Source organism: Leiobunum rupestre, chromosome 5, assembly GCF_980474605.1.
Source record: "Leiobunum rupestre chromosome 5, qqLeiRupe1.1.hap1, whole genome shotgun sequence".
NCBI lineage: Eukaryota > Metazoa > Arthropoda > Arachnida > Opiliones > Sclerosomatidae > Leiobunum > Leiobunum rupestre.
Genome location: NC_143388.1, coordinates 41,158,466 through 41,229,331, shown reverse-complemented (window position 1 = coordinate 41,229,331; position 70,866 = coordinate 41,158,466). Strand labels below are relative to the sequence as shown.

Here is a 70,866-nt window from a genome sequence, read left to right as displayed (position 1 = left end):
GAAGTTAAGATGACTGTGAATTGCCTGAAATAGGATGATCAACTAGAGAGGGCTTAGCTGATTCGCCCTTCAAAAAGGACAGGATCCCCATCATTTCTTAAATCGTTGCAACAACCATGCGTCTTTCGATCAGCAAAGAAAATGGAAAAAATAATGACATATTTCTCTTGAAAAAAGGACCCCGCACACCGTCTATGGGAAAATGGCTTTCGGCCAATTTTTATGAAATTTGGATATTATGTCCTCCTGATCATGTTGAACAAAAGTTTCAATAGGCCCATAGTCGCCAAATCAATATCTTGGCCGCTACTGACCCTTAAAGATAGAAATAACCATAGTAATTCTCTATTTTTTTCTAATTAACTTTTTGTATGATTTGATGTATGTAAGCTAATTAAGTAACAACGATAATGATGTTATTGTACTCTGCTTGCTAGCCAAATTCATTAGCTGCCCGTCACCTCTTTTTTACTAGAAATCAGGTAAAAGTTGCCATTCGCGTGTTTCATGCGAGTAGGGTTGCCATTCGCGTGTTTCATGCGAGTAGGGTTGCCATTCGCGTTCTTCATTCGGATAGAGGTACCTTTCGCATGTTTCATGCTGGTAGGGTTCTACAGTCGAGATAAGACTAACCCCGACCGTTCGTGGAATCCGTTGCCAGTCACCTGATTTATATTCTCTTCGCAATCGTGTTAGAAATAAGTCTTATTTGGAAGGGCTCTGTTACCAGCATTTTGCGTAGATCGTAATAGATCGGCCCACGGGTATTTGACATGTTCTCATGCCGAGCGTAACCCAAATACCAAAGGGCGCTGGACACGTCCGCGCACGCTCGAAGTGTTCTAGCGCCTGCCTTGCAAGTACGATAATATCCCAATATTGGACCCTCGTCATCAGCGCCTTCTTCGTCCCCTACATCGTCGTTGACTCGATAGGCAATCCACAGCTGATACTTCGTTGCATTCCTAAATATAAAAAATATCATAATGGTTTTGTGTGTAAAGATAATATCTAGGCTTTCACAAATTTTTAGTTTGCAACGTTTGTAGGAAATCGTCATACAATTGATGGACGGAAATATTCCTAGCCTTTACTCAAAGATATTAATTCACCAAGGCGGGGAAAGATGGCGACAAAATGTGAGTCGTGGCCTTTCGTGGCGTGAATTAAATTTGAGAGAGGGGGTTACATACGGGGGAAATAAAAAAAATATGGGGGAGATTCGAATTCAGAATGGAAACCCTTTGTCGTTAATCAATCACAAAATCTTTATTTAACACTTATAACCAAAACACTGCACAAAATAATAAAATTTGGGAGAAATCAGATATTATTGTTCTTTAGATTAGTAGGATAGTTAGGCCATCTCTATTACTATTTATTATTTTTACTTACAAGCGGGGGATAATATGCACAATAGATATAAAAAATTAAAACACTCTGACTAACTTGTTAATTAAAAGTTTCTCTTACGGTTCTCAATAGGATCAGTCCCAACTTCTCTTCGTTCTGACATTCTGATCAGCAGGGGGAATAAAATATACAATATACACTAAACTCTGATAACTACAATTAAAATAAAATACTACAATTATGGCCGACTACAATTAATTCTAAAAAAACTCTAAAATCTTTATAAAAATATACGAAGGCGAGGGGAAAACACGATTGACAAAAATGGCTCCTAGCAGTATAACGATACGAACGGATATGAGCTCTCGAACTCGGGAGGGGTCTATTTTAACCTTTCCTTGGACAACAGCGAGGGGTAGCACCTTTCTTAGAAATTTTCTCTCTACGTTTAAACAGTTATTTCAGACTTGACCCTGGGTATTCTACGGGGGGAGGGGGAAATGAAATTTGGTACTTATCACTAGATTTTCTTCGTGGCTTTTCTACGTTTACCGGATTTCGGCTTCCGGATTACGCAAGACACACGACACACGCACTCGCGTTTTCTTGCAGGGGCTCGATTGGGGACTTCTTGTTCGCGATGACAGTTCCAAACTGTCCGTTCGTCTCGATTACGGTAAGATGGTCCGGATGACGACGACGAACTTCTTACCAGTGGCGTAGGTACTTCGGGTTTCCTTCTAAAACGTTTGACTAGGCGAGGGATCTATTTATCATATCGTCGGATGCTTATTCTCGGGATCATCGGAGAATCGGCGGTCAGCTGTGAGTTGACTCGTTCGAAAAGGGCTCATGAAACTGCTCTGGCTGACTATTAGGAGATTCATTTCCATCAGTGGTGGCTTTTGGGGTATTGTGGGGTTTGACTGGTGAGACCGCGCATGGATTTAGCGGACGGTCATTCCGAACCTTCATCAGGGATTGTGGCGTGTTCTGTCGAGATAATCCAAATTTCTTCTGTCTTCTTGGGGCCCTGTCTCTGGGTTTTGTACCGGGGATTTGTGGGGCGGATCGGAAATGAAAAGTAATTGGTGACCTCCCATTTTATTTGGGTCATTGGTACACCTAGGACTCGTGTCCTGTCATGGGACGTATGACGTCGTCTGACCTAAAACGTCGCTCGGGGTTGTGGGGGGTTCTTGCCAGAGAGTCTCGAGGTTCCTGATTTATTGTTTCCAAGCGGAAATGTTCGGGCGCCGTTTCGACTCTGTGGCCTGGCCTTGGAAAACGTGCGCTTTTTCTAGGGTTATCACTACCTGGTAGTGGGTCAGAGGCTCGCGAACATAAATTATCCAAGGGATCGCTGTTAGCTGAGGGGATATTATTGGTCTAGTTTGGAAAGTTATTGTGAAAAATCTGGCTCGGAAGGTATTGCACCACGGTCATACGACGAGGGGAAATACGCCAATTAGCTCTATAATGCGAGGGTTCTAATCTTAGTATTGCTGAAGGCAGGAATTTAGTTTTTAATTCATTTTAAGAGAATGGTTTAATTGATTAACTTAATTTTTATATTTAAGGTTAGGTTAGACCAGATCCTATGAGCTATGTAAATTAAACGGGATTCCTATGTACCAGTCATAAATTATTAAAGTTCTTAAGTTTAAGTTAATTTTAATCATTTCTAACTCGCGGGGTTATTATTATGTATTAGAACTTCAAATTATAAGACGTTTGGTATATGGTTCGTTACGAAGGGTCAAGAATATCCATTAAAATTGATTAATTTAATACAAAACAATATGTTCAAGACCACATTGGTCTGACTCGGGGGCTTTGAGAATCGGTAGTCAGAGTGCGGGGGGAAATGTAATAACAAAAGTAAATAACACACAAAAATGAAAAAAAAAAAATGTAAGTATGTGGGGGGAAAGTGAACCTGAAGGGTTACATTTTGGATTTCCACAATTTTTTCATTTAAAATTTCACCAGAAAAGGTTTTTTGGCTGTTTAATTCAAAACCATAGTTTTCGAATTCACGTTTTGCATTTGGAAAATATCTGGGGTTCCTAATAAATAAAGTTATATATATATTGTTTATTATGTGGCTATTTGGTATTTCAGTTTGGCGTTACTCGCAGTCGCATATGGGTAATTGAAATTTGCATATTTACCAAAGTTAATAAATTAGATAGTTGCCTACTTGGAAATACAACATATTAGTATGTGGGGATCTCTTAGCGGTGGTTTTCTTTGAAGTTAATATCTAGGTTAATACAGGGATTTTCGGTTTTAATTTTTGATTTCCACAAAATTTTATTTCTTTCAAATTTCATCAGAAAAGGTTTTTGGCCTTTCAATTCCAAATCACTATCTAAATAGAAAATAATTCTAACTGACTCAAACTATTAGTTTAGCTGCAGTGCGTTCAAATCAGAATTTTAAAACGGCTGAAGAAACACTTATCCACGGTGCGATCAAGGATTGGTTAAAGTACTCCAGAACAAGAATAAACAACCGAAAATCATCATGAAATGATACCGCGTCAGTCAGAGGTGGTGATCTCATGACAGCTAAGGATGAAGAAGCTCGAAAAAAATACTTTTCAATATGATTAATTAAATTGGCCAAACTTTATATTATTCCAGATACGAACTTAACTAGTAAAATTTATTTAAAAAAATTTAATAGCGACATAATACAGAAAAGCGTTCTGTGATTTAACATGACTGATTAAATTGGCAAAACTTTATTTTATCTAGATAGGAATTTTACTAGTGAAATTTATTACAAAAAAATGTTAATCTCGACATTATACAGAAAAGCGTTCTGTGATTTAACCTTCTTAATTTTTTAAATGATTGGGTTTGGAACTCATAATTAACGGAGATATGACGGAGCTTAAGATATAGACTACTTCTCAATGATTCATTGGCTAAATACTTTGTTTATCAAAGATATGATTTTTACAGCTCTGTATTAAAAATGTTGATCTCAACATATAAAACAGAAAAGCGTTGTAATTTTTAACTTGTTAATATTTAAATTAACAATGTAAGGGTTTAGTAACTCGTAAAGTAGTACCTGATGTTTCAAAAATAAATAGTTTCAATCATAACTTTTTTGTGGTATTCAATATTTTGGGCTAACAGTTTTTTTTAATCAAAATATATTCAGTGTGTATTTCCGCTGTGGTGAAGCTGCTGGTGTGAACTTTAAAAATACGATAAATAAACTGTTTATTTAAAATTTTAGTTAAAATTTAACAAATACCAAAACCGTTTTTAAACCATTTGTTTAACGTTTAATTTTGCTTGCTTAATTGTTTTAAAGAATAATGCCATTAGACATATTCTAAAGTGTCGATATTTGGTCTGCATTATTACCATATTTCCGTTTTTAAAACCGTTTAAAAAACGAGGGTTTAGGCGGACGTCCCTCAACCAAATGTAACGTTTTACTATCAACTATTCGTCAACGTTTTCAAAACCGTTTATGAACCAGATTTAACCTATTTATAAACGACATGGTTCCGCCGAATAGGGTTCAAGAAAATATAAACTTTTTGAAATATTTGCATCCGGCAAAGCGCGCCAAAGAAAGGCCGCAATTAAAAACGCCAGTAATGAAGAGTTAAAAACTTTAGCCGAATGCTGTATAAATGTTTTGCGTGGTTCAGTAAAAATTTCAAACGTCTACAAGAAACGGTTGAAGAAACATCGTAGTGTACTACGTAAATTTAATCAAAAGTTATCTCCGTCAAAGAAAAGAAAAATCCTTAATCAAACAGGTGGATTTTTACCTATTTTATTGGCCCCGATCCTCTCAATTCTCAGCTTGGCGGCAGGCGCCGCTATTAGCAAAGCAATCAAGTGATGGCCCGAAAAATGATGCTAGTTTCGGAAGACGTTTTTAGAATACTACCAAGTTCACAAGTGGAGAAAAAAAGCGAACCGATACCGAAAGTGGATACTCTCCTCGAACTAAATACTGATCCTAATAAGGCTATGGATCATAAAAAATTAAAAAAAATTGAAAAGCTAAATATTTTTAATCACAAATTACAACAGCGCCTCAACAAAGTGGTGAGGAAAATAAAAACACTTCGGTTAAGAACTGGCGTTGTACAAATGGATAGAGACATCTACAAATATAAAATTTAATGACAATGGTGAATTAATATATCGCGGTGATGCGATTTCCGGTTCGCATATTATAGATCTTTTGGCGTATTGGGCGGCATATTCTAGAAAACATAAAATCGTTCCCGGAGTTGATGGGTTTTACGATTGTTTAGTAAAGGAAAATGTACATAAATCATTATTTAAAGAAATAATAGTCAGTAAAAATAAAAATAAACGTAAAATGGAAGATACTGTTAATTTAAAATCTGACAATAATGATGGTAATATGATTAGAAACGGGTTCCAAAATTGGATTGTCTTGTAACGTTTGAATAAAATGTGATGAAATATGAAAACAATTTTACTTTCTTTTCATTTCAAACCTATCCGTCATAATGGACAGTAGTGCGATGGAAGCTGCTGTTGTAACCACTCTTACTCATTCGTTTTTAAAATATCCGGAAGTTCTGACCTCGGTCTTAATCTTAGCTGTAATTATTATCTTCGAGGCGTGTATTTCAGAGGAATAAAACTATTTTGTACTGTATAGACGAGCAATGGCAAGTTGATTTGGCCGATCTACAAAGTTTATCCCGTGAAAATAGGGGGTATAGGTATTTACTTTGCTGTATCGATGTCTTCAGTAAGTTCGCGTTTGTAGTAGCGGTAAAAAATAAGAAAGGACAGACAATGGTGGAGGCTTTTAAAAATATCCTAACGTCGGGACGTCGACCGACAAGAGTCCAGAGTGACCACGGTAGTGAGTTAGTGTGTTCCGCTGTTCAAAAATATTTCCAAAAAAACGGTATTGATTTTTTCGCACTCGGAGTTAAAGGCGTCGGTTGTCGATCGTTACAATAGGACTTTGAAAGAACGAATGTATCGTTACTTTACTAAAAATAATACCCATTAATATATCGATGTTTTGAAAGAGCTTGTCGGATCATACAACAACACTTATCACAGCTCTATAAAATGTAAGCCAGTTGATGTCTCCCCCGAAAATTCGGACAAAGTGTGGAAAAATTTATATGGGTTGATTAATTTTTCTCCACCAATTTCGTTTCCTTTTGATATCGGTGATATTGTTAGAATAAGTAAAAATAAGAGAACATTTGTAAAGGGTTATTCGCCAAATTGGACGGAATAATTATTCCGAGTGGTGGAAAGAATTCCAAGATATCCGCCGGTATATAAGTTGAGTGATCTCAATTCCGAGCTCATTTCGGCCGTTTTTTAAAAAGAGGAAATACAGAGAGTCGGTAAAGATTTGGAAAATTGTCCATTTATAATTCAGAAGGTTTTGAAAAGCAGATGAACTCCCAACGATCAAGTCGAGAAATTAGTGCGTTGGAAGGGATATTAACCATCATTCGACAGTTGGGTCAAAGAAATTATAGTAGTTTGAGTTTCTACATCATGTTACCATCGGATTCATCTTCGAAGTTCTTCGCGGGTAACATCGTGAGCAAGTTCCATACGTATCTCCCGGAATGCGTTCAACTTGATGGTTCTTTCGAGGTTGGTCTGGCCGAGATTAGTTATCCAAGGACATGGAACAATTTAAGAGATGATTGTATCGTAACTCTTTCGAAGAATAATGGACGTGAGTTTCCGACCCATATCGACGTGCCATAAGGCTATTACGGATGCGTTACGGATCTTCTAGATCTAATGCAATTTGAATTTGATAATAAACGCGCTACTGTTATTAGCGCCACAGCGTCGCGAGCGTTACCAGTCTCGTTTAAATACGTGAAACACTTGAGAAAGGTTCACGTCAAATTGGAAAATAAGGTATATATAAAAATGTCGGGAATCCTTGCGACAATACTTGGATTTACAAGAAATACCGTCGACGATTTCACTATTAGCAAAAAGGAAACGTTATCGAATTATACCGTCGATATGGATGTGGGCCTTCATTCCTTGTTCGTTTATTCCGACATAGTTGAAAATCATCCCGTAGGCGACTGTAACGCCCCACTGTTAAGAATTGTGGGTGTTCAGGGTAAACACGGCGACTACGTAGATAGAGATTTTGTCAAACCTCATTACATTCCGGTGGCAACAAATAGAATTCAAACCATCGAAATTCACATATTAGTTCAGTTCGAGAGATGAAAGGTTAACATTACTCTACAATTTAGACCGAGACGAACGTGGACACCGTTATAAAAGGTAGCCCCAGTACCCTACCCTCATTTCTCAGTTAGATATTGACCGGTGCGCATCATGAAAGCCGCATTCAGAGAAGACGCTTCCAATTACGAAAAGTATTATTTAAATCAAGTTAGGTTGGGTTCGAATAATATCATCGACTATGACAACTAATACAGATCACAAGTTGGGAACGGTTCATTCCAAATCTATCTGGGTTCGTCGACGCAATGCGGCTATGGACTCGGAAATATACTGGCGTCTGCTTTTCAAAAAGCCGTTCCAATTTTAAAACGGGGCGCTATATTCTTGGGTAAAAAGTTTCTGAAAACCAGCGCTAGAATCGCTGACGATGTTGCTAGTGGTGTACCGATAAGAAGTTCATTGAAAAATCAAGGCACTGCTATCGGGAGGGAAACGTTTACCGAGATAAAGGATATGGTGAAACAGGAAATGACTGGCAATGGTATAAAAAGAAAGCGTAGAAAGATTCAACTCGTCAGTTCAGTCACGGCTAAGACGCGAGCGAGACGCGTAGCTAAGCATTCCGATATATTCTCAAAATAATGGCTCTAATTCATCACCAGTCCGGAAGTTGTACCAACTTGGAATTGAACCTTTTCGAGGTTCCTCTCGTCAGTGGAGAAAGGGTGGAATTCAATCCAGTTTCCAACGCGGATGAAAATTCTAGCATTAATTTCGATATTCCCGGAAACTCCGAGACTTATTAAGATTTGTCCAAAACATTTCTCCACGTGCAAGTAAAAATTGTGAAATCTGGTGGTGCTGATCCCGACTACGATAAAGAAACCGTTGGTCCCGTAAACATGTTCCTTCACAGCTTATTCAGCGAAATTCATCTAATTATAAATGAGAGATCGGTCACCACATCCGCTCAAAATTACCCTTACAAAAGCATGATTCAAACTCTACTAACGTTCAGAGGACTGGCAAAAGAAAGCTTTTTACTAGTTCGCTCTTCTACAGAGATACGGCTGGAAAATTCGACGTGCTGGCAAGCAACGAAGGGTTTATGAAAAGGATGTCGTTTTCGAAGAAAGGTACAATTGATATGATTGGAACCGTTCATATTGATATGTGTCAACAATCACGCTTTCTACCGAATACGCTTAGTCTCAGATTGAGGTTTATCAAAAATCCGAACTAGTTTTGCATACACTCGTCAGGCGACGTTAAATATGAAGTTAAATTTGAAACCGCATCGCTGTATATCAGAAAAGTGAAACTTATTCCGGAAATTATTCTGGCACACGCAAAAGCTCTGGAACGTGGCTCTATGAAGTATCCAATTATTAGGAGTGAGTGAAACACCTACTCAATTCCGGTCGGATCGAAAATGTCTACACGCGACAACTTATTTAATTCTCAAATTCCTAAGAAAGTCGTTATTGGATTAATAGAACAAAGCGCTTATTTGGGAGATTGTTCAAAATACCCTTTTAATTTCCAAAACTTTGGTGTTAACCATATTGCTTTATACGTGGACGGCCCCTGTATCCCCCATAAACCCCTTTCTCACAACTTCAAGAACGATTTATGTATGCGATCTTACATTAACCTATTTCTGAAAACTGGGCAATTTAATATTGACGAAGGAAACCTAATTAACCGAGAACAATTCGCGGAAGGAAATTGCCTTTTTGTATACGACCTCACCGCGGATCTCTCTCACACAGCGGATCACTTTCACTTGATCAGGAACGGAAGCGTGAGGTTAGAATTAAAGTTCGAGAAAGATTTACCTAGAACAATTACAGTACTATACTACGCTGAATATCAAAATCTCAGAGAAATTGATAAAAATAGAACTGTGGTCTTTGATTACACCAGCTAATGGACATGTTAAAATTGACTAGAATCCTGCGAAAAGATCCTTACACCAAAAGATTTTTTCGCGGCGATGAATTACCTGTAATATGTAAAAATATTTCTCTTTACATTGTTAATACCAGATTATCGAATACGAACGGTGAACACTGGACGGTGTTACATTTATCGTTGAATTGCAATACCGAATTCTACGACTCTTACGGAAATCCCCCGGACTATTTTAAATTTAATGATTTCGTTGAGAGAAATAGCAAAACCGTTACTTTTAATTCCAAACAACTTCAAAGTATGAATAGCAAAACTTGTGGCGGTTATTGCGTTTATTTCGCTATGAATAGATGAAGGGGTATTAAAATGTATTATTTTGTTTCGAGGTTTAAAAATAATAAAAATGTAAACGATCGTATGATTGGAGAATTCATGTACAAAAAATTTTCAATTAAGTTTTTCAAATAATTTTATTTTCGTTTCCATCTGAACATTTATTACAAAAGAGTTTTGGAGAATCGCGGGCCCCCAGCAGCGCGAACGCGGAAACATTAGACCGGCCAATCGCGGCGCGGTGCGGAAACATCAGTCCGACAAATCGCATGCGGATTTTAATATTTCATTGGGAATTCTAAAATGCCCATGCGCTAAATTAGTAACCCCATCCTCTAAAATAAAGCGCTTTTCATCGCACGGATTTAAGCGGATTTTTTACTTTGTATACGCGTCATATGTGCCATGGTAACCTTTCTGTTGAGCAAGCAATCACGATACTCTTCATGGTGCACGTATTTTTTCACGACTCGTTTACAAATTCCTTTAGCCGTTTTCTTACCCCCGCTCGCGGACAGTAACGAATAAATTTTCGGAAGAAGTCCACAAAACTCCTTGATGGGGATACTGGACAGCTCGTCCTTGAATTAACCGAGCACTTTACAATTTGTCAAGCTGAAGAGTGAATGGTCCTCGGGATACGAAGGAAAATCGTACTTATCGGCCTGCGTTGCGAAGTCGGCGTACAGATCTTGGGTTTCAATGACGTAGGTCAGGCTGTCTGTAATAATAATAATTATTATATTTGAAAAGTAAACTATAAATTCGACGGTCACATACCAGTATCCGTAAATAACAGCTTCGCCTTATTTCCGTACCGCTCTCTGATAACATCGTAATGAAACCCGTACATTAGCAACTTCGAGAGTTCCAGAATTGCAAAGCCGGTATAAATTGGACGGTCCAGGGTCAGGCTCTTCTTTTTAAGGTGGATGCCAACAAGGTCCTCGTTAAAAATTGTGAAACGCTCGAATGCGGGTGATTTTGCTTTTTTGGTGACCCTCTCGGGAGTTTGGACCCAACATAAATTTATCCTACTACGTAAATTTTACATTGTTTTTCCTGTAATATAAACTAATAATTATATTTACCGAATTTAAAAAGGGAACAAATACACGTACCAAAAACGGCGTTATTTTGCAACTTCCAGAATTCTCGTTTAAAATTGTTAGTTGCGGTTTTTCGCTTCTCCGTATTGAAGTTAATGTATACACTTAGCCACGTCCCTTGCTCAAATGATAGTACTTTATGAACTTTTAAAACTTGCATTCCTTTGGCGACGTAATATTTAAAATTCCGGTAGTGGACAACGTAGTTCTCCTTGGTGTTTAGGTTGGGAACGAGCTTAGGTAGACTGTCTTTTATCGGAATTTTCAAGTGTTGGAGTTGAGCTATAGAGTACGGTGAAAGTTCCGCCGTTAAGATTGGACGCTTTTCCAGAGCCAAGGGATAATCGCTGTGCTCGTCATGCAGTTCACTGGGGTAGGCTAAATCCACCTCAAGAATATAACCTTTCTCGTCGTCGTCAGGGTGATTCAGGATATTTTGTAGATTTTCAGTACACCACTCGAAGTTTTTCATTGGCATCGGGTCATTCATGACCGTACCATAAAGATTGTTACAGTCTATGAACGATAAAGGACATAATTAAAATACAATTAAGAAATGAAGTTTAAAAAAAAATGGAATAATTACCGAGAAACGTAATGAACGTGTCGGGTTTTGTAATATCATATGTGTCTGGCAAATAAGTGTTATTAGCCTCTGCATGACAATGTGAAATCATCGATACCCCAGCCCATATTCCCCGCTCGATCATTAAATGCATATCGATGTCTAAAAGGAGATCAAGTTCCACACCCGTCATGTAAAGCGCGCTTTCCCAAGCAAATCCCGGTCCCGTGAATGCGTGCGCAGGGTCTAAATGGTAGTACTTTAGACAAATGGTTTGAAATGCCTCGAAAACATCTGCGAGTTGTAAACAATCGAACGTCACATAAAGATCGTGATATTCTCCTATAAAAATATAGTGAAAATTTATGGTGCAGTTGTTGTAGAAATAAAATTTAAATAGATTTTAGCAAGGTTCTTAGTGCGAAACGTAGTTCACACATTTCTGGCATGTTGATAGTCACTCTCGCTTATGAGTTCCTTAGTGAGAACATGGAAGAAATACTCCTTCGGTGGTAGGGTGGTCTCCTTAAATTTGTGGTCGACAAAAACGTAGGGATACACGCCTTTTCGAAGAAGAAGCGTAACCTCATCCAGAGCAAAGTTAGAATTCAAAATCGGAAATATCGAGGGACCCCCCCCCCCCCTCCTTTGCCAGGTTGGAAACGAGAGTTTCTAGAAAGGCAGGAAGAAATCGCACCAAATCAACAAATCGCAATTTACCAAGGGAAAAGGAAATGTATGTTTCGGAATTAGTTGGAATGCAGTTGATGTCTTTGTCTTTGATAGTTCCGATGTGCTGCATTATCAAATGCGCATCGTATGAACTTAGATGTGTACGAAGACTGGAATGTCCTTAGGTTTCAGGTTACAGCTCTGATGGGAGGCTCCACGATATAGACCGTCACGTCGTAATGATCATGGTCACGAACCTTCTAGAAAATTCAGTGTCGCTCTATCCCCTCTGAAAGTAACGGGTTTACTAGGTTTACCTACAGAAGAAAGGCGTGTTAATAAAAATAATAGTAATAATAATAAAAATATATTTATATATAGTTACTTTCGGGTCCTACAATGACGTAGCTTCATCCACACGCAATATGGAGGGACCACGTTGTAGTGCTGGAAAGTGTATCATCTGGAATACACGTGTACGTCTTCGGAAGAATCGTTTTAAAGTTAGCGTAAATCGTATATGGCCCCTGAACATAAAGACATATAGTTCCCCTTTTAAAATTTTTTAAGATAATTAGTTAATATTACTTTTTGACACCATTTAAGAATTGGGTTTTTAATTGGCATGTTGACTAACTGCGGACCATGGACTTTGCAGTTATTTACGTGTAAATGATAGTTAGTTTCGGCATTCGTACCAGCGAAACGACGGCGGCAATAGCGACAATAGTATGTTTTCCTGCAGTTCTGGGTATGGTCGCTAAGGAGGCGGTTTAAGCTCCTTATTAGGCAATAATGAAATTTACAACCCTTCGGCTAGAGGGAGTAAATCTATTTGGCGGGCTTCATCAACGATCTGCGTACTCACGTAACGCGGGAAAACCACTCTGTCAAACGCGAAAACGTTGATGGAAAGATAATTGTTTATCTCGAAATTCTGTATCTTGTCCGAGTTTACTTCAAAAGGAAATTTCACGTTCGAAAGATTTAACTCGTTCTCGTATCGCAAGTTATTACGCATGAGATTCGGGTTATGATTTACCGGATATAGTTTGGCTAAAATCGACCAAAAACTCTTTAGGTCATTGTTTTTCACGTTAATGATAGCCATTTTGTTGGCAAGTTTTGCTGGCGTTTCAAAGAATGAACCACCCACTAGAGGCGCGTAACTTATTATTTTGATTTGAAGGAAAAGAATGCGGTCTAAAACCCATCCCGATCCTTGATTTTCGAATTCCGCCATGGACTGCACTATTTTTTGTATACTTTGGGATATTTGACCACTGATCACATCCAGACTTAGACAGGCGTACGTCAATCCCCGGAAATAGGGCATCACTTCCGCCAAGCCGTAAGCTAAGGGACGGGTGTACCTGCCACGAATGGTGAGATAAAATTTCACCCCTTTCTTGATTTCTAGTTTAGTTTTGATGTACGATTCGATCGCTTGTCGATTACGATTGGTGAAATGTTCGGCGTCTGTTTCCACTCGCGAAGGAGTAAAGCGCTGGTGTTTCTTCAGTCCTCGGGCCTCAGGGTCTTTCTCGTGACGATGGGAAATGAAGATTTTACCGTGCATATAGGAAATTTTCCGTTTATTTCTTTTATATCCATATCCAAAATTCTACGAATAATAACTTGTTTGTTGCATATTAAAACGTATAATAGTCGTAAAAATATCCATAAATTGTAAAGTAATCGTTAAAAAAATAGTTGAAGACAAATCGAAATATTTCAATACCTTAAAATTTTGAGGTACAAACTTAGCATTAAATACACCTTTAGTTATAATTGACGGTTTTCTATGAGAGTATGGTTCCACGAAAAGATTTCAAAAAAATATTTATCTATCAGTAAATTAATTATAACGAAATAGTACTTACTTATTCTGTCGGTTGGACCGTCAGAGGCTTACTGGGCGTATCATTCAGAGCGAGGGGCCTCTTTTTTTATTCGAGATTGTAACGTGTGGGACAAATTCAGTCCGCTCTTCCACCTGATTAATCAGGGCGCGATATGTGTAACGGCCACGTCTACGTGGGGACAGGAGTGGGACTCCCGTGGCGGAAGTATTCCGACCACTCGTTGAGGGAATGGTGGTCGTCCTCACACGGCCATTCACAAACTCTCTCTCCCAGCAGTACGGCACTTTTCCCGCCTGGGGCCTCTTTTAAACAAAAAATCGAGTCTTTGTTCGGTCGCTAATTTACGGTTGGATTTTGAAACTCTCAACAAAAGGCTCGACCCAATCATTTTCTCGCCTCCAATATTATGTACTGTCGTTACTAGAGTGCTTTATCTCTGATACCTTTTATTTGACTCGCCGTCCAAGCCGCGTACGTGCATTTCTAATTTATTTTGAAGAGCGGTAAACCTGGTGAAGGGGACATTGGAAAACCTTTAAGCTGAAATTATAGCCCTGGAGGTCCCCTATATATACGATTAGGAATTAGAAAAAATAATCTCAAAATGTGCAATTATCCGATGATCCCAAGATATCAAAAGATCTGGAAATAGGTATTTTGATAGGAGCCAATCATTATTGGGAGTTATTAAAGGGGTTAAAACGAGAGATTAATTCGTTTCTTGGAAGTCACAAAACCCATTTAGGGCTGGTGCATTTAAGGTCAGAAATGTAGACCGTCGAATTGAACAAAAAATCTCGTGACCACTATGTCAGTGCCCTTGGTCTGAAGAGAAGAAACAAACCTTATTAAATCATTTTGGACTTGGAAAGTGTATGACGCGTCCTCTGACGGGTATGGGCTCCCTTCTTTAAATTAATGCTCGGCACCTGGCCTTGTCTTGATTCCCGATATCCCACTTCTACTAACAAGATTTAAAATAAAAATTGCACAAGTCGCGAATATTGAGTCCCCCTTTCTGGAAGTAGCGTTAGATAAAACCTAAACCGACTCGGTTAAATTTTTTGGTTTAAAGGAAGAGAAAGGTGTTAACAAACCAATGAAATGTAACCCCTTCGGAGTTAAGAATAGTCGGTTTTTGCACAATCAAGTACCATGTCCGAAATTCGGAAAACGTCCAAATTTTAAAAAACTATAATAATTATCATCAGCTTGGCTAATACTCAAGGCACCACCTTAGGCCTAAGTCATCAAGCGAATTTCAAAGCCATTAATTCAGGTCGCCGGGATACAATGCGTAGGAGGGTGGTAACAAGCTCTTCTTGTCACTCGAGCCAACCGTTCCCTATAACCTTTAACCTCAACAAGTTTTGATGGAAGGAGAAACCGAGGAGCTCGAAGGAAAGCCCCTTAAACCTGTGGGGAGAGAATATGAAAACTCAGGGCAGAACTAGTGGTTTCGAGTTTATACACAGTGCCGCAAGCTGGGATTAACCTGGCGGCTGCTCTTGCTGCGAGGCAAAAGTGCTAACCACTCCGCCAGCCCACTAACATCGGCCCTAGAAACTTCGATAGGTGCCTTGAGGCTCATCAAGCTAGCGGGTATGTGGTTCCGGAAATGAGGAACTAATTCGGAAAAGTTCAGAGAACTCTGAAAACAAAATTAGATGACAAGGGTTTTCTTACTTATTTAACAGACCAGAGTTAACGACGAAAATTCAATTAAAGGTCTAAAATAGAGCATCCAAGAGGAGAGCTTCTCCTTTGAAATGAGTACTTTAATTGAGATAAGCAACAATTTTAAATTAATTAAATGACATCTTTGACCCAATTGGTTTTTTAGCACCGTTTACTATTACAGGTGAAATGCTCTTCTAGTTATTGTGGGAATGGGACGATCCTCTCTAAGTTCATAAAGCGAATCGTTTTAAAAATGGTTACCAATAGTTTCCATTATTGCGAAGCATCAAAATTAGAAGGCATTACTTTCGGAAAAATGAGCGCGAAATAACCATCGAAGAGCTACATTGTTTTGTAGACTCTAGTAAGAAAGCCTGTGCCACGGCTATGTCAGGTTTACTTCTGATTGCAATCAAGTAGGCGCCACCCTACTTGACCAAAATGAACCTTCGTCCCCTTTTAAATTGGTTCTTGGTCGTAGAGTTACCTCTCTACCAATCTGACGTTCAGATGGGCGGAAAAACCATCTTCGAAAGTAGAACTGACTGAATGAATTAAATATCGGGAAAGTTAAATTACAACATTATAGGTCCAATCGCAACTCGAGTACCTCATGGAACTACGGTCTACCCGCCACTCTCAGAATGAAATTACAAAAGCTTGTTTGGCATCCGGGACGCGTTCCTTATCCACGAAGTTTAGCTTCCACTGCACATGTGGAAAGTTGGTGAAGTATTAGAAATTGTAATAGACCGAAATAACGATAATCAAATTAAATCTTGAGTAGAAAAAACTTCGAAGGTGTAAAGTCTGACTGTAGGTTCAATAACTACTCAGTGTCGGTAACTAAGAAAGAATTGAAAAACAAATGAGACATGTTTGTTTTAGCCTCTACGCATCATCATCTTTCCCTGCTAAGATGGCTCATCATAGTTGTCGCTGAAAACGTGGTTTATATAAGTGAAATGTATACAGTGAAAAGGACATAAATTAGCAATGCATCTCCCATTTTGTAAGGATTATGGCAACTACATACAAAGGTTAATTCTAGCGATTATAAAATTAGATTTCTTCAAACAGCCGTTTAAGCTTTATGTGTCTTGGATTCTTACGTTCTTGAGGTTTTTGAGTAGTGGGTGGTTTTTAATCTGTAGCTCCATGTGAAGTAGATGTGAAAAGATTACAAAGAAAAAATATCATGTTTATTGTTATATTAAACAGATACAAAATAATTTAAGCAATACATTTGGGGGGAAATACTGAAGTGTTATTTGGCGTAAAAGGATTGAAAATGAATCAAAATGTACGATATGGTTTCAATGCTTAAAATGTATATAAAAATTTAATGAAAACAAGAACTTGCGCATAAGCCTTGGCGCATGTTTATATAGTTAAACGTATTGTTAAACGAGGCGCGTGTTAAGAGTTAAGAAGCTGAAGTTTGACCCTATGCTTAACTCTTTAAACCCGCACCTACATTTGATACTATTTTTTAACCATATTAACATGTTCCAAAGCTTATACCTTATAGAGCTTATACGAATTTTCGTAGTACCATGCGCAAAGGCTTATAGAGCCTACACCAATTTTATTCTGTAGTTTGCATTGGATTTGAGATACAGTTAAAAAGCTGTTTTAAAAGGGTTAGGCATAGCGTCAGACTTTGTAGCTTCTTTATCTGTATTCCGAGTTCTTAAATTCAATCTATTAATAACCCATTCCTCGGGAGATAATTTGGGAACTTTTCGTACTCGGCTTTAGGCAAAACCGTACGTCAGCGGTAATGTGGTTGATGCGGAGCCCAAGGGCCCCTTGTTGTTTTAAGGACACTTAAACCTGGCACAACATTAGTGATAACATTAATACGTCTTTTAATAAATAAATTAAATTTTGAAGTCACTCAGTTGGGTAATAATTAGAGGTCGTAAATCAACGCCCACACCATGTAGAGGTATGGCAGTAATAAAGATTAAAAACGAATCGAAATTTTAAAGTCAAACGGATCCAAAAGTATTGTTTATAAGTTATAAGGGGTGGTCTGATGAAAGCGATTGTAAAATCGCCGCTAACTACTTTTATCTGTCGGAACTTCGCTTTGGAAATATAAAAAAAAACCTTGCATTATTCCTGGAGAAAACTTATTATTAAAAAGATATGGAAGGTGTGGCAAATGTGGACGCCAAAAACGCGAACCACTACACCACACCTTTTTATCGAAATCATTAGTTTCACTCGATCTATATATCATGTGGAACTAAAAATTAGAAGAGAGTTTGTGTAAAAAATATTGATCATAGTATTTTTAATATAAAAAAGGGAAATATTTGATTAATTTGGAATTTAACTTACCTTTGTTTAATAAAATCCATTCATCAATATTCGAAGAATAAGTGCCATAGCGTTTACTATTGAATTTTTAGAAATAAATGTAAGGTAGATTTAGAAATGAAGTGCTGGAGTATGAATTTATTTCGTTATAGAAAAATGCACCCCCCCCCCCCCGAAAAATACGTTCTTCTTTTGCAGGACTCCCCTCAATAAAAATCGATAAGAGAAATCCAAGATCATTTTGAGGAACTATTTGGTCAACCAAACCCCTATACCAGGAAACATTGTGGAGCACCGATCTTATTATCCAGCTAGACTGAAGTTAATCAACCTTACTCTGTTGACGAGATTTAAGCTGCCATGAAAGGTGTGGCATTTGATACGGATCCTGGTCCCTATCGGCTATTGAAGAGGTCAATAAAGGAAACAAATTATTGCCATGATTTATACACTTATGGAACAATGTTCTTACGTGCCTTCGTCGTACAAGGTTGCGAGAGCAGTCCCAATACACAAAGGAGGTGACCCCAAAAATTTTAATGACTGCCTGTCAAGCACAAAATTTTCCAATATCAGGATAATTATCGAAAAGGCTTTAGATAAAAGAATAAGAAGGCAATTTCAACCATGCGCTGTTCAGAAGATGTTTGTGCCCGCAGCAGGAACTTGCACTGCACTGTGGTATTTTTGGACGTCACAGAAGCATTCGATAACATTGCTTATTTACATTTGGAAAAGACCTTGGATGTCCTCCCATTTTTGAAGAAGCACCTTGATGTTCTACTTCTCCTCCTAACAGAAAACGAAGTGCAAATTGAAGTCAATCGAAAAAAACTTTAAAGATAAAAATAAAATGGGGTGTTCCACAAGGGGCTCCCATATCTCCTACATTATTCAATATGGCCATTGACTTTATCCTAAAGAATATAACTGAAGAGACGGTGGCCTATACTCACGGGTTAGGCTATTTCGGGGAGAAAAGCCATTATCAGGCCTGGGATTCGCTGACGATACGTGGCCGCGGTTCTGGTGCAAATTATTATTGGCGGCCTTCGGGAAATTGGACTATCTATCAACTGCAAGAAAAGTAAAGGCATACTAATTAAGAATGGACGCTCGGAGTGTATCAAATCGCTTAACGGTGATTTGATTCCAACTATTAAGCGCGATGAATGGGTTAATTACCTGGGAATCGATTTTAAGAATGAGGTAGTCCTTGATAAATTCACCGAATTGAACTGTGTCCAAACATTCAGATTTGCTGACAAATACTCCACTGCTACAACCAAGTCAGAAGTATAACACCATTAATCAATTCGTATGGCCAATGGTTGTTTATCCTTTGCACAATGCCCCGTTGAAGGTCTTAGATGTCTCTATTAGTGGTGCGGTGAAACAAATAATCATGATTTCTTATGATAGTCGGGATGCTATGATCTACTCTCCACGACGACTTAGGAGCCTAGGAAGAGTCTACGCTTCTTGGGACGCCTACCTCCAACAATACAGCATCGCCATGAAGCTGACGAGCATTGGTGACCCAGTCCTACATTCCTGTTGGGAAAACCTATATATTCAAACAAGCCCAACGGAGACCTACCTTCTTCACTGAAACTAAGAGAACGGTTAAGAAAAATTGCATTTGAGGAATGGTCGAACCTTCCATGCAAAGGTCTTGGTGTTCCGCAATTTGCCGAGTATCCACAAGTTGATGTGGGGATGACGACTGGAAAGGTAATTTCTTAATCATAGTGGACCTGCGCCATCAAAATGAACTCCAACTGCTGCGCCACTCGGGAAACAAAATTTTGTTCTTACAGCACAACCTCATGTCGGTATCCCATCTGCATGAAGAAATAAACGCTTTTTCACGTGCTTCAGGACTGTCCCCATTGTAACAAGTTTGGCATCGCGAGACACAACCAAGTGTTCAATTTGATTGGAGATAACAGTCTAGTAGGAGGGTCATTGAGTAGGAGGGATGAGAACGGCAGTAACAAGCGAACCGATCCAACGCAGCCAATTGCCAAAGTGCCACATGGTTATATAACTTATCCAACAGTTCGTTTGAGCAACACGCTGACCAATCTTACCTTGTTAACAGAGTTAAAAAAGGATTATATGGTTTTAACGTATTTCCGTGAAAAGTACCCCGACGTAGTCAAATGGGAAATTAATGGCATATTTGCAGAAACTCGCGGTACTATAACTTCTTTTTTATTGGATTTTTTATGAAAATTCAAATAACCAACATCCGTCTAGCGTGACTCGTTTAATTTGCTAAATTTGCATCTAATATCATCAAATACATTTAGATGAAAAATTTTCTTGCCTTTAACAAAGTTATTTGATAACTAAACTATACACTGCGGAAGCAACGAATGTTAAGTACATAGGCAGTTCTATTTTCAACAAAATAGTTTATCGGATCTCTCCCCCTAAAGAACGTATTCGGAAGAGTGAGGTTTTGTGAAATTTTATCAGCTGTAGATAATTGACGAACGTCCTTCGAACGCGTGAAGGGTCTAGCAGCATGGCCAATGTTGTTTAAAATTATAAATGAATCCAACGAGCTATTGAACGGGGGCTGTGCTTGGTTTCTTTTTTGAAGACTTACTTCAGTCATCGGCGAGGCTGCCCGTTTATGAAATACAGTGGCTTATGTACGGCTTCATTTCGCTTCATCGCTATGGGATACGCTCATCATTCCACCTTTATATCAGTTTATAATTGATTTAAAAGGCGAGCACACCTTTTCCTAGTCTATAAGTCAGTAAACCCATTCTGAATAACATTAAATAACCAAAACTGGTATGATAAATCGACCCCATGTCCTTTAACTAAATTTTGGTTTAACAAAGCACAGAGGCCTCTTAGGCTGAGCTTTATGCCATCAAAGCATTCTCAAGCTTTATGAGTTGAAAAGTCTGAGTGCCGATATCGAGGGGCTAACCACTCTTAGAAAATCTGTACACCGGATTACACTTAGATTACCACTGCCAAAGGCAGGGACTTCAAAGATTACGCGTAATCCCATTAGTACAGTCAAAGGTACGGCTCTGTACACCGATTACGCGGAGTGATCAGCCCCTCGGCCGATATCCGTAGAGGAGGTGGACTAAAAATTAATCGTTTCCACTCTAGGCCAGAAATTAAGTAGCAAAGCAACTGAAATGAAAATATTAAATAACTGAAATCGAGCACGCGCCCTTGACTTTTATCAGAGATAATAACTACAAAGTTATCGAACATGGCCCGATGAGAACGTAAATGAATATTTCTACCCGCGAACTTCATGACGAGCATACTTTTCATGTAGTCGCGTTTTTTTGAAATATTCCTTATATGAAGCTTTCTTTGTGTGTTTCAACCAGAATGTATTACTGCTGCGAAAGAAGATTAGTGAAGGAATTCAAACGCTGGCTGTGAAGTGAATATGCCCATCTCTGGAAGGGAGTGTCTTTGGTTGACTAGTTGGTGTTTCGTGTAATGGTGGAGTTGATGTTGGTGTTTGAATGAGATTGGTGCTAGTAGATACTTCCGGCTGGTTATTTCCTATGGTGGGAGATTCCGTTGGCTGCCTCGTAACAGGCAACGCAGCCATTCCACCAGCTGAATTGTATAGGATGCTTTTTAAGGCAGCCCAAAACGGGGGAATCCGCTTCACGTCACCTTAACGTGTACACGATCGGGACGGATCTGCGAATCGAAACTTTAAAGTCACCAATTATTTTTTGGCGCATGATTATAAAATCAACCACTCGCCCGATTTTAATTTGGAGACCAGATTTGGATTCCTTGGATTTCGTAGCACTTCCCACGATATGCACATTTTCCTATTTAAATAGTTAACACCGTCAAACAATTTAAAACATCGAAACACTGTTAAAAATTTCAAGTTGCCCGTTCAGTGGCGCTGCCAGGATTTTTTTCCCACGTAGGCACCACAATTTGGGGCCCCCTCTTGCCCACCAATTTTAAATTTATTTACTTAAACCATAAGTAACATAATAAACATTAGTATGACACTACATACTTACCTAATGCATTTTTTTAATAATGGTCTGTTTCGCCATTGACAACGTAAATTATTATGTAACTAAAGACTAATAACTTCGGCGAATTGCTCTTAGTCTTTGGAAATCACCGAGACCCATTAAAAATTGAAATGTTTTCAAAAATTTAAATAACGCATGGACGCTTACTTTGTGTGAACATATTTATGCATTATTGTATCAGGAGATAAAAATAACTTTTATAAACATTAAACATTAGCTAGTTATTTTCGAATTTAAAACATGTGTTTTCGCTGGTATAAATAACCATCTGAAAGACTGAAACTATACTACTACTATAACTAACAAAGTTACTTTGAGCAAAGATAATTTAAACTCGTACGAGGTTAAATTATCTTTGCTTTGAGGGTGATTCAAAAGTCAGTACAGAAATTTCTGGTGGTTGTAGGGGATGAGCTGAGAAGTATGCAGGTTTTTGTCGCGTTACTCTGCGACGAGTTTAAAGAGCGCTAGAGGGCTTCAAAGTTTGACCTACTAAACCCTGGAAGTAGGCTGCTGTAAGCACGCACCCACGAAGCAGGAAAAAAACTATTCCAGGGCGCCTCACCTACCCATTCGATACTACCACGCGCCTGAAATTTTTTTTTTTATAGATCCAGATTGGCTCTTAATTAGAGTCTCTTCCATTTTGCGTTTTCTCCGCTTTTGGAAACCAGACGGGGTTTTTCTCAAACTCATTTTAAACTAGGTTGTCTCAAAATTTAATCCTACACTATTTAACAATATTTATGATTGTAGACCATTGGACCGAAATCCCATTCGTCCGAATGTACCATTCAACCGAATTCCAATCGACCGAAAACCGCGTTTTGCGCGGTTTTCATTCAATATACCGTTAGTATTGGAGATTTAACTCCAATAATAACAGCAAAGCTACCCTACACTAACTAACTAATGAAACTAGTAAGAAGTCATGATGCAGTAATTAAAATAACGAACGTTTATTAATTAAAACATATTAATAATGAATACTGTACAAGATGGAAGGCATAATTAAAGTGACACACTTATACGCGCCGTGAGCGAATATATATACAAGGTTAAAAAATAGTAAACGTGATTAAAAAATATCTTATTTACACTTGAACATTTTAACCTGTTAGGAAAAAAACGGAACGGAAAAAAAACCGATAACATTCCTAGTAGAAGGAAAGTGAGGGCGAGACGCCAGTCCCAGGTTCAGGTTTAGGTTCGGGATCGATATCCGGGATTTATGGGGTGAAATAGGGGTAAAAACGTCGAAAACGCAATGTATTTATGATATTTTTCGCGACGATTTGTTTTCTCATATATCAACATATTGTGTCCAGGCCAACTTGTTCATTTATCTACGCTTATCTCGAAAGATACTTGAACGTATATCTTATCAAGTTTTATCGTACGGAATAAGTTGAAATGATGTAAAAATTGATAACCTAGGCGACGCGTGCGCAGATTACCCCGGGGGACGCGGTTAATTTGAATTTAAGAGTGTTTTGACGTCATGGAATATTCGTTGTTAAAGTAGAATGGAAATATTTTTAAACTTCATTTTAATAACATTATCACGTAAGTGGTACTTAAATATGCTTGGCACTTGAACCAATCTCACGAGTATTTCTTAAAACGAATATCTCGATCGCGTTTTGTCGTACGAAATAAGTGGAAATTATGTAAATTGTATGATACTTGATAACCTAGGCAGGAAGATAGCGCGCGCGTGCGTGGATTACCTGGGAGGCGCGGATTGCCCTGGCGCGCGGTTAATTTGAATTTAAAACATGGATTCCCTCTCCGAAATAATTCATGTACCCAAAATTGGACCGCAAGTTTTTTTCTTTTTAGGGGAATCTCTATGGGAGTTTAACATTACAATAAAGCTAATAGGTCCAGTTTGGGGAACTTTTGGTCCGAAATAGGGTACAACGGGTCGAAAATGGTGACTTTGGTCGTTTTTAGGGTACTTTTGGTCTAATTTGGTCCATTTTTGGGTACATCAGAAAAGCAGTTGGAAAAACGAAGAGCCTTATTTTTTTTTTCCACCCATCTCCAAACTCCAAATATTTATTGCTTTAATTTATTTATCGCTTCCGTAGGTATAAAATAAGATAAAAACCACTTACCTATATTTTAATTACGGTAAATTAAAAATACTTAATTAGTGTACTACGTTACGTTTAAAAGAACCTTTTGTAACATTCCAATATGTAAATATAAGTAAAAGGATTGAAAAAATACTTAAAGTAAGTGGTTTTACTGATAAACTCTAAAGGAATTTAACTTTGAAGGGTATCTTAGATTATTGTTTTTAATTTTATTCAAGTTGAAAACGTATTAAGAGTCCTTCAAAGTACTATAAAAGGATTTTATTTACGAACTAAATTCATATTTTCTTCAAACTTTCAATTCGCTTTTATTACTATTTAAATACGGTAAAATATAATTCTTATACACAAATATAGTCAGAAAGATACTATAAAACACTAAAATTAAAATTAAATTAAATTTGTGGGGATAAGATTTGTAAATATCATTTTGAAACTAATAACTATCATGTGAGCTCTGTTATTGAGATTGTTATTCCAATAAAGCAATTCTTTGGGTAGTGGGGAGTTTTTCCGGGAATTTTCCCGCATACGAGTGCGTTTACCGCGTATATTTCCGTATAGGGGCGTTTTCCGCGTAGTTTTTCCGCGAATGAGCACGTTTTTCGACACACCAGCGCGTTTTCCGCGTAGTTTTCCGAATTGGGGATCTTGTTTCTTGGTATGTTGATGAAAACTGAGAAAAATTTGGGATATACTGATAAAATATTACTCTTATTGACGGGAATTATCGTCACTGCTTATCGAATGTATAACACCTTTTAAGGAAAATAAATTTTTGAGACAAGGCTGCCATCTATAGAAGCGTTTTACAGTTCATTTAAAAATCAATTTTTTTTAAATCATCATCTCGTTCGTAATTGCCTTTCTATCTCTTCAATTTTAAAAGTATCCTAATTAATTCTATATTTTTAACATTAACAAGTCTCCAAATTATACCAACTTTTAACCAATTTTCCACAATTGTACTAATTTTTAACATAATTTCCTAAATTATTCTAATTTAACCATAAGCCAACTTAATTTCAAAACTATTGTCTATTGATGAAAATTGAGTTTTGTACGTATTTTGAATCGTTTCATTTTTATCGCTAAAATGGGTGATTCCCGGTATCGGAGAGGGTCGTTTTGAGCTTTCTTTCGCTGGATTTCATAAAAAGTGTTGTTTTTCAATTGATATTGTGCGCCCTCTCTGGTGGTTGATAAGAAGTAAATTCCATCCGATATGGTCTAGTGGCTAGGATATCTGGCTTTCACCCAGAAGGCCCGGGTTCGATTCCCGGTATCGGAGGGGGTCGTTTTGAGCTTTCTTTCGCTGGATTTCATAAAAAGTGTTGTTTTTCAAGTGATACTGTGCGCCCTCTCTGGTGGCTGATAAGAAGTAAATTGCATCCGATATGGTCTAGTGGCTAGGATATCTGGTTCACCCAGTAGGTCCGGGTTTGATTCCCGGTATTGGAGGGGGTCTTTTTGAGCTTTCTTTCGCTGGATTTCATCAAAAGTGTTGTTTTTCAATTGATACTGTGCGCCCTCTCTGGTGGCTGATAAGAAGTAAATTGCATCCGATATGGTCTAGTGGCTAGGATATCTGGTTCACCCAGTAGGTCCGGGTTTGATTCCCGGTATTGGAGGGGGTCTTTTTGAGCTTTCTTTCGCTGGATTTCATAAAAAGTGTCGTTTTTCAATTGATACTGTGCGCCCTCTCTGGTGGCTGATAAAGAATATATTGCATCCGATATGGTCTAGTGGCTAGGATATCTGGTTCACCCAGTAGGCCCGGGTTTGATTTCCGGTATTGGAGGGTGTCTTTTTGAGCTTTCTTTCGCTGGATTTCATAAAAAGTGTTGTTTTTCAAGTGATACTGTGCGCCCTCTCTGGTGGCTGATAAGGAATAAATTGCATCCGATATGGTCTAGTGGCTAGGATATCTGGCTTTCACCCAGAAGGCCCGGGTTCGATTCCCGGTATCGGAGGGGGTCTTTTTGAGCTTTCTTTCGCTGGATTTCATAAAAAGTGTTGTTTTTCAAGTGATACTGTGCGCCCTCTCTGGTGGCTGATAAGAAGTAAATTGCATCCGATATGGTCTAGTGGCTAGGATATCTGGCTTTCACCCAGAAGGCCCGGGTTCGATTCCCGGTATCGGAGGGCGTCGTTTTGAGCTTTCTTTCGCTGGATTTCATAAAAAGTGTTGTTTTTCAAGTGATACTGTGCGCCCTCTCTGGTGGCTGATAAGAAACAAATTACATCCGATATGGTCTAGTGGCTAGGATATCTGGTTCACCCAGTAGGTCCGGGTTCGATTCCCGGTATTGGAGGGTGTCTTTTTGAGCTTTCGTTCGCTGGATTTCATAAAAAGTGTTGTTTTTCAAGTGATACTGTGCGCCCTCTCTGGTGGCTGATAAGAAATAAATTGCATCCGATATGGTCTAGTGGCTAGGATATCTGGTTCACCCAGTAGGTCCGGGTTCGATTCCCGGTATTGGAGGGTGTCTTTTTGAGCTTTCGTTCGCTGGATTTCATAAAAAGTGTTGTTTTTCAAGTGATACTGTGCGCCCTCTCTGGTGGCTGATAAGAAGTAAATTGCATCCGATATGGTCTAGTGGCTAGGATATCTGGCTTTCACCCAGAAGGCCCGGGTTCGATTTCCGGTATTGGAGGGGGTCGTTTTGAGCTTTCTTTCGCTGGATTTCATAAAAAGTGTTGTTTTTCAATTGATACTGTGCGCCCTCTCTGGTGGCTGATAAGAAATAAATTGCATCCGATATGGTCTAGTGGCTAGGATATCTGGTTCACCCAGTAGGTCCGGGTTCGATTCCCGGTATTGGAGGGTGTCTTTTTGAGCTTTCGTTCGCTGGATTTCATAAAAAGTGTTGTTTTTCAAGTGATACTGTGCGCCCTCTCTGGTGGCTGATAAGAAATAAATTGCATCCGATATGGTCTAGTGGCTAGGATATCTGGTTCACCCAGTAGGTCCGGGTTCGTTTCCCGGTATTGGAGGGTGTCTTTTTGAGCTTTCGTTCGCTGGATTTCATAAAAAGTGTTGTTTTTCAAGTGATACTGTGCGCCCTCTCTGGTGGCTGATAAGAAATAAATTGCATCCGATATGGTCTAGTGGCTAGGATATCTGGTTCACCCAGTAGGTCCGGGTTCGATTCCCGGTATTGGAGGGTGTCTTTTTGAGCTTTCGTTCGCTGGATTTCATAAAAAGTGTTGTTTTTCAAGTGATACTGTGCGCCCTCTCTGGTGGCTGATAAGAAGTAAATTGCATCCGATATGGTCTAGTGGCTAGGATATCTGGCTTTCACCCAGAAGGCCCGGGTTCGATTTCCGGTATTGGAGGGGGTCGTTTTGAGCTTTCTTTCGCTGGATTTCATAAAAAGTGTTGTTTTTCAAGTGATACTGTGCGCCCTCTCTGGTGGCTGATAAGAAATAAATTGCATCCGATATGTTCTAGTGGCTAGGATATCTGGTTCACCCTGTAGGTCCGGGTTCGATTCCCGGTATTGGAGGGTGTCTTTTTGAGCTTTCGTTCGCTGGATTTCATAAAAAGTGTTGTTTTTCAAGTGATACTGTGCGCCCTCTCTGGTGGCTGATAAGAAATACGTTGCATCCGATATGGTCTAGTGGCTAGGATATCTGGTTCACCCAGTAGGTCCGGGTTCGATTCCCGGTATTGGAGGGGGTCTTTTTGAGCTTTCGTTCGCTGGATTTCATAAAAAGTGTTGTTTTTCAAGTGATACTGTGCGCCCTCTCTGGTGGCTGATAAGGAGTAAACTGCATCCGATATGGTCTAGTGGCTAAGATATCTGGCTTTCACCCAGAAGGCCGGGTTCGATTCCCGGTATTGGAGCTTGTCTTTTTGTTTCTATTTTAATCTTATCGAATTCCCCTTTATTTTGAAGATTACGTTGTTTAGAAAGCGAGATTGCCGACGCCTTTACGGAGAGACAAGCGGTACTTCTTATCCGATATGGTCTAGTGGCTAGGATATCTGGCTTTCACCCAGAAGGCCCGGGTTCGATTCCCGGTATTGGAGGGGGTCGTTTTGAGCTTTCTTTCGCTGGATTTCATAAAAGTGTTGTTTTTCAAGTGATACTGTGCGCCCTCTCTGGTGGCTGATAAGGAGTGGCTGGTTTTCTTGGAGTACCAAAATAAATAGGTGAAAGGTTGCGCAAAAAATATTTCGGAAGAGTTACTAATACCTTTACGTGTTTGCGTAAAAAAATTAGGAAATTATCTTTTTGGTCAGGGTTTCCAGGTTCTGAAACTGAATTTATCATAAAAAGTATCGATATTCCCTAAACATTGTTGCACATTCCTCACGCTACGAAATTTTAATTTTGGACTGTAAATAAGCGTTTTTGCCCTTTTCTGATAAATATTAGGTTTAAAAGCAAGTGTGTATTTATTTAATATGAACATAGTGTATATTCCGTATCGAATTTGGGGCTTCGATCAATTCATCTCATTCTACCCAGTGGCGTAGCCAGGCGGGCAAAGGGGGTACGTGCCCCTCCTCTGAAACGTATGGTTGTATGTATACATTTTTTAAATTTTTATTTATTTTGTTTCATTGTGTGCCGGTTTTCCGATAAATACAAAAATCATCGAACGATGATAATAAGTAAATAAATATATTGTATCTCTGCTCTGACCAGCGCCGCTGTCTCTCTCCTACTAGCCAATACCGAGTAACGGGGACTTCTATGAGCGTCGTCAATTTTTTTCGAATTACTTTAAATTAATGATTAAGCACTTAACAAAAAGCCAATTAAATTGAAAGTTATATTTGGCAAAGGTTTTCGACGTCAGGAATCCAGTGGTGTCTTTAGATATCGCCTAGGACAACTAGTTTTAGAGATATAAAAACACTAAAAGTTATCATTTTCTAAATTTCAGGCTTACGGTTTCAGCATAGACCAAAGCCACGCGATCCGGAACAGATTGCGTTGTGGAAGGGGGTATTGGAGAAGGCAGGAGTAGACGGTAAGAATAAACAGTAAACCTACTCGTTTTTTACATATAATGTACTCGCGGTCCATACCCATTCAATATGGTACCACGTCAAAAAAGTTGGCAAGCCAAAATATACCTTTTCTAGGGATTTTATACTCAAAACTTTGCGTTGCCCTCCAAGCCTAAAGGAGACCCAGCGACCAAGCCTACAATGGTGAGTTTGATCCTCCCTCCCGCGTAACCTTCGGGGTGAGCGAGTTTGAAAAGGGATGTCTAGGGGATATTTGCTTAAACATTAAACTGAGAGTTGCCATTACACGAAACTCAAAATTAATAATTAACATTTAATTAAAGAAGGTAAGCCAAATAAAAACAAGAAAACAATTACAACAACTAAACACATACTGAGCGCTACCGGTTACCAAGGTAACCAAACTAAGCAAAATACTTTTGACAATATGACACTTATGAAAGAATTAAATTTACATAACAACTGATGGCCACAGCCATCCTCCTTATTTCAAAATACTTATTTTGACGGTCCGGATCGGCGGTCTATGTTGGTCGGGGTCCTTAACCGCACCTCTTGCTGTTCCTGATCACGCGCACTTACTCGGTAGCTTCCCCGTAACTGGGAACAACTAATTGAAGCTTCAATGAGAAAAGTCAAGGCTAAGAATAACTTATCACGGGTCCCCCTGGTGGTGACGACCAGCATCACCATCAGGTGTGCCAAAATTACCCCAACCTGTAAACTTTACTGGAAACGACAAGGTCAAATTTTGACTTACGTTGGAAAGAAAACATTAGTACAGAATAAAAATTAAACCGGGCTTCTGAATTAACTAACATTAATACATTTCTAAAATTGGTCGCTACACTTTCCTCGGAAAAGTTTGTCCATGGAGGAAAAATTAGAGGGCCGACTCCGCCTTTGGGTTATGTAAGTGTTTTTCGAAAGGAGATGCTAGCGTCACCTGGCTGTCATACTGTACTAAATAGCGCGGCCAATTTAACTTCTGTTATACCGCCATGGTTTGTCTATGATATGATTTTAGTTTCAATTTATTGAAGTGGAAGTCATTGGCTCAGCTGTGAAAAGATCCACCTGCCAAGAATTTGACCCGGGTTCAAATCCTGTCTACGACGGTATTTTAAATTAAAACGATTAATTATATTTAATTTAATTTATAACTATTAAAAACATTATAAAATAAGTTTACGTTAATCTAAATCTACAATCCGCAAAGTGTGTCTGTGGCCCTCTGTCCGTGGATCGTCCCTGGGCGGATAGCTAATTTTGACTCTCCCCGAGCTAGAGCTCGGCGTTTGGATAAGAATTGACCACTTTATTTATTTTTATCCAAAACACACAATTATCCACAAATTATCCGAAAAATCTATTATTTTTACATGTTAAATTGCTTTTTAGTCTGGATAATATCCACGAATAAACAGTTAATCGTAATTTTTATGGTTAATCGAAATTTTAGCGGTTAATTTATCCATTTCGCCGAGCTCTACCCCGAGCGGAGTCGGCTACAAAAGACTAGTAAGTTTATAAAAGTGCAAAGGAAAACGCATTTTCGACAAAAGTCTTTTTCTAGACATGGATGTAGCCTCATCTAAGTCGGTGGATCGGGAGTAGGTCACTCGCTTACTACGCAAGAGGGGCCCTGGTTCAAATCCCAGTCGCCGGATTTGTTTATATTTTATTGACAATAGACATTTGAATTTCTTTTACGCGATAATTTAAATCAAACACGAAATCCCGCTTTATGGTATTATAAGACTCAAAATGTAAAAGTCTATAAACTATTAATATACGCTTCCGCAAAAAATGAATTTCTAATTTTAAATGAAGTATTAAGCCTGGTTTTCACTTGGCGGTTTTTGGGCGAAAAAACCCGGCGTCGACGGAAAATCGACGAAAATTTCCGTCGACGCCGGGCGGAAATTCCGTCGGTTTTCGGTTTTGTGTGGCGATTTTCATTTCTATTTTTTTTTCGCTCAGTTGGGCGATTTCCCTCATTTTCAACCAATCAAAAACCATTATCGAAAGGGGACTGTGACGTCAGGGGGGTTGGTTAATTTCCTACCTCTAGCATCCGGAACTCGGCCACGTGCTTTTGTGTGAATTTTGGAACGTGTTTTTTTCATGATACCCTTGTTGCCTTCTTTTCCTGTATGTTTCTTTCACCCAAACCGATCTTTCGTAACTCATATTTCTTTGAACACGATAGTTCATGTAAAATAACATTAAATTTAAAATGCTTACATGAGCTTTAATCAATAGTTCACTATTATGATTAGATAAATCATCCATTTTTAGGCCTAGGCTTAAATCTCCACTATCAGTCTCAGACGAAAACCGACGAACTCGCTGCCCGAAAAAAAACCGCTTTATTTCCAACCTAAAAAGTGGAAATGCTAAAATGCCGACATTGAGCGAAACGTCGAAAACCATATCACCGACGTCGAACTTTCTGTCGGTGATTTTCCGCCAAGTGAAAACCAGGCTTTATACGTGCCGGTGGTCTAGTGGTAGTACACTCATCTGCCTAGCAGGAGGTTCCGAATTCAAAACCCTCCCGACGCTGTCATAAATTGATAACGAGACGAATACTGTGAACCCTAGGTATAAACCCTTCCATTTGTATGCTTGGCTTTAGGTCTGTCCCAAAATTCAATAAATATAATTTAGAGAGTAGGATCTCCGTACATGCACAACACCACACACGTAACTACGTAAACACAAGGCGTTGTAAGATTTTGCGAACGTTTTGGTATGTGGGCTCCCACCTCTAACCTCATTATTATGGCCTACAAAGGAATAAGATAGTAAATTGCATCGCATCTGAAACGTTTTGTGGTATATATAACTCAAAATGTTTATAATTGAACAATTTTTGGAAATAAAAGTCTTATTTCATCAATTTGAGTGGCCATTGAACATTTCTGCTAGACACCTGTTTTCTACGAAAACTTAATTTACTTTGCTGTGAATGTAATTATAACGTAATTTTCAGTAACAGCAACGTATTTCACTTATACGGCATGATGGTGTTATTATTGGTAAAGCATATGTTAACGTTTTTTAAACAGTAAGACTGCCGTCGAATTTACATTTTTGTATCGTATAAACGCCCGCAACGCGAAGTATATTAAATATAACAGCATGGTGATTATTTATGCGGAAAACCACAAATGACTGTTTTTAACACAGTAAGACTGGCGTCAATTTTACAAAATTGTACGGTTTTAGTGACAGTCATACTGATTTCAAAATAAAACACGTAACTACTGCCTATCTAGCCATAGCTTGCTGTTTAAATTACAACAACGCAATTTATTTCCAAAAACAGTGACAACTTGTCAATTTTAAGGCTCGTTGCTGTAAGACACAAAATACAAGTAGCTACTGTTTTTTCACCAGCCGTACTGCTCTGAAATTTACAGTTAGTTCTGAGAGTGTAGACTTGATGGACTTACCGTTGAATTTTGGAGGTTTTTCTTACCTCTAATTAAGGACGAATTTCTTAGGATGGTGTTACTTGTTGACGACACTGGAATACTCCCTGGAAGTATGTAAATTGGTCTAGTTATTTTATTACCCAAAACTGGGGATTTGTCACTGCTGAAGAACTGGTGACCAATTACTATCTTGAATGTTACAAGCTTCTCTCTAAGATATTCACCGCCCGCCTTAGTCGTATTTTACCGTTGATTATATCCCCCACTCAAACGGGAGCCGTTGGTGAAAGAGACAGTTCAACCTCGACTAGGACTTTTTCTGACGTAGTCGAATTATTGAGATTACGCCAGGAGAAGGGCATCTGGCTCCAAATTGACCTCATGAAAGCCTTTGAACGAGTATCGTGGAACTATCTTTTCGGTCTACTTGCCGCCATGGGTTTCGGACCACGTTTATGTCGCTGGTTGCAGGCGCTCATTGTTTGATCTAAGGCTTGCGTCAAGGTAAATGGATATTTGACGGACATATTAACGTTAGGTCGGTCGGTTCGCCAGGGTTATCCACTTAGTCCCCCGTTGTGTATACTTTCCACGGAGCCCTTGTTTGTGGCAATTAAAGGTCATGGAAAAATACCGCCGATAATGCTAGTCCGCTGCCGAAGCTCTTTCAACACATGGACGACACAAAGATTCTTACTTCTTCAGTTTCCGCCGTGTCGCCGGTCATTTCGGTTTTCCGGGAATTCGGCGAGGCCTCAGGAGCTTTAATCAATCCGGCGAAATGTCGCGCCAAGTGGCTCGGATGTAATCACGGTCGTGTCGCTGTCTCGGAATGTGGCATTGAAATTACTAGTGCTCCTTTAAAGATTCTCGGTGTTTATATTGGGTACGATACCGCTACGTAGATCTCTTCGTTGCAATGGGACGAGCTGTTACTCAAATTCGGTGGAGTTTAATGAACTTGGAAGGGTCGTTCTTTGTCGCTTCTCGGTAAGGTACACGTGGTTAATACGCTCCCGGCTTCTTTGCTTTGGCATAGATTGAAAACTCTAGTTATTCCTCCGTCCTGGGTTGCCAAGTTTCGCGCATCGGTGATGGCCTTTTTTCTGTGGTTTCGGCCCACACCACGTCGCTAACAACACTCTAGTCAGAACTCGTCTGACGGGCGGTTTCGGTCTGGTAGACATCTTCACAAAAGAACGGGTGTTTTGAGTCCACGAAGCCCTCTCGTGGTTTTCGGATGCCTCGCCGACTTACGCGCAATATCTTTCTTTCGAGATTCTTGATTATTACGGTGGAGGTACAAACAAGTTCTACGTCTCACTATCACTATAGGTCTGCCGGAGCTCAGCAATTTTATGGACGAGCCTCTATTCCTCAATCCTCGGGTTTCGCTACCGTCGTTCGGTCGATTGGAACGTCAAATGTTTTGTCGCGCGGAAATATGTCACGTCCGTGATATTTCATATGAATTTGTGCCGGGTTATCTTCCACTGCAGGCCATTATTGATAATATTGTTGATATCTGTTTTGATAAAGCGCTCGATGCCGGTTTCGTGGCACAATTCCATTCTAATGCGTTGCGCTGAAGTTGTTGTTAAAAGAACTAAGTGTGGTTACACAACTATGACAGTATTGGGTGAAATAATCTCAAGTAGTTCTGTTAAGCTAGCTTATACTAGTCTCACGCTCAAATTTGATTTGGAATTTAATGGGGAAGAACGTTGGCGTCAATATTTTGGCGGTCCGTTGCTGCCCGCTCGTTGGTCCCTTTTGCGTTCTGTGTTTCTTGGCCCACAGTTGTCGGCTTTCAAGCCACGTGTTGTTCACCAAGCGTATACGGTCCGTTCCCGTCTTATTCACGCCAACGTTGTTCAAACCACTGAGTGCTTAATTTGTGGTGACAGCCCAGAGAGAGTTGAACTCAGCAGTGGTGGCGATGGTTATTTTACGAATTGTTTGATTTGTCACTTAGCAGCTTTAATAATGACCAGACGTTGTTAGAAAAAATTTAAAAATTTAGAGTTTATCCAACAAACTCGCTTAAACCTAAAATGTTTTGTTTAGTTGTTAATTATTAATGTTCCGTTGTTAAACGAGAAATTTGGAATACCCGATGTAATTTAAGTTTAAATGCCGAACTGTTTAATACAAATGTCGCCTTTAAAAAATTACAAGCTATTCTGCGACGTGAGTGTCGATATAAACAAAAAACCTTAATTATTAAGGCTCCGTCTGATAAAGTTGTGTATCAACTTTTTATTTTAATATTCTAAAAACAATGTCTATTATTGTAGATTATACCGCACCTTCTAGTAGAACATGAGGATGAAGGATAAAATTACTTATTAAACCTTGTACATACTTTACTATGGGTTTTAATAAAATGTAAATATATATGTATATATATATATGTATATATATATATATGTATATATATATATATATTCAGTTCCCGGTATCGGAGGGTGTAGTTGTGAGCTTTCTTTCGCTGGATTTCATAAAAAGTGTTGTTTTTCAAGTGATACTATGCGCCCTCTCTGGTGGCTGATATGAAGTATACTGCATCCGATGTGGTCTAGTGGCTGTGATATCTGGCTTTCACCCAGGAGGCCCGGGTTCCATTCCCGAAATCAAAGGTGTCGCTTTAAGATTTTGTTGCCTTTCTTTCGCTTGATTTTGTCAAGAGTGTTGTTTTTCAAGTGATACTGTGCGCCCTCTCTGGTGGCTGTAAAAAGTTTAGTGTTTCTGGTATGGTCTATTATCCAGGATATCTGGCTATCACCAAGAAGGCCCGGGTTCGATTCCCGGTATCGGAGGGTGTCGTTTTGAGCTTTCTTTAACTTTCTTTCATCGAAAAAGTGTTGTTTTTCAGTGATACTGTGCGTCCTCTCTGGTAGCTGATAAAAAGTAAATTGCATCCAATATGGTACAGTGGCTAGGATATCTGGCATTCACCAAGAAGGTTGGGTTCTGGAGTTTGATAACAAATAAGCTGCATCCGATATGGTCCAGTGACAAGGATATCTGGGTTTCATCCATAAAGCGCGGGTTCCTGAGGGAACGCCAAAAATCTCCGCAACTCTGGAGAGACCTTCCAAAAGTTCGGAGAGCCTGATAAATACTTCCAATTTTGCAGAGTGACAAGCGATTTATAAGAGGAGTGAACGATTACTCCGGAGGGATGAAGGGAAAAACAATACCACTACGATTGGAGGGTGGGGGGACGTAGGGAAAAGTGTTGGAGCGGTAGTCTTCAGGTGGAGTGACGGAGGGAAAAACAATACCACTACGATTGGAGGGTGGAGGGACGGAGGGAAAAGTGTTGGAGCGGTAGTCTTCAGGTGGAGGGACGGAGGGAAAAACAATACCACTACGATTGGAGGATGGAGGGACGGAGGGAAAAAGAGTACCACTATGACTGGAGGTTAGAGCAATAGTCTTCAGGCGGAGAGACGGAGGGAAAAAGAGTGACTCTGATTAGAGAGTAGAGGGATGGAGGGAGAAGTGCTGCCGCGATAGTCTTCCGGCAGAGGGGCGGAAGGAAAAAGAGTACCTCTGATTAGAGAGTAGAGTGATGGAGGGAGAAGTGCTGGAGCGATAGTCTTCTGGCAGAGGGGCGGAAGGAAAAAGAGTTACTCTGATTAGAGAGTAGAGGGCTGGAGCGATAGTCTTCCGGCAGAGGGTCTGAAGGAAAAAGAGTGACTCTGATTAGAGAGTAGAGGGACGAAGGGAGAAGTACTGGAGCGATAGTCTTCTGGCAGAGGGGCTGAAGGAAAAAGAGTGACTCTGATTAGAGAGTAGAGGGACGAGGGAGAAGTGCTGGAGCGATAGTCTTCTGGCAGAGGGGCTGAAGGAAAAAGAGTGACTCTGAATAGAGAGTAGAGGGACGGAGGGAGAAGTGCTGGAGCGATAGTCTTCCAGCAGAGGGGCGGTAGGAAAAAGAGTGACTCTGATTAGAGAGTAGAGGGATGGAGGGAGAAGTGCTGGAGCGATAGTCTTCCGGCAGAGGGGCGGTAGGAAAAAGAGTGACTCTGATTAGAGAGTAGTGGGACGAGGGAGAAGTGCTGGAGCGATAGTCTTCCGGCAGAGGGGCGGTAGGAAAAAAAAATACTCTGATTAGAGAGTAGAGGGACGGAGGGAGAAGTGCTGGAGCGATAGTCTTCCAGCAGAGGGGCGGTAGGAAAAAGAGTGACTCTGATTAGAGAGTAGAGGGACGAGGGAGAAGTGCTGGAGCGATAGTCTTCTGGCAGAGGGACTGAAGGAAAAAGAGTGACTCTGATTAGAGAGAAGAGGGACGGAGGGAGAAGTGCTGGAGCGATAGCCTTCCGGCAGAGGGGCGGTAGGAAAAAGAGTGACTCTGATTAGAGAGTAGAGGGACGAGGGAGAAGTGCTGAAGCGATAGTCTTCTGGCAGAGGGGCTGAAGGAAAAAGAGTGACTCTGATTAGAGAGTAGAGGGACGAGGGAGAAGTGCTGGAGCGATAGTCTTCTGGCAGAGGGGCTGAAGGAAAAAGAGTGACTCCGATTAGAGAGTAGAGGGATGGAGGGAGAAGTGCTGGAGCGATAGTCTTCCGGCAGAGGGGCGGTAGGAAAAAGAGTGACTCTGATTAGAGAGTAGAGGGACGAGGGAGAAGTGCTGGAGCGATAGTCTTCCGGCAGAGGGGCGGTAGGAAAAAGAGTTACTCTGATTAGAGAGTAGAGGGACGGAGGGAGAAGTGCTGGAGCGATAGTCTTCCAGCAGAGGGGCGGTAGGAAAAAGAGTGACTCTGATTAGAGAGTAGAGGGATGGAGGGAGAAGTGCTGGAGCGATAGTCTTCTGGCAGAGGGACTGAAGGAAAAAGAGTGACTCTGATTAGAGAGAAGAGGGACGGAGGGAGAAGTGCTGGAGCGATAGTCTTCCGGCAGAGGGGCGGTAGGAAAAAGAGTGACTCTGATTAGAGAGTAGAGGGACGAGGGAGAAGTGCTGAAGCGATAGTCTTCTGGCAGAGGGGCTGAAGGAAAAAGAGTGACTCTGATTAGAGAGTAGAGGGATGGAGGGAGAAGTGCTGGAGCGATAGTCTTCCGGCAGAGGGGCTGAAGGAAAAAGAGTGACTCTGATTAGAGAGTAGAGGGATGGAGGGAGAAGTGCTGGAGCGATAGTCTTCTGGCAGAGGGACTGAAGGAAAAAGAGTGACTCTGATTAGAGAGAAGAGGGACGGAGGGAGAAGTGCTGGAGCGATAGTCTTCCGGCAGAGGGGCGGTAGGAAAAAGAGTGACTCTGATTAGAGAGTAGTGGGACGAGGGAGAAGTGCTGAAGCGATAGTCTTCTGGCAGAGGGGCTGAAGGAAAAAGAGTGACTCTGATTAGAGAGTAGAGGGATGGAGGGAGAAGTGCTGGAGCGATAGTCTTCCGGCAGAGGGGCTGAAGGAAAAAGAGTGACTCTGATTAGAGAGTAGAGGGACGGAGGGAGAAGTGCTGCCGCGATAGTCTTCTGGCAGAGGGACTGAAGGAAAAAGAGTGACTCTGATTAGAGAGAAGAGGGACGGAGGGAGAAGTGCTGGAGCGATAGTCTTCCGGCAGAGGGGCGGTAGGAAAAAGAGTGACTCTGATTAGAGAGTAGAGAGACAAGGGAGAAGTGCTGGAGCGATAGTCTTCTGGCAGAGGGGCTGAAGGAAAAATTATGACTCTGATTAGAGAGTAGAGGGACGAGGGAGAAGTGCTGGAGCGATAGTCTTCCGGCAGAGGGGCGGTAGAAAAAAGAGTGACTCTGATTAGAGAGTAGAGGGACGAGGGAGAAGTGCTGAAGCGATAGTCTTCTGGCAGAGGGGCTGAAGGAAAAAGAGTGACTCTGATTAGAGAGTAGAGGGACGGAGGGAGAAGTGCTGGAGCGATAGTCTTCCGGCAGTGTGGCGGAAGGAAAAAGAGTGACTCTGATTAGAGAGTAGAGGGATGGAGGGAGAAGTGCTGGAGCGATAGTCTTCCAGCAGAGGGGCTGAAGGAAAAAGAGTGACTCTGATTAGAGAGTAGAGGGACGGAGGGAGAAGTGCTGGAGCGAAAGTCTTCCGGCAGAGGGGCGGTAGGAAAAAGAGTGACTCTGATTAGAGAGTAGAGGGACGAGGGAGAAGTGCTGGAGCAATAGTCTTCCGGCAGAGGGGCTGAAGGAAAAAGAGTGACTCTGATTAGAGAGTAGAGGGACGGAGGGAGAAGTGCTGGAGCGATAGTCTTCTGGCAGAGGGGCTGAAGGAAAAAGAGTGACTCTGATAAGAGAGTAGAGGGACGAGGGAGAAGTGCTGGAGCGATAGTCTTCTGTAAAGGCCTTTTCACACGAGCCAACTTTTTGATCCAACTAGATGAGTCAACTTGAGTTGAGTCAACTAGTTGGTTCGTGTGAATAAAAGTTCGAAGAGTTGATCCACCAAAAATGTACGTGAGAAAAAAATGGATCACTGATCCATTTTTGCTGACTCAGCATTTTGATTTAAAAAGTTGGCTCGTGTGAAAAGGTCTTTGGAGGGGCTGAAGGAAAAAGAGTGACTCTGATTAGAGAGTAGAGGGGCGAGGGAGAAGTGCTGGAGCGATAGTCTTCTGGCAGAGGGACTGAAGGAAAAAGAGTGACTCTGATAAGAGAGTAGAGGGACGAGGGAGAAGTGCTGAAGCGATAGTCTTCCGGCAGTGGGGCGGAAGGAAAAAGAGTGACTCTGATTAGAGAGTAGAGGGATGGAGGGAGAAGTGCTGGAGCGATAGTCTTCCAGCAGAGGGGCTGAAGGAAAAAGAGTGACTCTGATTAGAAAGTAGAGGGACGGAGGGAGAAGTGCTGGAGCGAAAGTCTTCTGGCAGAGGGGCGGAAGGAAAAAGAGTGACTCTGATTAGAGAGTAGAGGGCTGGAGCGATAGTCTTCCGGCAGAGGGTCTGAAGGAAAAAGAGTGACTCTGATTAGAGAGTAGAGGGACGAAGGGAGAAGTACTGGAGCGATAGTCTTCTGGCAGAGGGGCTGAAGGAAAAAGAGTGACTCTGATTAGAGAGTAGAGGGACGAGGGAGAAGTGCTGGAGCGATAGTCTTCTGGCAGAGGGGCTGAAGGAAAAAGAGTGACTCTGAATAGAGAGTAGAGGGACGGAGGGAGAAGTGCTGGAGCGATAGTCTTCCAGCAGAGGGGCGGTAGGAAAAAGAGTGACTCTGATTAGAGAGTAGAGGGATGGAGGGAGAAGTGCTGGAGCGATAGTCTTCCGGCAGAGGGGCGGTAGGAAAAAGAGTGACTCTGATTAGAAAGTAGTGGGACGAGGGAGAAGTGCTGGAGCGATAGTCTTCCGGCAGAGGGGCGGTAGGAAAAAAAAATACTCTGATTAGAGAGTAGAGGGACGGAGGGAGAAGTGCTGGAGCGATAGTCTTCCAGCAGAGGGGCGGTAGGAAAAAGAGTGACTCTGATTAGAGAGTAGAGGGATGGAGGGAGAAGTGCTGGAGCGATAGTCTTCCAGCAGAGGGGCTGAAGGAAAAAGAGTGACTCTGATTAGAAAGTAGAGGGACGGAGGGAGAAGTGCTGGAGCGAAAGTCTTCTGGCAGAGGGGCGGAAGGAAAAAGAGTGACTCTGATTAGAGAGTAGAGGGCTGGAGCGATAGTCTTCCGGCAGAGGGTCTGAAGGAAAAAGAGTGACTCTGATTAGAGAGTAGAGGGACGAAGGGAGAAGTACTGGAGCGATAGTCTTCTGGCAGAGGGGCTGAAGGAAAAAGAGTGACTCTGATTAGAGAGTAGAGGGACGAGGGAGAAGTGCTGGAGCGATAGTCTTCTGGCAGAGGGGCTGAAGGAAAAAGAGTGACTCTGAATAGAGAGTAGAGGGACGGAGGGAGAAGTGCTGGAGCGATAGTCTTCCAGCAGAGGGGCGGTAGGAAAAAGAGTGACTCTGATTAGAGAGTAGAGGGATGGAGGGAGAAGTGCTGGAGCGATAGTCTTCCGGCAGAGGGGCGGTAGGAAAAAGAGTGACTCTGATTAGAGAGTAGTGGGACGAGGGAGAAGTGCTGGAGCGATAGTCTTCCGGCAGAGGGGCGGTAGGAAAAAAAAATACTCTGATTAGAGAGTAGAGGGACGGAGGGAGAAGTGCTGGAGCGATAGTCTTCCAGCAGAGGGGCGGTAGGAAAAAGAGTGACTCTGATTAGAGAGTAGAGGGATGGAGGGAGAAGTGCTGGAGCGATAGTCTTCCGGCAGAGGGGCGGTAGGAAAAAGAGTGACTCTGATTAGAGAGTAGAGGGACGAGGGAGAAGTGCTGAAGCGATAGTCTTCTGGCAGAGGGGCTGAAGGAAAAAGAGTGACTCTGATTAGAGAGTAGAGGGACGGAGGGAGAAGTGCTGGAGCGATAGTCTTCCGGCAGTGTGGCGGAAGGAAAAAGAGTGACTCTGATTAGAGAGTAGAGGGATGGAGGGAGAAGTGCTGGAGCGATAGTCTTCCAGCAGAGGGGCTGAAGGAAAAAGAGTGACTCTGATTAGAGAGTAGAGGGACGGAGGGAGAAGTGCTGGAGCGAAAGTCTTCCGGCAGAGGGGCGGTAGGAAAAAGAGTGACTCTGATTAGAGAGTAGAGGGACGAGGGAGAAGTGCTGGAGCAATAGTCTTCCGGCAGAGGGGCTGAAGGAAAAAGAGTGACTCTGATTAGAGAGTAGAGGGACGGAGGGAGAAGTGCTGGAGCGATAGTCTTCTGGCATAGGGGCTGAAGGAAAAAGAGTGACTCTGATAAGAGAGTAGAGGGACGAGGGAGAAGTGCTGGAGCGATAGTCTTCTGTAAAGGCCTTTTCACACGAGCCAACTTTTTGATCCAACTAGATGAGTCAACTTGAGTTGAGTCAACTAGTTGGTTCGTGTGAATAAAAGTTCGAAGAGTTGATCCACCAAAAATGTACGTGAGAAAAAAATGGATCACTGATCCATTTTTGCTGACTCAGCATTTTGATTTAAAAAGTTGGCTCGTGTGAAAAGGTCTTTGGAGGGGCTGAAGGAAAAAGAGTGACTCTGATTAGAGAGTAGAGGGGCGAGGGAGAAGTGCTGGAGCGATAGTCTTCTGGCAGAGGGACTGAAGGAAAAAGAGTGACTCTGATAAGAGAGTAGAGGGACGAGGGAGAAGTGCTGAAGCGATAGTCTTCTGGCAGAGGGGCTGAAGGAAAAAGAGTGACTCTGATTAGAGAGTAGAGGGACGGAGGGAGAAGTGCTGGAGCGATAGTCTTCCGGCAGTGGGGCGGAAGGAAAAAGAGTGACTCTGATTAGAGAGTAGAGGGATGGAGGGAGAAGTGCTGGAGCGATAGTCTTCCAGCAGAGGGGCTGAAGGAAAAAGAGTGACTCTGATTAGAAAGTAGAGGGACGGAGGGAGAAGTGCTGGAGCGAAAGTCTTCTGGCAGAGGGGCGGAAGGAAAAAGAGTGACTCTGATTAGAGAGTAGAGGGCTTGAGCGATAGTCTTCCGGCAGAGGGTCTGAAGGAAAAAGAGTGACTCTGATTAGAGAGTAGAGGGACGAAGGGAGAAGTACTGGAGCGATAGTCTTCTGGCAGAGGGGCTGAAGGAAAAAGAGTGACTCTGATTAGAGAGTAGAGGGACGAGGGAGAAGTGCTGGAGCGATAGTCTTCTGGCAGAGGGGCTGAAGGAAAAAGAGTGACTCTGAATAGAGAGTAGAGGGACGGAGGGAGAAGTGCTGGAGCGATAGTCTTCCAGCAGAGGGGCGGTAGGAAAAAGAGTGACTCTGATTAGAGAGTAGAGGGATGGAGGGAGAAGTGCTGGAGCGATAGTCTTCCGGCAGAGGGGCGGTAGGAAAAAGAGTGACTCTGATTAGAGAGTAGTGGGACGAGGGAGAAGTGCTGGAGCGATAGTCTTCCGGCAGAGGGGCGGTAGGAAAAAAAAATACTCTGATTAGAGAGTAGAGGGACGGAGGGAGAAGTGCTGGAGCGATAGTCTTCCAGCAGAGGGGCGGTAGGAAAAAGAGTGACTCTGATTAGAGAGTAGAGGGATGGAGGGAGAAGTGCTGGAGCGATAGTCTTCCGGCAGAGGGGCGGTAGGAAAAAGAGTGACTCTGATTAGAGAGTAGAGGGACGAGGGAGAAGTGCTGGAGCGATAGTCTTCTGGCAGAGGGACTGAAGGAAAAAGAGTGACTCTGATTAGAGAGAAGAGGGACGGAGGGAGAAGTGCTGGAGCGATAGCCTTCCGGCAGAGGGGCGGTAGGAAAAAGAGTGACTCTGATTAGAGAGTAGAGGGACGAGGGAGAAGTGCTGAAGCGATAGTCTTCTGGCAGAGGGGCTGAAGGAAAAAGAGTGACTCTGATTAGAGAGTAGAGGGACGAGGGAGAAGTGCTGGAGCGATAGTCTTCTGGCAGAGGGGCTGAAGGAAAAAGAGTGACTCCGATTAGAGAGTAGAGGGATGGAGGGAGAAGTGCTGGAGCGATAGTCTTCCGGCAGAGGGGCGGTAGGAAAAAGAGTGACTCTGATTAGAGAGTAGAGGGACGAGGGAGAAGTGCTGGAGCGATAGTCTTCCGGCAGAGGGGCGGTAGGAAAAAGAGTTACTCTGATTAGAGAGTAGAGGGACGGAGGGAGAAGTGCTGGAGCGATAGTCTTCCAGCAGAGGGGCGGTAGGAAAAAGAGTGACTCTGATTAGAGAGTAGAGGGATGGAGGGAGAAGTGCTGGAGCGATAGTCTTCTGGCAGAGGGACTGAAGGAAAAAGAGTGACTCTGATTAGAGAGAAGAGGGACGGAGGGAGAAGTGCTGGAGCGATAGTCTTCCGGCAGAGGGGCGGTAGGAAAAAGAGTGACTCTGATTAGAGAGTAGAGGGACGAGGGAGAAGTGCTGAAGCGATAGTCTTCTGGCAGAGGGGCTGAAGGAAAAAGAGTGACTCTGATTAGAGAGTAGAGGGATGGAGGGAGAAGTGCTGGAGCGATAGTCTTCCGGCAGAGGGGCTGAAGGAAAAAGAGTGACTCTGATTAGAGAGTAGAGGGATGGAGGGAGAAGTGCTGGAGCGATAGTCTTCTGGCAGAGGGACTGAAGGAAAAAGAGTGACTCTGATTAGAGAGAAGAGGGACGGAGGGAGAAGTGCTGGAGCGATAGTCTTCCGGCAGAGGGGCGGTAGGAAAAAGAGTGACTCTGATTAGAGAGTAGAGGGACGAGGGAGAAGTGCTGAAGCGATAGTCTTCTGGCAGAGGGGCTGAAGGAAAAAGAGTGACTCTGATTAGAGAGTAGAGGGATGGAGGGAGAAGTGCTGGAGCGATAGTCTTCTGGCAGAGGGGCTGAAGGAAGAAGAGTTACTCTGATTAGAGAGTTGAGGGATGGAGGGAGAAGTGCTGGAGCGATAGTCTCCCGGCAGAGGGGCGGAAGGAAAAAGAGTGACTCTGATCAGAGAGTAGAGGGACGAGGGAGAAGTGCTGCAGCGATAGTCTTCCGGCAGAGGGGCGGAAGGAAAAAGAGTGACTCTGATTAGAGAATAGAGGGATGGAGGGAGAAGTGCTGGAGCGATAGTCTTCTGGCAGAGGGGCTGAAGGAAGAAGAGTTACTCTGATTAGAGAGTAGAGGGATGGAGGGAGAAGTGCTGGAGCGATAGTCTTCCGGCAGAGGGGCTGAAGGAAAAAGAGTGACTCTAATTAGAGAGTAGAGGGACGGAGGGAGAAGTGCTGGAGCGATAGTCTTCTGGCAGAGAGGCTGAAGGAAAAAGAGTGACTCTGATTAGAGAGTAGAGGGATGGAGAGAGAAGTGCTGGAGCGATAGTCTTCCGGCAAAGGAGCGGAAGGAAAAAGAGTGACTCTGATTAGAGAGTAGAGGGACGAGGGAGAAGTGCTGCAGTGATAGTCTTCCGGCAGAGGGGCGGAAGGAAAAAGAGTGACTCTGATTAGAGAGTAGAGGGACGGGGGAGAAGTGCTGCAGCGATAGTCTTCCGGCAGAGGGGCGGAAGGAAAAAGAGTGCCACTATGACTAGAGAGTAGAGGGACTGAGGGAGAATTGCTGGAGCGATAGTCTTCCGGCAGAGGGGCGGTAGGAAAAAGAGTGCCACTATGACTACAGGGTAGAGGGACGGAGTGAAAATGCTAGAGTGATACACTTCAAGCGGAGGGAAAAAGAGTGACACTATGACTGGACGGTAGAGGGGTGGAGGGACTAGTACTGGAGGTTTTTGCGATTCCCACGAGAACTCCGGAGTTTTACTCAGGACTCTCTACGTCTAACAAATAATGTATTTTATGAAATAACGCCTTCTTATAATACATGACATTTTATTTTATGTAATTATGGAATTGTTAGCATTTTTTAGCTAAACGAACGAATTCATAAACTTGCACAAGTAACACAAAGATCGGGGTTCGTTAGAAATATTGTACAAATATTATTTCAATTTTTAATAAAATATTGTTATGATTTGTGGTTTAGTTCAGTTATTCGATATTTGTGTGCTGTATTGGAGTTTTTTCATAACGGGCGTTTAGCTAACCCTATTACATTTAGCGCTAGTTGGTAATTACCTCTCCGAGGGGACAAAGTCCCCTAGGAGGGGTTATACAACGACCGTGTCTGTCTGTGGGTCGGTCTGTGGGTGGGTCTGTGGGTGGGTCTGTGGGTGGGTCTGTGTGTGGGTCTGTGGGTGGGTCTGTGGGTGGGTCTGTCTGTCTGTCAGGACTGCGAACGCGTTCGCATTTTCGGTGCAAAGTGTAATCACTGCGTACGCAGTTTCTCAAAGGGTTGGCAAAACCACCGTGTGACGGTGAGCGTTAACGGATGCATTTGCGGTTTGGTTTGGATGGTGTTTTTTCGCTCACCGTCGTGACGGTTTGGTGTATTACGTTTTTGTAATGTTTATGCGTAGGTTGTGAGTGTTGAATTTGTTGTGTTTGTGTTCTGATGGTTGTGCATGTTGAGTCTGTTGTGTTTATATGGGCGTTTTCTCTCCAACTTCTTCTTAATGACTTTGGGACGGACCGAGTGCTGAGTGTAATGCTACCTCTCAACGTCCAATGGCAGGGTTTCCACCAGTTGTACACGGTATTCGTCTTAGTATCAATTTGCGATCGCATCGGGCGGGATTTGAACCCGAGACCTCCTGATTGACAGGCGGACGTTCTACCACAGAACCACCGACACTTGTTACGCCTTATTGAAAATTAGACCTTCAGCTTTATCGGAAGCGTATTTAATAGAGTACGAAATTTTGGTTTAATTGAAATAGAATTGAAATTGAAATTATTGCATCGAAGAAAATCTAATTTAGCGTTTCTCTATTGATTAAAAACAAATGCGCCACCCAGGTTTCGAACCCAGACCATTCGGCTTGGCAGTCGAGCGCTCTACCACAGAACCACCGATAGCTGCTTAGATTCACTGAAATTAAGACAGGCATCGTAAGCATAATAGGTAATAAAGTCTTTTTTTAATAATGAATTTATGAAGGCCTAATCTGGTATTTTTTAAAGGTTAAATCTTGTTTTAGCGCAGTCAGCCGACATTAGAGGGTTAAAGGGTAGACCCTGTGGGTGGTCCACTTTCTTAACGACCTATATATAGTTCTGTTAATTCAAAGGAGATAATTTAACGTTAATTTCTTTAAGAGGTGGCGGTTAGTCAAGTGGCTCTCTGTGCTTTGTTGATGGTAAGGTTTTTGCTTCTTGTAAATACATTTGGTGTGGATATTTGGATATCTACGATTTCTAACGCAGTCAATGATTTCTTGGGTGTGCGAGTCATTATATGATATTGGAAATTGGACGGCATTGGTCTTTTTCATGTGGTATGCGTCACAACGTCAACAGGAAGTGAACGAGTCGTCCACTACCAGATATCTACGGTATCTTCATCAAGGGCGAGTGTTGAAATAAAATGAGCGTTAAAGATGCGGCAAGTATTTCGTAAGCGAGTAATTCCAAAAAGCCTCTGTAGATATTTCTTTCATTAAAATTTGCTTCGTATTATATTTAACTGATAAACTTGTTCTGTAAAAGGGTTTAATTCAATTGTGCATTGTTATAGTACGTCTAACGTACTGTTGTAACTACTTAACTTATGATATTCTGAATAAATTAAAATTGGTCGTTTCGTCTCAATTATTTTAATTATAATTAAAATTTTATACCGGGCGGGATAGAAATGGGTTAATATTTTTAACAAATAACTCTAAATTGCGGAGATATATCTTTAAGGGTTATCTCGAGAAATTAATACCACTAGGGACAATTCTACCGAGGAGAGGTATATTTTGGCTTGCCAACTTGTTTTAAAGTTTAGATTGTAGCTATCTTTTATAGGTCTAACTCCCTATCGTAAAAATTCGTGCTTGTTCTAGACTCAATTATCTCACGTTAAGATTGAATTATAAATGAGGTAGTGTTAAGTACTAAATGTATGGGGAAAGGTGTGAAACATGTGATCACGTTCGAGATCATTCAATGAATTTGTGTGTTTTTTTTTGTGTAAATATGTTTATGCGAAGGGTAGGTACGGGTGTGGATGGATGTCGGTAGGTGTGTAGATAGTAGCGAAAATGTGTGGTTGAATTTTTTGCAGGTATTTGTGTAAATGTATGTATGTAGGTAGGTAAGTATGTATGTATGTATGTATGTATGTATGTATGTAAGTATGTATGTAAATAGATAGGAGTACCAGCATGGTTTTAGGTAGGCATAAGTAGAAAATTGTGTGTGTTAGAACCCATTGGCTACAATAAGAATTGTCAAATATCGCCTTTGGGGGAAAGGTGATCAACATCACCCTTCGAAAATCCTGGGCTCTGATTTCCGTATATCAAAAATATGGTTTATACTCGAGACATAGTTATATTAATTACGAAATGGAATATTAAAATGATAATTTTTCTAAGTCTATTACACTTTTTTGGTATTTTTTCGGTGCCATATAAACTTTACAATAGTCAAAAAATATTAACATAATATGAACCCGTTTCAGATTTGACAAGTGGTGGAAAGTCTCAAATGTAACCTCAAATATTCTGTGTAATGTTTTTATAAGATTTGGTTTTTTTTCGTGAAAACAAAGCTACTTCTACAGAGCTACAAATTTCTTATCTACGTTTTCAGTCGTTTTATCATGATTTAGTTTTCTTTTTTAAACTCAAACTTCGTAGTCCGCAAATAAATAATATCAATTGTAGCAGTCGTTGTCCGTGACGATGGAAGTTACGCCCAGAACGTAGTTCTTCTAACTTCTGACTAATGCCAGGTGTAGGGTGTACGTAACAAATCTAAAGTCACTGTCACACCCGGCCGTAAAAGCCGGTTAAGGCGGTTTGGTTGCCAGTTGTGATATTGAGAAAATCTCGCTATGAAACCAGGTTTCGAGCGATCGTGTGACCGTGGCTTACACTTATCTTTCCGCTACAATTATTTGAACACTAGATTCACTTGTCAATGCGCACAAAAACATTTTGACATAACTACACCTTTCACCGTCTTTCAAAGTAGGTTTTGATCAGTTTCCAATTAAACCGAGGCTTACCAATACTTTACGGTGTAATAAAATAAAACTAAAACTGGGAAGCGAATAATTTACAAAGGTGTAAAAAGTTGAAAATTTCCGCCTAGTAAAGGCTGTCGAGTATTTTAGACCGAATCTACGAACTAACCCCTGAACCTAGTATGAGACTTTCTGAAGCGTTACCGTTAACAGGGCTCAAAAATAAAAAAAACGGCCGAGCCAGCAGTGTGGAAAAAGTGGCTAGTTTTAGAAGCAAAATCAATGCATTTAATAATACATTTAGAGAAAATCCGACTCGGGGATGGAGACTCGGGTTTCCCAGAGGTATCGCGGCAATTTTGTGGTCCCCCCACGATCCCTAGTTTCTACGCATGGTTTTCAATTTCTAAAGAACCACAGTGAAGGGAGGGGACTTTATCCAAGGATTGCGTGGAGGCCCGAGATTTGTAGCTACGCCACTGCTTGATACATGTACTTTGGAACACTCTGAATAAAATATTACTTATATTATAAATATAAAATAATAATATGGTACTATATATATGGTAATAATAATACTATACAGGGTGTCTCAATTTGATCGGTCAGGCCATTTTTCTCGAAAGGTATATTGTTTAAGTATGGAAGGCTCTATTTGCTTAATTTCAGAAAAATTGGACGATGTTTCGCGGTTTTGGAAAAATTAGTTTTTCACCGGTAGGTGTCACGTAAAATTTTCCAATATAAACGTTGTAGAGTATAAACGAAAATTTAACAATAAATTTCGTTCGGTCGAAAAAGACCTATTTTTCACTGAGTTTAGAGGCCGTGAAAAAAACAAGTTATACTAGGAGGCAATAGCCTTTAACAAATTGTAGGAAACATGTGCATTTCAGTTATACGTTTTCGAAAATAAAGAAAGAACAATTCGATCCAACCCTAAGTCGAAGCTGGCAGTCCTGACGCTCTCTCGAGTATAGGCGACGTAGTAAGCAAAGATGGTGTTTTCAATGTCGATGTCCTGGAGACCACGACCACGAAACCTCAGATTGATATTACCCCAGTTGTCGAAGTCGCGGACCACTTTAAGAACCGTCGTATAACTTGGTCTGCAATTGGAAAATTGACGTCTAAATAACCAACTTGCTAGAGTCGCGTTACGACAGCCTTCACTAGCATATGCGCTCGCTGATCTCGAGTGTAAAGAGGCATAACTGACAACAATCAAACAAGCTATGATATTGTTTTAACTTTGAAATGTGAACCCTTTAAATACTAAACGGAAAATTAATAATTCTCGTTAAAAAACCACAAAAAATAAGCGTAAATTTGGGCTACAAATCTTCGTTTTAAGATCTTACTCGTAACCACGTCGAAGTGGATGACGCATTTTTTGTCTACTTTGTCTAATTAGGTGTTGGACGTAATCATTTTCTTTAACAATTAATTTTGGCAGATCTGAATATTCAGTACATAGCTGAAAGCATAAGTTCCCTACAATATATGTACATGTATGTTGTGATAATTTACGATTGTTTACGTTAAGGGCTATTGACTCCTAGTACAATTTGTTATGGAGATGGGAGTGCATAAAGCGAAGGGCCGACGGAGTAAATTGTTTCACTCCAGAGAGTAGAGGGTGGAGGGTGGAGGGAAAACATTTTCACAAACGCCCTATCCCATTCCCTCAGGATCTTGGAATTTCTCTCCGGAGTCTTGCATACCTCTGGAGGGACGTAAGCCGGAAGATATATTTACTCCGGAGTGGGGAGGGATAAAGCGTGGAGGAGGCATTTATGTTTAAGAGATTGGAAGGAAAATAGTGGAGTGGGACATTTATGCCGTGGAGGGCTAACGGAGTTAATTTTTTCACTCCGGAGAGCTGACGAAGGAGGGCAGAGGGAAAAATGTGTACCTCAACGTTCCCTCCGGCTCACTCCGAAATTGGAATTCCCTCCGGAGTTTTGCCCATGTATGATATCTGGCCTTCACCTAAATGTTCCGGGTTAGATTCCCGGTATAAGAGGATGTCTTTTTGAGATTTTTTTCCATTTCATTCGCCTGATTTCATCATAAGTGGTGTTTTTCAAGTGATACTGTGCGCCCTCTCTGGTGGCTGATAAGAACTAAGTCGCATCCGATATGGTTCAGTGGCTAGGATATCTGGCTTTCACCCAGATGGCCCGGGTTCGATACCCGGTATCGGAGGGTGTCGTTTTGGGTGTTGTTTTTCCCTTTCAATCACCTGATTTCATCAAAAGCGTTGTTTTGAAGTGGTACTAAACGCCCTCTCTGGTGGCTGGTAAGAGCTTAACTGCATGCGATATGGTCTAGTGGCTAGGATATCTGGCTCTCACCCAGATGGCCCGGGTTCGATTCCCGGTATCGGAGGGTGTCGTTTTGGGTGTTGTTTTTTCCCTTTCAATCACCTGATTTCATCAAAAGCGTTGTTTTGAAGTGGTACTGTACGCCCTCTCTGGTGGCTGATAAGAACTAAACTGCATCCGATATGGTCTAGTGGCTAGGATATCTGGCTCTCACCCAGATCGGCCGGGTTCGATTCCCGGTATCGAAGGGTGTCGTTTTGGGTGTTGTTTTTTCCCTTTCAATCACCTGATTTCATCAAAAGCGTTGTTTTGAAGTGGTACTGTACGCCCTCTCTGGTGGCTGATAAGAAATAATTTGCATCCGATATGTTCCATTGGCTAGGATATCTGGCTTTCACCCAGATGGCCCGGGTTCGATTCCCGGTATCGGAGGGTGTCGTTTTGGGTGTTGTTTTTTCCCTTTCAATCACCTGATTTCATTAAAAGCGTTGTTTTGAAGTGGTACTGTACGCCCTCTCTGGTGGCTAGTAAGAACTAAACTGCATCCGATATGGTCTAGTGGCTAGGATATCTGGCTCTCACCCAGATGGCCCGGGTTCGATTGCCGGTATCGGAGGGTGTCGTTTTGGGTGTTGTTTTTTCCCTTTCAATCACCTGATTTCGTCAAAAGCGTTGTTTTGAAGTGGTACTGTACGCCCTCTCTGGTGGCTGATAAGAACTAAGCTGCATCCGATATGGTCCAGTGGCTAGGATATCTTGCTTTATCCCTGATGGCCCGGGTTCGATTCCCGGTATCGGAGGGTGTCGTTTTGGGTGTTGTTTTTTCCCTTTCAATCACCTGATTTCATTAAAAGCGTTGTTTTGAAGTGGTACTGTACGCCCTCTCTGGTGGCTGATAAGTACTAATTTGCTTCCGATATGGTCCAGTGGCTAGGATATCTTGCTTTATCCCTGATGGCCCGGGTTCGATTCCCGGTATCGGAGGGTGTCGTTTTGGGTGTTGTTTTTTCCCTTTCAATCACCTGATTTCGTCAAAAGCGTTGTTTTGAAGTGGTACTGTACGCCCTCTCTGGTGGCTGATAAGAAATAAACTGCATCCGATATGGTCTAGTGGCTAGGATATCTGGCTTTCACCCAGATCGCCCGGGTTCGATTCCCGGTATCGAAGGGTGTCGTTTTGGGTGTTGTTTTTTCCCTTTCAATCACCTGATTTCGTCAAAAGCGTTGTTTTGAAGTGGTACTGTACGCCCTCTCTGGTGGCTGATAAGAAATAAACTGCATCCGATATGGTCTAGTGGCTAGGATATCTGGCTTTCACCCAGATCGCCCGGGTTCGATTCCCGGTATCGAAGGGTGTCGTTTTGGGTGTTGTTTTTTCCCTTTCAATTACCTGATTTCATCAAAAGCGTGGTTTTGAAGTGGTACTGTACGCCCTCTCTGGTGGCTGATAAGAACTAAGCTGCATCCGATATGGTCCAGTGGCTAGGATATCTGGCTTTCACCCAGATGGCCCGGGTTCGATTGCCGGTATCGGAGGGTGTCGTTTTGGGTGTTGTTTTTTCCCTTTCAATCACCTGATTTCGTCAAAAGCGTTGTTTTGAAGTGGTACTGTACGCCCTCTCTGGTGGCTGATAAGAACTAAGCTGCATCCGATATGGTCTAGTGGCTAGGATATCTGGCTCTCACCCAGATGGCCCGGGTTCGATTCCCGGTATCGGAGGGTGTCGTTTTGGGTGTTGTTTTTTCCCTTTCAATCACCTGATTTCATCAAAAGCGTTGTTTTGAAGTGGTACTGTACGCCCTCTCTGGTGGCTGATAAGAACTAAGCTGCATCCGATATGGTCTAGTGGCTAGGATATCTGGCTCTCACCCAGATGGCCCGGGTTCGATTGCCGGTATCGGAGGGTGTCGTTTTGGGTGTTGTTTTTTCCCTTTCAATCACCTCATTTCATCAAAAGCGTTGTTTTAAAGTGGTACTGTACGCCCTCTCTGGTGGCTAGTAAGAACTAAACTGCATCCGATATGGTCTAGTGGCTAGGATATCTGGCTCTCACCCAGATGGCCCGGGTTCGATTGCCGGTATCGGAGGGTGTCGTTTTGGGTGTTGTTTTTTCCCTTTCAATCACCTGATTTCATCAAAAGCGTTGTTTTAAAGTGGTACTGTACGCCCTCTCTGGTGGCTAGTAAGAACTAAACTGCATCCGATATGGTCTAGTGGCTAGGATATCTGGCTCTCACCCAGATGGCCCGGGTTCGATTCCCGGTATCGGAGGGTGTCGTTTTGGGTGTTGTTTTTTCCCTTTCAATCACCTGATTTCATCAAAAGCGTTGTTTTGAAGTGGTACTGTACGCCCTCTCTGGTGGCTGATAAGAACTAAACTGCATCCGATATGGTCTAGTGGCTAGGATATCTGGCTCTCACCCAGATCGGCCGGGTTCGATTCCCGGTATCGAAGGGTGTCGTTTTGGGTGTTGTTTTTTCCCTTTCAATCACCTGATTTCATCAAAAGCGTTGTTTTGAAGTGGTACTGTACGCCCTCTCTGGTGGCTGATAAGAAATAATTTGCATCCGATATGGTCCATTGGCTAGGATATCTGGCTTTCACCCAGATGGCCCGGGTTCGATTCCCGGTATCGGAGGGTGTCGTTTTGGGTGTTGTTTTTTCCCTTTCAATCACCTGATTTCATTAAAAGCGTTGTTTTGAAGTGGTACTGTACGCCCTCTCTGGTGGCTGATAAGTACTAATTTGCTTCCGATATGGTCCAGTGGCTAGGATATCTTGCTTTATCCCTGATGGCCCGGGTTCGATTCCCGGTATCGGAGGGTGTCGTTTTGGGTGTTGTTTTTTCCCTTTCAATCACCTGATTTCGTCAAAAGCGTTGTTTTGAAGTGGTACTGTACGCCCTCTCTGGTGGCTGATAAGAAATAAACTGCATCCGATATGGTCTAGTGGCTAGGATATCTGGCTTTCACCCAGATCGCCCGGGTTCGATTCCCGGTATCGAAGGGTGTCGTTTTGGGTGTTGTTTTTTCCCTTTCAATCACCTGATTTCGTCAAAAGCGTTGTTTTGAAGTGGTACTGTACGCCCTCTCTGGTGGCTGATAAGAAATAAACTGCATCCGATATGGTCTAGTGGCTAGGATATCTGGCTTTCACCCAGATCGCCCGGGTTCGATTCCCGGTATCGAAGGGTGTCGTTTTGGGTGTTGTTTTTTCCCTTTCAATCACCTGATTTCATCAAAAGCGTTGTTTTAAAGTGGTACTGTACGCCCTCTCTGGTGGCTAGTAAGAACTAAACTGCATCCGATATGGTCTAGTGGCTAGGATATCTGGCTCTCACCCAGATGGCCCGGGTTCGATTGCCGGTATCGGAGGGTGTCGTTTTGGGTGTTGTTTTTTCCCTTTCAATCACCTGATTTCGTCAAAAGCGTTGTTTTGAAGTGGTACTGTACGCCCTCTCTGGTGGCTGATAAGAACTAAGCTGCATCCGATATGGTCTAGTGGCTAGGATATCTGGCTCTCACCCAGATGGCCCGGGTTCGATTGCCGGTATCGGAGGGTGTCGTTTTGGGTGTTGTTTTTTCCCTTTCAATCACCTGATTTCATCAAAAGCGTTGTTTTAAAGTGGTACTGTACGCCCTCTCTGGTGGCTAGTAAGAACTAAACTGCATCCGATATGGTCTAGTGGCTAGGATATCTGGCTCTCACCCAGATGGCCCGGGTTCGATTGCCGGTATCGGAGGGTGTCGTTTTGGGTGTTGTTTTTTCCCTTTCAATCACCTGATTTCATCAAAAGCGTTGTTTTAAAGTGGTACTGTACGCCCTCTCTGGTGGCTAGTAAGAACTAAACTGCATCCGATATGGTCTAGTGGCTAGGATATCTGGCTCTCACCCAGATGGCCCGGGTTCGATTCCCGGTATCGGAGGGTGTCGTTTTGGGTGTTGTTTTTTCCCTTTCAATCACCTGATTTCGTCAAAAGCGTTGTTTTGAAGTGGTACTGTACGCCCTCTCTGGTGGCTGATAAGAATTAAGCTGCATCCGATATGGTCTAGTGGCTAGGATATCTGGCTCTCACCCAGATGGCCCGGGTTCGATTCCCGGTATCGGAGGGTGTCGTTTTGGGTGTTGTTTTTTCCCTTTCAATCACCTGATTTCATCAAAAGCGTTGTTTTAAAGTGGTACTGTACGCCCTCTCTGGTGGCTAGTAAGAACTAAACTGCATCCGATATGGTCTAGTGGCTAGGATATCTGGCTCTCACCCAGATGGCCCGGGTTCGATTCCCGGTATCGGAGGGTGTCGTTTTGGGTGTTGTTTTTTCCCTTTCAATCACCTGATTTCGTCAAAAGCGTTGTTTTGAAGTGGTACTGTACGCCCTCTCTGGTGGCTGATAAGAACTAAGCTGCATCCGATATGGTCTAGTGGCTAGGATATCTGGCTCTCACCCAGATGGCCCGGGTTCGATTCCCGGTATCGGAGGGTGTCGTTTTGGGTGTTGTTTTTTCCCTTTCAATCACCTGATTTCATCAAAAGCGTTGTTTTAAAGTGGTACTGTACGCCCTCTCTGGTGGCTAGTAAGAACTAAACTGCATCCGATATGGTCTAGTGGCTAGGATATCTGGCTCTCACCCAGATGGCCCGGGTTCGATTCCCGGTATCGGAGGGTGTCGTTTTGGGTGTTGTTTTTTCCCTTTCAATCACCTGATTTCATCAAAAGCGTTGTTTTAAAGTGGTACTGTACGCCCTCTCTGGTGGCTAGTAAGAACTAAACTGCATCCGATAAGGTCTAGTGGCTAGGATATCAGATTCTGGCTTTCACCCAGAAGGCTTGGGTTCGGTTCACGGTATCGGAGATTATCGTTATGAGTTTTTTCTTTTTCATTCGCCTTATTTCATCGTAAGTTTTTGAAGTGATAAAGACTAACGCTTAACAAAATTTTAGAAGATAATCGTGATAAATTCATAATATATGTTTTGATATTAAATATTTTGTTTAGCACTAAATAATATCATCAGAAAATATTCACCAAGCCATTTGAATTAAGACAATAAAAGTCGTTAGATGACTGGGACTTAGGGTTTTGCCTTGCTGATTATTACTATTATTATTATTATTATCAAATATCAAATTCAAATTTAAAATTTATATTTGTCTTCTGGCAACTTATTAATATGTACTTTTTCGCGTATAAATGCTCTGTATCAGTATGATTTTTAAACTTTTTATTACTCTCCAAAAATCTCCAGGGTTGAAAGACACGCGCCATTTTGTTTGCTTACATTGTTTATCAACGGCCTTGAGCGGCTGCCGTGGCTGGATGGTTGAGAGGGTCCTTTTTATATTACGTCCTTGGTTACGTTTTACCGTGATTAGCTAGAACGGGGGACCGTGGTAAGAAGGGCTTGCCACCACCCTCATACGCATTGTAACCCGGCCACCTTAATTAATGGCTTCAAAAGTCGTTTGATGACTTAGGCCTAAGGTAGTGCCTATCTGGTGTCCACAGCGTGGGTCAAAATATAAAAATTATTTAAATGACATTTCCCTTTAAATAACGGATTGAAAATATCTATATTACGATACTTTAAAAAAGCAGAAACAATCAGAATATTATTGTACTAGTAACTTAATTAAATTATCTTTTAAATAGCTTGTGTGAAAACTGCTAAATATGCGCAGAATCGCTAGTGATATTTAGAGTGAAAGTCGAACTAAATTAATATCTTCACGCTCTGCCACTCTTGTTTTTCGTCACTCGGCGAGGACACTTTTCCCCAAAGTGTGAGATTAGTCAAGGTCACCAATTTCACTTTATTCTTGGCGGGAAAATTGAAATTTAAGGCGGGAAATTTAATTCAGTCTAAAAGTATATTTTAGCCTCCCTTGCCATTACTAGATGACACCACGCTCTCCAATAATGTCATTAAATTAAATTCAAATTTACCGCTATCATTTAATAGTTTTAGAAAGTGATGAGTGAAAGAGCTGACCTTCTTTTCACGCGAGCGAGCTCACCGAGTGACGAAAAAGTGTAAATTACACTCTTACACTTGGAGAGTGGAGTGAGAAAAGTGGGAGGGAAAATCACTCGCACAAATTCACTCTGAGTTTTGCCCACCTCTGCTATTGGGACTGTTCGGGCAAATGAACTACATTTGTACGAAACTAGTGAAATCTACCTCATTTCGTTAGTATTTTATTAACAAAGAAAGCAGGTTATAACGAGATAAATAACTAGTTCGGTACGTTGAAAAATTGAAGTTTATCATCTCTTATAACCTCGCTTATAACGTAAAGAATTCTCTGCTCAGTCGGAAGTAGTCAGTATATAAGTCACCTGTGTATACTATTTTCTTTTGGAGAAATCCTCGTTATCACTGTCGGCGAGCCCTGGCCGAAACTTAATATGTGTCCTTATCTGGAATAAAATTGTTTTGACGGCAGTGACGGAGTTTTTTCATCCCCCAGACAGATAAAAAATATATAAAATTTTCTAGCCTTCAAAGCTTGCCGGCTTCGTTTACGGCGACTGACGTGTTTGTAGAAGTGTCACAACTCACTCAAATTTCCTCCCCCATTTCTTTTTAGGGGGAAAAAAGTATTTTCTAACCTTACGACGGAAACGCGTACCGACATATTTTCGAATTCCATAAATTAAATAAGGTGTAGTAGTAATCAGAAGATTATAAAGAAATGTAACCAGAAGTATATAAGCTATCTCTTACGATAAAAGTATCCATCTCTTTGTATTTTATTTGTTTAAAACACGTACCTTCGTAGGATTCCGCTAATGTATTTAAAATATAACGGTTTTAGCAAAAGTAGCATAAGACCCAAAAGTGTGTTAGAACGTTATAGTAGGTAATGAGAGTTTGTCGCAAAGTAAAAAAGGTAAACGAAGAGGGGTCAGAAAATACGTCATCAAAATCGACGTACTCCAGCGCCACCGAGTGAGGCGTTTTAGAACGTATGTCTACGGGCGAGTATATCGAAGAGAGAAAATCGAGCTGGACTATAGACTAAATATAATGTTGCTAGTATTATTCCAACTAGTAGGTTATGTAGTCTATAGTGTGACTAGGTGCGCATTGTAACCCGGGCACCCGGCCACCTGAATTAATGGCTTCAAAAGTCGCTTGATGACTTAGGCCTAAGGTGGTGCCTTGAGTATTAGCCTAGCTGATTACATTACTTTAGGTCTCACTAGAAATTTTAATAGGCGCATAGGTACAGCTGACACACTTTTGGGTCTTATGCTACTTTTGGGATTAGTAAAGCTAGTGGTCCATCGGAGGCTAAATAACCGTATCGTAACCGTACGTAGAACGTAAAATAGCCAAAAGAGGGCGTCCATTACTTTTGTTGAAAATTATCGTTGACGTATTAGCATCAGAGAAAATGGACGCGCAGATAAAACATCATACGACGTGGAAGGGACGTAACGCTTGCGATACGGTTACGTAACCTCTGGTGGACCACTACCTTTTGGAAGGGAGCTGTTGACTGGCGTGGCATGAAGGGCTTGCCACCATCCTTATACGCATTGTAACCCAGCCACCTGAATTAATGGATTTAAAAGTCGCTTAGGCCTAATGTGGTGCCTTGAGTATAAGCCTAGCTGATATTATTATTATTATATGTTTCGAAAGAAAATAATAGTTATGGTTCTTATATCAGTAAATATTTATACTGAAAATAATTTCTTAATTTTAAATTTTAAACTAAGGGAGAACGAAAATTTTATAATTTTGAGACGTTCCGTGCGCGTCGTGGTCGAATTTAGGCCTTCCACGAGAGGGGGGAAAGAAATAATATAGTAACCGGGTTCGCTTCAATCGCGTCGGAAGACTTCAGCTTTAGGGAAACTGAAATAATCGATTGATTTTAGGGGGAAGGAGCCAAGTCTTCGAGCACGAATGAGATTGAGAGCGATGCTAAAAATAGTCGGTTCTAACAAGGGGACGACCCGAGTTGATTTTCACCGATTTTGTTTATATTCACGGGATAAGTAGACCTTTATGTAACTGGAAATTTCCTACAAGGAAGAGTTTCGATGGGCTTCAGTTTTGCCACGGCAATGAAAAATGATTTTGATTTCTTAAAATCTACTTTACCCTATGGAAATTAACATGGAAAAATCGCTGATTTAATCGTGGAAACTTTTCAGAGCCTGTAAACAGAACCTCGTGTTTTTGCTAAGCCTTAAAATGTCAAAAAAGCTACCTGGTTAAAAGGAATCATTTGTGAAAAGTTTCCATTATTTCAACAAGCACTATATAAACAGTAAATTGCCGGTCCTGGCGCTCGGAAACATTACTTCTGGGCGATTTGGTTGAAGATGTTTTATTGAAGCGTCTATTACCTTCTCTACGAATGCTTTCTTGGTTTGCAAATATAATACGCGTTGCCTGTGAACAGTTATCAAACAAAGCCCTTTAGACTGTCATTTGACATGGTGGATCGTAGCCAGGTCTTCACTTGTCTTGGAAGCGCATTTGTTAAATTCCTCGCGATTAATTTTCCTTAGGTTCGTCGGGTGATAAGCATTAACGATTATGATTCAAGGCGACAATCAGAGAGTCCAGCCAAGGAATAAATAATGAAGCGCGGAAATAATCTTCTGGAGTTTTTGATGGTATATTTGCTCTGTGGGTTTGACGTGATGTAGTACGAGATACATTTAGTTGAACCTTAAGTTCTTCTGACACCGTTTTAGCAGTATCCATTAGACTTTGAAAATATTCTAAGAGCAACAAACACAGCACCCCACACAAGGAGAACGCAACCCGTCGAAAGTAGTGCATTTTCTTGTATACATTTTTCATTGGTTACACGCTTTAGCGCCTGCTGCCGTCGGAATTTAAAATTCGGAAATTATCTTCCTCCTTTTCGTAAAACTTTCAGCGTAAAGTCTCGTCCAATGAAATTTGTACACATCCCTGCGTTAGCGTGTTTAAAGTCTAGCTGCGTTCTCCTTGTGTTGGTTGCTCCTATAGATGGCATCTTCTCGATGACTTTGAAAACCTTTAACTAATTCATTCACGTGGTCCCTTACTTTACAGTAGCACTGGTAACTTCTTTTATAATAAAGAATGCACATGTAAGCTACTAGTCCTTTTTTAAATTATTTTAAATTAACATCGCGCCGGCACCTAGCTCTAAAAATAGGTTACGCTGCCGCTGGTCACTTTTCATCGGCGTAACTATTTATACCGTGCGAGGCGATGTAACAGTGGTTTCTAATATATTGTTCATCCAAATTTAATTAATTAGCCGTCAAACATTACAGCTCAATCGTTTTTATTAACATAAAACTCTGAAATTCGACCGCCACAGGGCGTGCCAACGTTTTTCCGATAGCGGGGGCAAAATAATATTATAAGCACATACCTTTTAAATTAGGCTGCGTCCGTAAAATGACGAGAGATAGAAAACAAAACACAAGAGTGTCGCGTGTTTAGTCAGCCTGTCAGGCTGGCAAATAAGTATCGTAAGTGAACTACAGCACTGCATAAAGTCTGACTTGGAGGAAAGTAGCGGGGGCAGCGCCATTTATAACGGCTCTTCACCGCTTTATATACCAAAGATTAGGCTTAAGTTAGGTTGAGGCAAACTCTGACCTAAGGGAGCAATTGTTCCGATTGCCCCACCCCCCTCCCCCACCTGGGTGCCCATGGCGGCCTGGTTTTTAGCCCACCGACATTTACTATTGACAATACGCGGGAAGTACCAGCTGGCTTTTACTTCAATTTTACCGGGACAGAAACTTCTTTAGATGGCCCTTCCAACTCTTATATTAAAACAATATTGCGCGTAACGGCAAATTCAATTACGTAAGCAGTAGAAAACGCTTTGAATCAATTTATAATCTGATTGGAGGCTTTTTCGATAGTTATTTTTAATTATCGGCATAAACCACTTTTACACTTCGCCTTGAAATCGATTCCAATCTATTCAGAACGTTTCGAATGAGTTGTGTGAACCTCGCTAAATTGTTTTAAACTGATTGAAGTGGTGCAAAGTTCGCCATTTTGGTTGTGGAGATACAGAGCTACTAGGCAAACAATTTTCAGTAGGCTAAAAAAGATTTCAATGGTGGAAGATTCCAATTATTTTGTTTGAAATACACCGATAATGCCCAACTTTGGTTTTCCCGCAAATATGCAAGTAGAAAATTTATATTTTCTTTGGCGTGGTATTTACACTCTTCGTCTGATAAGAAACCGGTGTAGATGAATATTAATTCCAAATTATACCTATAAATACTTGTGGTGTGTATAGCAGCGTCACAATTATCTCTGATTAGAAATGGAAATTTACTAGGATAAAGAAGAAAAAACTTGTAGCAAATGATACTAGAGACGCTTGAGTCGTTGGCCACAGTTCGTTCTTTAACCCATGGAGGAGAGAGTGCTTTCGGTTAAAAAAGATTTTATTTCGTAGCGCTCTCTGGATGTCGATATGAAGTGGGAGAATAGGAAAAATACGAAAACGATTTTCGTTATTTAAAGCACGTGTCCATTCGACGTGTTCTAGCTCTTTTTTCAACAATGTCGCAAGCGTCGAAATAAAAACCAGATAATTTAGCTACCAATAGGCGGGACATATAAGTACCGCTCGCGTTGATTGGCTCGATTTTAAATTTGACAATAACTTAAATTATGGTTATTTTTGACAACATATTTTATATTAGATTTATAATATAATATTTTATATTAGATTTATAATATAGTTCAAAGTCCACTAAGTAGAGTATAAGTTGTCTAATTATAATACTTTCAGTATAGTTGTTTTTTTCGAAGACTCGAATAGATTCATTGGCATCTCTTATAACAAGGGCCTTATCATAATGTAGCTATGATAGAGCCGACAGTTGCTTTAACCAATAATGTTTTCTTCAGTATTTTTAAACAACAAAATAAATTAAAATGAATTTTTGGTTTTAGTTTTCGCAAAACTGACCTACGTTTCTACTAAGAAGTGAAGACCCTAATTATTGCGTGTCACTGACGTCGATTTAGTTGAGTGAGGAGCTGTTAACGATGCTAGTGGAATATAAGTTTCAAAGTTGAGTGAGGCGCTGTTAACGATGCTAGTGGAAACTAAGCTTCAAAGTTGGGTGAGGTGCTGTTAACGATGCTAGTGGAAACTAAGCTTCAAAGTTGGGTGAGGCGCTGTTAACGATGCTAGTGGAAACTAAGCTTCAAAGTTGAGTGAGGCGCTGTTAACGATGCTAGTGGAAACAAAGCTTCAAAGTTGAGTGAGGGGCTATTACGAACACCATTGGAAAATACGAAGCTGAAACGTGTAGTCCAACAGTCTGTGCACAATAGGGCTACGTCTGCACCGAGACATGCTCTCCTAAGTCGCCTTTACACCTTTTTAAGCACCGGATTAAGATGTCTAATATTACGCCTGCTTCGGTTGTTCCTTGAATTTGGAAACTGGTAGTGTTTGCGGATAATGCCAATTATTTCGTTCGTCGCGACTCCTACCCAGAGATGGGCAAAAAATAATTTGTTGACTAACGAATAAAATAAATCTTTTTAGTGGTTGTTTATAAATAACGTTGCAAATAATTTAATCGAATAAAAGTATTTGAAATAAATATACTAAAATATTTTTTTAAACAGTTAGTTTATAAATAAAAAGTCCAAAATATCTCATTTATATTATCATTTCGAATAAATTTATTTTGAAAATAAAATAGGACTTAAATATTTGGTCATCAACTATTTTCGGTTTGCGTAGTTTACAAATAGATCGTCGAAAATAACTTTATTTGAGAGGGCTAGACACAAGTAAAATCGCTGAAAGTATTGCCATATTTTTCAGCTAAAGACAGTGACGTAAGACCAACATTCAAACAAGAAGGCCGCGTTAATTTATAGAGATACTTTTTGATAATCTTGCCTAAGACCTCTAGTGGCAGATTTCAAAGTTTGACAGAAGAGTATTTTCTCAGTGGCGGTAATGCTTTCTCATAGCGTTACGGTTTTTTAGTGTAAATTTAAAAACGAGTTTAAGGTTATTAAATATTCGCGACAGAAACTGTTCTAGGTGGCGCTGCGGCGCCGACGTTCCCTCGCCATTTCTTGTGTTTGTAGCGTCTGCTATAATCGAAATTGCGTAAATCTGGGAGTCGATTCTGTTCCGTGTTGTATTATAATATCAAATCAAATAATTCCAAAGGGATAAAATATATTTTATTTAAGACTTTGATTGTTAAAAGAGGGCGTATCCATAGTTTTCGGTTCAAAAAATAGCTCTACGGTTTCGAAAAATTTGGAAAATAAAATATTATCATTTTGGGGCATGTAAACTATCCATTTTCTCTCAAACCACGGAAAAAATACAAAGTTTTATAAGCCTCGGCTGTTTTTTGCATAACGACGTAAACTTAGTCAATTTTCTAGAGATTTTGAGTGAAAATTAGTAGTTTACGTCTCCCCAAATGATACATGTAATATCTTATTTTCCAAATATTTTAGAAAGAGTAGGGCTGTTAAATTGAATATATTAACTATATTAGCCTTTTGTACCCGCATAATGGAAATTGTCTCTTTGGCTGAAATTAGTGTAGGCACTTCGTATGTTCATGTTAAACAGTAATACAGTAAGCAACGGAAATTAAAATACGTCTGTTGTTTCCTTTCTGCCTATTTCACAACTAACTTGACAATTATCTGCCTATTTCACAACTAACTTGACAATTATCTGCCTATTTGACAACTAACTTGACAATTATCTGCCTATTTCACAACTAACTTTACAATTATCTGCCTATTTCACAACTAACTTGACAATTATCTGCCTATTTCACAACTAACTTGACAATTATCTGCCTATTTCACAACTAACTTGACAATTATCTGCCTATTTCACAACTAACTTGACAATTATCTGCCTATTTCACAACTAACTTGACAATTATCTGCCTATTTCACAACTAACTTGACAATTATCTGCCTATTTCACAACTAACTTGACAATTATCAGCCTATTTCACAACTAACTTGACAATTATCTGCCTATTTCACAACTAACTTGACAATTATCTGCCTATTTCACAACTAACTTGACAATTATCTGCCTATTTCACAACTAACTTGACAATTATCTGCCTATTTCACAACTAACTTGACAATTATCTGCCTATTTCACAACTAACTTGACAATTATCAGCCTATTTCACAACTAACTTGACAATTATCTGCCTATTTCACAACTAACTTGACAATTATCTGCCTATTTCACAACTAACTAGACAATTATCTGCCTATTTCACAACTAACTTGACAATTATCTGCCTATTTCACAACTAACTTGACAATTATCTGCCTATTTCACAACTAACTTGACAACTTAACAACTAACTTTACCTGCCTAAACTTTAATAATTAAATCCCTTAATAAGTAAATACCTTTGTCCAAAGATACCGTTGTAAATACCGTTGTTTTACTGCACGAAAATCCGTAACCTTTGTAGAAACGTCTGTTGCTTCTAGGAAAGTGATTCGCAAGCGCTTGTCAATCTCCCAAAGGTTACACCTCTCCAAACCCAACCAAGGGGCCACTTCCATTATTTGCTTTTGCTTAAATTCATTTTTAAATTTAGATTAAAAAGCCTTAAATGGGGTATATAATACCGCGAATATGGTGCATCAATGAATTTCACATTTCAACCACCAAGTTTCACCGAATCTAGGAATTATTGTCGCTAGTGGCGTTAAAAATACGTCGTAGCGATTAGGTGTCTTTTTTATACTCCTATTCCACGGAAAAACTATAAAAGCTTCCATACTATAGGAGTTATAAATTAATGTAAGGAGAAGTACAAAGGTCAATTTGAAACGGCATGGTGAAGAGTACAGATAAAGGGGTATAGGAAAGAAAGCAGAAAAGGCTGAAGAAGTGAGGGTTAGAAGAACCCAGGTGCAAAGGAATAACTAGAGAAAGAGAATAGAAATAAAATGAGCAGAAAAGTAGGATAGTACAAAAGCAAAGCTGAAGTTAGGGTACCGGCAGTGGAGGTGTTACTCACAAGGAGACTACCCGAGGTGGTTATCACAGATTTTGTTGAAACTAGGTGGGTATGTAGACCTTATGGTAACATAATATTTCACCAAGGGAAAAGTTGCAATGGGCATTAGTTTTGCCATGGCAACCGAAAATGTTTTTGACAACACAGTATGTATATTTTCTCATTGAAAATAACATGGGAATCTGAGCACTTCTAAAATTTTAATTGTAGTCTTTGTAGTTATGGGCTTCCCCGCAGGAAGTACATATTTGTTCCTTTGCGGGACAATTCTTTTGGGTGTGCCCCAAGAGGCAACACTTAAAACATCGAGGTACAAAGAAATATTCTTTAAGCGGACGCATAGTCCAATCAAGGTGGATCTTTTTTAGTGCCATTAGGGCCTTGTAGAACTCCGGAGAGCACTCAAAGACCCAATTTTTGGTGTTATTTCGACCCTGAAGGCAAAATTTCGCCTCCAACTCGTGTCGCCGAAGTTCATTTTGATCCAAGATCAGAGTACTTACGTCCTCTTTTATAATTGAATCCTCAATTCCGAAAATGATCACTTTCGGTTTAGCCAAAGTAGGGTGGCTTGTTCTGACATGTTTTGTCAATGTTTTGGACTTGACAATGGCCGATTGCAGATTGGTGGCGTCCGCTGCCGTGGGGCAACGAACAACCAACCCATTACGCCCAGGTCGAATTGATTGAACGGCGATGCGATGTTTCCATGGGGAAATTTCAGAACGAAGGTTCTATTTTAGAGCAGCAGAAGTTAATATGGAGTCTGTGGACTTAACTAGGACCACATGATCGTTTGGTAGTAATCGACGCTTCGGACCCTTAGGTACCGCAGGCTTCGCAACAGTTTTAGTACTAAATTAGCCCCCTATAGGGGCACTGTAACTTGCAACGGCGGCAAAGTTTGGTTTGGTTAACAACTTGTCCACAAAGGACGTAGACTCAGAGATTTTAGCAGTGAGGCCAGCGATAACGCATTCCTGCTTAGCAATAATGTCAGATAAAGCATTAAAATTGGTGCGCATTTCTCGACGAAAGTCGATCGTAATGCGACCATCTCTTTGTTCCAAAAGTAGATCAACCGTCTCACGAATGAGCTTAAGTTGATCTAGTTGCGAAGGCTCCAAAGGAGCTGGAGGTACATCAGCGCCCGGCGCTGCTTCTGACAACCCGGAGGTTGAGGGGTTTAAGTTTAATGGTTCCATATTGAGAAGTGAAAAAGTTTCGCCCGCTACGCTCTCCACCCACCAAGGAGCCCAACAAGGGGATCCAGCGTCGCTAGACCAGAGCTACGGGACGGATATACCCGGACCCGACCAACAATAAAGTAATCGGAGCCCAGTTGACCTTGTCCCGAAGGACAGCCGATTGATTGATATCGGCCAATAACAACCACCTGTCTACCCCGGATTCAGAGGCCAAAGCAGTGTATTGTCTTGGGACCGTTGGGCCTTGAGCGACCGCAACTGCATCCCTTGACTCAACCACCAGGACCCCCCTCACCCAGGCTACAGGCATTAAGTAAAATGGCGACTATTGAGATCCAAAAAATAAAATACATTTTTAACCAAGGATGAAAATATATTACCGAGTTCAGTTCAAGCTCAAGTCGAAGTTGATCGAGAGTGCCAGTGTCGAAAAAAGGTTCCGTTATGAAATTAGTATTAAATAATAGGAAGTGTGATACTTATTGTTGTTCCGTTGCTTATTCCTTATTTGCATTAAAGAAAATATTTGAATTATTTGAATTTTTTTATTCGCCAAAATAAACGTCTGAAAATATTTTGTTAAAAACTATTTATCAAATGAATGTACATTAAATATTCGTAAAACATTATTTATCAGATAATAGTTTGAAATATTAAAAAAAAGTATTTACTAAATAACGTCCCCAAAAAATATTTGATTATTTGGCAAATAAATATATCTAAAATATTTGGCTCTGTCAATCGACCAATAAATTTGATCGAATATTTTGTTATTTGGTAATTTATTTAAATAAAATTTTATTCAAATAATGCCCATCTCTGCGAGTCCTACCTTATTGAAGACAGTAATCTGGTAAAAAACAAATCTGTGAATTGAGGGCTGTGGAAAATTTTACAAAAGTCTAAAATCAGAGAGCAGAAGTGACGATTCACTATTCAATCTTTCGCTACGCGTTGTTCATATACGTACAGAGATAAAAAAGGCGTGACGTCAGCTGCATTCTCGGTAGTCTTGACTAAAGGAACGGTATTTAGTATACCACACGGCAGCGTCTTAGACCTTATTGAACAAAATTATAATATCCGTCATGGAACATACTGAAGTATCTCAAGACTCTAACGCCACAAGTCCAGTTCCCATGGTTTCGAGGAAATGTAAATCTGGAATTTCCCCAGACTTAAACGATACGAGTCAAGCTACCACAGTTTCGATGGACTATACCGAAGTATCTCAGGAATCAAGCAGCGCAAATGAAGTAACCACCGTTTCGATGGACCAAAGTGAAGTATCTCAAGACTCAAACAGAACAACGCCAGATAATGCAGATACTCTGGATACTGAAGCCTCGAAAAATGTCGATATGTCTGAAGAAGGATATTCAAGTGGTCCTTCAAACATTAGCAGTGATTCAAATAAAGTAGTTGCAATTTTCCCCAAAGTCGCCGTCACCCAGCCTACAGATTTAAGAGACACTTTTACCCCGACGACTCCAGATTGTACCGACGATGAAATTCGAGCTTCCCGAATTTTGGACACACTGGCGTACGTTTCTGGAGCTTCGAAGAAACCTTTCCCTTCAACTAGCGGTGTCTCGAACGACGCTTCTAACAAAGACACGGAGTCAAATGACACGAGAGAGACGCTTTCCGTGTGGCAACAAATTGTTTTTGCTGAAATTGAGCGTCTCATTCCGAAAGAAAGCGAGGGTTCCCTAAACACTACTTTGGCTACCAACGGCTCGGATGACACTTCGCCTTCAATTGATAGTGACTCCGATAATTCGTCGTACAAAAGTAGCAAGGCTTCCGATTTGGAGGACAGATTCAAAGAATCCATGGCTCTTCGAAGTCCAGATTTAGATGACGCAAACAGCCAATCCTCGAAGGACGCGTAAGGAATTGTCGGACATTAATAGGTCGTTAAACCTGGGACATTCATAATTTTAAATAAACTCATATTTTTGGTTTAATTTGATCTAACGATTTCGTAATTAAACTAATTGATATACCTCAAATTGAATAGTGTACTTTTTCAACCAAATATTTTTATAACTAAACGAATGATCAATGTAATTTGTACCAAATAAAAAATATTTCAATTCTTAATTTTTGATGTTTTATTCACCTATCAGTTAATTTATTCACATTCCATCGGAATTAAGTAAAAACTTTGTTGTTGGTATTTCACTGTTACATTGGAAAAGGTGGTTATTGATAATTATTTCGATTGTTAACTGGTACTTATAGTTTCCATGCTCCATTTTGATCTAAAAAACGTACTCTGTATTAAAAAAATGTGTCTGAAATTGCTTGGACGGTGCATTTTTTCAAAAACTATTAGTTTGTAAGTCTCAGAAAAATCGGAACGTTTTTAACGGTTTTGAGAAATATTTTTCACCGGTAGGGGGTAGAGGAAAAGTTTCAATGATAAACTTGTAACACGTATTTTAACCATAAAATAAAATTTGATCTGTGAAAATTGGCCTATTTGCCACTGAGATACGAGGTGGTAGGAGGAGGCAATAGCTTTTTAATAAGCATTATTTCAGTACCTCAAAAGATTTGATTTACTATTGAATAAACAAAACATCCCTGCGCTGCGATACAAAGCAGATTGGAGAAAATGTCTACGGTAAGCCTACTAGTGTTTAAAAAGGTTTTAAAAATGTTTATGCTTTGAACAAAGGTCCGGTTTTGATTCCGTATAAAAAGCTTAACCCTCATGTTTTCAATTATATACTCAATGAAGACAAGTATGCCTGTTTAGTCTGCAGCAGAACGCACTTTATTGGTTCAACTATTTTTCGGGGAAGTAAATGGTAACGCTACTAGAGCTAGTCAGTTATTTCGTATTTGCTATCCCAACAAAATAACAAACAAAAACGCCGTTATCGGTGGGGTGGCGGAGTGGCTAGCACTTTCGCCTCGCAGCAAGAGGAGCCGGGTTCGATCCCAGCTTGTGGCACTGGGTGAAAACTCGGAACAACTCCTTCGCGTTGAGCTTGCAAGTTCTCTCCCCACTGGTTTAAGGGGTTTTCCCCACGAGCTCTTCGGTTTCCCCTTCCATAAAAACTTGTTGAGGTTAACGGTAATAGTTAGTGTAGGCAAAAGTAAATATTGAGATAAAGTCTAATACTATCACATTCTTGGCTTTGGTGATGCCTTCCCCCTCGCCACTTTTCAGGAACATTAAGTGTATCGATGTATTCCGCCACGGTAAAAATAGTTCGCTTTAAAATACGCGGATATTAAACTTTCGCTCGCGATAATTTGATAATTTATTTTCCAAAATAAAGTAGATATATGATTGAACCTAAAATACGACATTTTAAAAACAATAATACGACTTCTTAAAATAGATACACATGTAACTTAAATCAGTGCTTTTAGTAAGCCTAATATGACGTGATATGGCGCTAGCCACAAATTTATGTCATGTGGAGTATATTACAAGAAAACGAATATTTAAACGGATTTAAAACTTAAAAAGGTAAGAATTTTAAATGACATTAAAATTAGACTTTTTTCGTGGTTTTTTAATTAGTTGGCATTCAATTCTATAGCCAGAAAAGGAACATATTAATTGGTTTCATAAAAAATGACTAGCCAAGGGTTAAGTATTGAAGCATTGTTGAAGAATTATGATGATGATTTTTTCGAACTGGATGTAACCTATAAAGCTATAGCTATTTGCGAGTCGTTGTTGATGGATGGAGGTCTTTAGCAAATACTAGATAAACTATGCTTAAAATACAACAGAGGATGGAAACATAACATCTAAAATTTCGGTTTGGGTTTGTTTACTGACTGGAGCCTTTGCTCTCATTTCAAATTCATCCCTCAAATAAAAATTACACTATGTATATTGAACTTTCGGGGCGTTTAAAACTGCAATCGGCGGTAAAAGTGGCTTACGTGGCATTTTTATTCACTGTATTAAACTAATCACTTAATTAAAATCTTTAAACGAGGTCTAAACAAAACCGAGCGCGAAGTAAAATACTAGGATAGCGTTTCTGTAACAGAAGCGGACGATTCGAGACGTCGAAAGCGAGGACCGAAACAATGTATCCCCTTAATTCCCCGGAATGCACTACTTTTCGCGGGAAAATATGTCGAATAAAGTGCTTTTCTATTGGTGAAAAAAAACACGTGATCGATAGCTCTTTAAAAAGGATGTCAAGCATGGTGGAAGGTAAAATCTGAAGGCAGTATTAGACTTTATCTCAATATTTACTTTTGGTGTAGGGAGCTGTTGGCTCGCGTGGCTTGCAGGGCTTGCCACCACCCTCCTACGCATTGTAACCTGGCCACCTGAATTAAAAGGCTTTAAAAGTCGCGCGATGACTTAGGCCTAAGGTGGTGCCTTGGGTATTGGCCTAGCTGATTATATGGGACATCGACCTCAATGGAAATGTCAAATCTAGGTTTCGTGGAGTTGGTCAACTTAACATCAACATGGAAAACACCATGCTCACCTACTGTATTGCCTATCTTCGAGCCAGCAAGCGACGACCTGGGTCTTTCAAGAGAACCCTATTACTTCACCACTTCCATCAGAATCGAGCGACGCTTCACCAAGCACTCCACGACGTTTGATTTAAATTTTGCAACTGGCTTAGTACCATCTACGATGATAATCCTGCTTTTATCCATAAACTGTTGGTGTTCGATAAGTGCTCATTTTCCAGAGATGGACCGTTCAACCGATAAAACCACCACGTTTGGAGCGATGTCAATCCGCGATGAGGATTTCCTCAAAACCAGCAAGCTCAATTTCGTCTAAGCGTTTGTGTCAGCCAAATCGGAAATCCAATAATTTTTTGCCACATCGTATGAACGGGCAGACTTACCTAGCCTTGTTGCAGAACGAACTAGCCGACATTCCAATGACCGACGTAAGAAATGGGTGGTACCAACATGACTGTGCGCCACTACACGATGCCCGAGCCTTTGTGGATTATCTAGATGCGGAGTTTCCTCAACGATGGATTGGGATAAATGGTCCCGTTCGATGGCTTTAAAAGGTCCCTTGATTTAACGCTGATAGACTTTTTTCTGTGGGGTTTTATCAAGAAGAAAGTATACCAGACGCCAGTGGCAAGCCTTGTTGACTAACGTCAGAGAATAGTTGATGTGTTTCTTCTCGTCACTCTCGATGTGATCCAGCGCTCATTTTGGGATATGATTCATCGAGCTCGCATATGTATTGCAGCAAACGCAGATGTCATTGAACTTTACTTGCGAATTTTTCAACTCTCTTCTAAATAAAGTGATAATTAT

General features: G+C 40.9%; 18 non-coding genes across 18 annotated transcripts; all 18 read left to right on the top strand.

Annotated features, from left to right (window-relative positions):
* The first annotated feature begins 25,407 nt into the window (after nt 1-25,407).
* On the top strand, nt 25,408-25,479 carry TRNAE-UUC (transfer RNA glutamic acid (anticodon UUC)). Its single transcript has one exon. It is a non-coding gene; the product is annotated as a tRNA-Glu (tRNA).
* Nucleotides 25,480-26,089: 610 nt separating this feature from the next.
* TRNAE-UUC (transfer RNA glutamic acid (anticodon UUC)) lies at nt 26,090-26,161 on the top strand. The gene has a single exon. It is a non-coding gene; the product is annotated as a tRNA-Glu (tRNA).
* Nucleotides 26,162-26,261: 100 nt separating this feature from the next.
* TRNAE-UUC (transfer RNA glutamic acid (anticodon UUC)) lies at nt 26,262-26,333 on the top strand. The gene has a single exon. It is a non-coding gene; the product is annotated as a tRNA-Glu (tRNA).
* Nucleotides 26,334-28,152: 1,819 nt separating this feature from the next.
* Nucleotides 28,153-28,224, top strand: TRNAE-UUC (transfer RNA glutamic acid (anticodon UUC)). The gene has a single exon. It is a non-coding gene; the product is annotated as a tRNA-Glu (tRNA).
* A 22,097-nt stretch (nt 28,225-50,321) lies between these two features.
* On the top strand, nt 50,322-50,393 carry TRNAE-CUC (transfer RNA glutamic acid (anticodon CUC)). The gene has a single exon. It is a non-coding gene; the product is annotated as a tRNA-Glu (tRNA).
* Nucleotides 50,394-50,873: 480 nt separating this feature from the next.
* Nucleotides 50,874-50,945, top strand: TRNAE-CUC (transfer RNA glutamic acid (anticodon CUC)). Its single transcript has one exon. It is a non-coding gene; the product is annotated as a tRNA-Glu (tRNA).
* A 1,032-nt stretch (nt 50,946-51,977) lies between these two features.
* On the top strand, nt 51,978-52,049 carry TRNAE-CUC (transfer RNA glutamic acid (anticodon CUC)). Its single transcript has one exon. It is a non-coding gene; the product is annotated as a tRNA-Glu (tRNA).
* Nucleotides 52,050-52,161: 112 nt separating this feature from the next.
* Nucleotides 52,162-52,233, top strand: TRNAE-CUC (transfer RNA glutamic acid (anticodon CUC)). Its single transcript has one exon. It is a non-coding gene; the product is annotated as a tRNA-Glu (tRNA).
* A 112-nt stretch (nt 52,234-52,345) lies between these two features.
* On the top strand, nt 52,346-52,417 carry TRNAE-CUC (transfer RNA glutamic acid (anticodon CUC)). Its single transcript has one exon. It is a non-coding gene; the product is annotated as a tRNA-Glu (tRNA).
* Nucleotides 52,418-52,529: 112 nt separating this feature from the next.
* TRNAE-CUC (transfer RNA glutamic acid (anticodon CUC)) lies at nt 52,530-52,601 on the top strand. Its single transcript has one exon. It is a non-coding gene; the product is annotated as a tRNA-Glu (tRNA).
* A 1,032-nt stretch (nt 52,602-53,633) lies between these two features.
* Nucleotides 53,634-53,705, top strand: TRNAE-CUC (transfer RNA glutamic acid (anticodon CUC)). Its single transcript has one exon. It is a non-coding gene; the product is annotated as a tRNA-Glu (tRNA).
* A 112-nt stretch (nt 53,706-53,817) lies between these two features.
* TRNAE-CUC (transfer RNA glutamic acid (anticodon CUC)) lies at nt 53,818-53,889 on the top strand. Its single transcript has one exon. It is a non-coding gene; the product is annotated as a tRNA-Glu (tRNA).
* Nucleotides 53,890-54,001: 112 nt separating this feature from the next.
* On the top strand, nt 54,002-54,073 carry TRNAE-CUC (transfer RNA glutamic acid (anticodon CUC)). Its single transcript has one exon. It is a non-coding gene; the product is annotated as a tRNA-Glu (tRNA).
* Nucleotides 54,074-54,185: 112 nt separating this feature from the next.
* TRNAE-CUC (transfer RNA glutamic acid (anticodon CUC)) lies at nt 54,186-54,257 on the top strand. The gene has a single exon. It is a non-coding gene; the product is annotated as a tRNA-Glu (tRNA).
* Nucleotides 54,258-54,369: 112 nt separating this feature from the next.
* On the top strand, nt 54,370-54,441 carry TRNAE-CUC (transfer RNA glutamic acid (anticodon CUC)). Its single transcript has one exon. It is a non-coding gene; the product is annotated as a tRNA-Glu (tRNA).
* A 112-nt stretch (nt 54,442-54,553) lies between these two features.
* TRNAE-CUC (transfer RNA glutamic acid (anticodon CUC)) lies at nt 54,554-54,625 on the top strand. Its single transcript has one exon. It is a non-coding gene; the product is annotated as a tRNA-Glu (tRNA).
* Nucleotides 54,626-54,737: 112 nt separating this feature from the next.
* Nucleotides 54,738-54,809, top strand: TRNAE-CUC (transfer RNA glutamic acid (anticodon CUC)). Its single transcript has one exon. It is a non-coding gene; the product is annotated as a tRNA-Glu (tRNA).
* A 112-nt stretch (nt 54,810-54,921) lies between these two features.
* TRNAE-CUC (transfer RNA glutamic acid (anticodon CUC)) lies at nt 54,922-54,993 on the top strand. The gene has a single exon. It is a non-coding gene; the product is annotated as a tRNA-Glu (tRNA).
* The last annotated feature ends 15,873 nt before the right edge of the window (nt 54,994-70,866 follow it).